The sequence below is a fragment of the Haemaphysalis longicornis genome, unplaced genomic scaffold, assembly GCF_048455015.1.
Source record: "Haemaphysalis longicornis isolate Haplotype H1 unplaced genomic scaffold, Haemaphysalis longicornis Haplotype H1 scaffold_10, whole genome shotgun sequence".
NCBI lineage: Eukaryota > Metazoa > Arthropoda > Arachnida > Ixodida > Ixodidae > Haemaphysalis > Haemaphysalis longicornis.
The window spans coordinates 125836881-125908969 of NW_027526204.1; the positions used below are offsets into that span (position 1 = coordinate 125836881).

The 72089-nt window shown below is 47.1% G+C and overlaps 2 protein-coding genes and 1 pseudogene across 2 annotated transcripts in view; 1 reads left to right on the plus strand and 2 right to left on the minus strand.

The window, feature by feature from the left end:
- Window positions 1-4987, plus strand: part of LOC144160082 (uncharacterized) — a 20430-nt gene extending 15443 nt beyond the window's left edge. Inside the window, exons 11-12 of the mRNA XM_077691691.1 lie at window positions 840-1016; window positions 4781-4987. Of these exons, the coding sequence (XP_077547817.1) occupies window positions 840-1016; window positions 4781-4884 (281 nt within the window). The 3' untranslated portion in view covers window positions 4885-4987. The remainder of the gene's footprint in view (window positions 1-839; window positions 1017-4780) is intronic.
- A 6091-nt stretch (window positions 4988-11078) lies between these two features.
- Window positions 11079-17826, minus strand: LOC144160083 (speckle-type POZ protein pseudogene; annotated as a pseudogene).
- Window positions 17827-42203: 24377 nt separating this feature from the next.
- On the minus strand, window positions 42204-46966 carry LOC144159263 (uncharacterized). The gene is made up of 2 exons (XM_077690640.1): window positions 46435-46966; window positions 42204-43979 (listed from the first exon to the last, which is right to left on the minus strand). Exons 1-2 carry the CDS (start codon window positions 46720-46722, stop codon window positions 42345-42347), a joined length of 1923 nt encoding a protein of 640 aa, XP_077546766.1. The 5' UTR covers window positions 46723-46966; the 3' UTR covers window positions 42204-42344.
- Window positions 46967-72089: the final 25123 nt, after the last annotated feature.

Consider the following 72089-nt stretch of genomic DNA (forward strand, 5'->3'; position numbering starts at 1 on the left):
TTTTTGTTTGGTAATTTTATGTTTGTGTTTTTCTTTATTTTTCTATTTTTTGGTATTTTTGTATTCCCTTCGGCCAATTACAGTACCCGACCGATTTCCGGACCTGGAGAGGAAAGAAAAATAGTCTGAATAAAACAGCAGTCCGAAAAATACGCCAGTCATTATTCCAATGGGACTACAGGCGAATCCTCGAGAAAGTCCGGAATATCCAGCAAGCCCAAATTTTTGGAGTCCGAAAAAACGGTCGGCCACTGAACCTCCATTTACATTATTATAACGATCAGATGCGCCAAATATGAAATTTTCCCGAATATTGTAAAGTGAAATGGTTACGTTTAGCAAAGTTACATTTATGTAACTTTGCCGAATACGGCAAAGTTACATAAAGGAAAAACAGAAATGAGACGCCTTTTATGTGCAGCCTATATTTTACGAGCCAGCCATGGCAGAGTGAAGGCAGCATGTCGTCTGCACTACAGTCGCCACAAACTTTGCTCCTTCACGTGTTCCTCGCCGCAACCAGACAGTTCACTGCGGTCGATCAGCCATCGGGAGTTTTCTCGTGCTACGCACTTCTTGTTATCTCATATTTGTCTACGAAAATGGTTTCTAGAGCGCAAGCATTTTTCTCAAAGTTCAAAAAGAGCCTTATGGCGATTGTCGCAGCCAGCCCACTTAATAGCGTCCTTCTACTCGCTAGTCTCTGGCCCATCCTGCAGGCAGATGTCACATGAACTCCTTTCTAATCCCGAGCGCCAACAGTTACTGGCTATCCACAGCTATGCCAAAGGAATAGTTATAAGGCTTGGGAGAAAACTCGTTCTCTTTGTGAATTTCAGCTTCTCTCGGGACGCCCGTGGTAACACTTTCGTGGCAGGAAGATGGCGCGCATACGGAGTGCGACCATCGCAATGACAACGGAGACTTGGAGATCTTGTGGAAGTGTGGTGCGGGTCCTGACATCCATCGCAAGCAAAGCCTTCCAAGTGGTAATAGATGCCGGACGAAAATCTATGGTGAGTGGTGCTGTAATAATGCCAGGTGCACAGCCAGGATGTTTTTTTGAGGGGGGGGGGGCTAAAATTGTTTTCAACCCCCCTCCCCGACAGAGAAAAATCGAGGTAGTTTGCAGGTGCCCTTAAATGTTATGCGTTTTTAAATACGCATTTTTTGCCCACAGAGATGAAGCGTTCAAGCGCGATTGAAAAACGAGTGTCCCGGACCAGTGTTTTAATACCGTGACTACATGAGACGACGACAAACGCTGGCAGGAGACGCCGACAGCCAGACCCCTTAAGGTGCTTGGTGTTGTAAAAATCACCATCGTTGTTCAAATAGAATTCATGGATCCCTCTGGACGGCCCGGCCCTTCTTTTCTGGTTTTCCACAACATCGGTGCAAGAAACCCGGGAACAGAACCCCTTGGACGACTCGGAAGTGTCCTACCTTGGGTTTAACAACGACAGAAGGTACAGACCCGACCGATGCCGAAGGATGTGCCTACATACTGAAGGGCCCATAAGAAATGTTGACCACAGCAGAAGCTCATAGCGCGCTGCGGAATCTCGGTGAGTGAATAGAGAGCCGCATCGTCACTTTGGGAAATAATGATGGTTGTCGCGGAAAAAGAGGACATTGTTTTGAAGCCCCTTGCGATGAAAGTCTCTACCATAAAAGGACAGACACTCCGTGCATTAATACAGAAATGTTTAGACGAAGTCATTTCCGTCGTGCACTGCCCGCAGCCGAGCGACCTATAGGACTCAAAAGCCGTCTTTACCACCTCCAAGAACACAAAGTCAAGCTGAAATTATTGGACAAGGACCTTACATATACACCGACTGTCTTAAAGTATAATTTTTCACGAGCTTTGAAGGGGAAGAGATCATAATCGACACCAGAACTAGATAACTAGGCCTTTTAAAAGAAGGAATCAAAACAAAATCTTAGCGTACTACTGATGTATTTTCCGGCATCTCCGACTCTTCACTCTTAAAAAAATCTACGAAGGAACTGCTGGAACATCGATCTTCGCATCATTCAGTTCTTACGTCGCCCAACGACCACTACCGATAGTCAGTTCTCGCGATTCCTCACCAGACCATTTCCGAACAGCGAAGCCTGATTTCACTTGTAAGAAACTCTAAGAGAGGAGACCGAATGGCAGTGACCAACTGGAGCGCGAGCCACTTTCACCAGACCTCGGCTTGAAGCAGTTCCAGGGTACGCAAATTCTGACGCTCTTCGGTCTGCACATAGCAAACGCACGGCAGCCGCGAAGACAGGCCTCAATAACCAGGCTCAAGTCCTTGGTCTTCATTAGAAGACATGGGCAATAGGCAGGAATTTTCGTATACGCTTGGCCCATTTGACATTCCAACAGAGTAAGCGCACCAAGTATTGGGGAATGTACGAAGGCGGAAATTTGAGGAGACTATATAACTTCTTGATTAGGCGCACCAAAGACACGCACCCTGGAATCGTCAGAAACCTCGTCCGTTCAGCAAACACACAATACCATAAAATGACAATGAACCAAGCAGGCATGATGAACACAAGAACCATCATAAACGGTTTCAAGTTATTTCGAAGAAAATTGTTTGCTCTTACCTAAAATGTACTTTCATCGAAAAGGCAGTGATGGCTGTCAGCGAGACTAACCGTACTCAAGACTGTCTACCTGAAAGGCGCTTCAAACATCGCTGGAACAGTAAGCTGTCTCAATATGGAATTGGATGAAATTAAGAAGTGACTGTGCCAGTGAAGCGGACTACAGTGATTGGACAACTAGTTTACTCACTCTGTGGCGCTGGGGAAGATGTTGTAAAAGAAGAAGCTCCCCGACTCCCGCGCATGCTGGCATTATCATCATCGTTATCTAAATAGAATTCGTGGCTCCCTCTGCACGTCCCAGACTTTATCTTCTGGTTTTCCGCCAAGCGTCTCCCCTAAAAGCAGGATTTACTCTTCTGATTTACCTCGGCCTTCATATCACTCATAATATTTCATGATCCAAGCACCTCGACATCACCTATAACCGCGTTCTCCGTGTAGCGCCAAAAGAAACCAAGCTTCTAACTTTCCAAACTGAAGTACGCTTTTTACTTGAATACGGTTCTTTCGTTTTTAATCCTCACAAAGCATGCGACATCGCAATAATAGAATCAATACAAAAGGGCCGTTCGTTTTATCTGTCGCAGATATGACCGTGATTGTTCGGCTTCATCCAGCTTAGCACCTTTGGGTATGACTCCGTTATCCGCACGACGCCACTCAGAATGCTTAAAATTTCTCTACACCTTAAATAATTCACTATGCTTGCCCTCACTTCTAAGTTATCTTCAGCTTGCAATACCATCGTCTATACACACCAGTAGCGAACATGCGCTATTTCAACCCAAAACTGATTTCTTTCAATATAGTTTTTTTTCTTTTGACTGTTGAGCTGTGGAACTGGCTACAAGGTGATACACGCACGCTTCGTATGACCAAATTGTTTGTGTAGTATCAGACGAATGACCAATACGTATTTCTATGTGCTCCAGCTTTCTTTGATCTTGCCTTTGTTGATTGTACATCTTATGTACCATTCTAAACCAAGGAAACTGTGCGTTGCGCCCATCTTTTTGTTCGTGCTCCGGTGCAGCTTTCCCGCTCATGGCAGCCCTTTCAACAGTGCTTACGCTGTAGTTATTAAGCAAAATGTAACCTTTTTTCGCGCAGCTCATATTGGGCGTGCAAAATTGATTTGTGCATTGTTTCAAGTCTCGCACATTCCGCGACTAGGTTCCTGAGCCATGGAAACTATTCCATAGAAATGTATGGGGAGTAAGATTTGACAGCGAATTACATGCATTATATTCAAAATCCTGGAAATTCTTTCCAAAGTTTTTATCTTCACGTTGACGTCTTGCCCCATACCAAGTATCACTTTCCTGAAGTGGTTTGGTAGGTTCCTGAGAGGTTGGAATTTTGAGCGAGAAAGCTGGGTATGTTTTTATCCGTTATATGTCCCCTCCTGCAATAGCAGTAAAAAGGGCTGCAGTATAAAATAAATAAATAAATAAATAAATAAATAAATAAATAAATAAATAAATAAATAAATAAATAAATACATTTATTTTGGTCATATATTTTTACTTCTCATTTCTTATTTGCCTTAGTTTTAAAGCATATGCATGCGTCCTGAAGCAGTAATTAAAATGTATTCTGATTTTTTGTCAATAAATTATTTGGAATTTACGTACATATTGCAAATTGTAACTCGTCCCCTCTAGGACGTAGCTTTGGTAACAGCATCGTTCAACGTTTCATTTAAAACTTCGTGGCTGCTTTAAAATAAACAGCCATGTCTGTACTAGTTTTCCTTTCCTCAGCATTGACTGCAAAGCCGCTACACTCCAGCTAAGGTTCACTTTTAGCGAAGCAAACCGCTCGTAGCTGGTACATTTCGGGACTGCTTCAAAGCTGGCATATTCACTGATTCCTTTCGCCTTTTCATCGCTCCCTCCATTGCCTGGTTATTTTCCCTGCTTTCTTATTTATCTCAAATATCTACAGCGCCTGATGGTAATTATTGTCGGAAGGTTAATTAGTAATCAAAATATTGACAGGGAAAACTGCAAAAGCAAGCTAGACAATAGGAAACCCCGTTTTTTTTTAAGAGGTCAGACCATAGAAGATTTCCCTTGTGATTTAACTGCATGTCTTAGCAGGAACCCTGAAGAACTTTTTACAATGCCTCACGATGCATGGCTACCTTGCCCCGTTCCCTTTGCAGGACTCACTGAGAAGGCACAAGACTGCGAGCTCTCTGTCGCCAGGTACCAGAAAGGCTTTGAGAAGACGTATTATGGCCCACGAGTACAAGTACCCCTCGCCTAGCTCAAGAGCTGCACTGGCAGTCTGATAGATCGCTCTGGGTGAATAGTTTACATCGATATCGTAGAAGCTTGTCATCGAAATAAATAATACACCAATCCAGATCTTGGGAAAGAATCTTAGTTCTCTCATTTCTACCGAGACCGAAACCCGTCAAGTTGTCACGAGAGCACTTTGTTGAAAAACCCAACAGTCGCTCTGTTCATCGCTTAAATTGGCCGTCAACTTCATGCTAACGCCATGATAACGTAGTGATGTCCAGCCATACAGGCGGTATGAACACTTTGTTATGTAAGTATGGTAAAAGCCTCTAGATCTATGCCAGTGAAACATTTTTTTCTGTGATGCCTAGAAATCGTCTATACCTACAATTGCAGCAGTACACTGGTGGGCCGTTGACAACCAACTCTTCGCTGTCAGCTTTCACAGTAGTCAGCCTCCGATGCGATCAACATGTCAAACTTCCATACGATACGTCACTGGCCGCCGTATGTTAAGGGGAAAGACTTAAGGGCAACGTTCTGGAAAAAAATGCGCCGCTTTTGTGGTTTTTGTGGTTGTTGTTGTCGCTGCTGTTCTTTATTGTCCTTCTGGCGTAATTATCGCTGTAAGACGAAGAAATGAAATTGAAGAAAGGGACGCATACTGAAGGAAGAAGCCCGTTGAAGTCATTCCCGCCAAAAGACGAAAAGACAAAAGCGGAGAAAGGGATAAAATGCGATGCTGCTACAAATAGAGTTGCTGCCACATTGTAGAAAAAATGGTCGAGTTGACGGAAAAAGCTTCTGGTGAGATCTTGGCGGTCACATTTCCGTAATTTAGAAAACGGAGAGAAATAAAAGAACGGACATTCGGTAGTACGGCAAAACCGTTATAACACGCATTGCGGAGTTTTTGGAAGATCAAGTCCGTCATTTGGCGGACTCACCATACTGTGATTACAACTTTCCGCAAATGAAAAAACGTAACCTCCGTAATATAATGGACGCACTGTAATATTATTACATTTTTCCACGAATCACAAAAAAGTAAGGTCCGTAACATAAGGGACCCACCGTATGGCTGTTCACCTTCCAGGTAAATGAAAAAAATAAGCCCCGTAGTTCAGACTCTGTCAGATTTGACAGCACGTATTTGAAGATGTGTGCATAATGCCTTGCTTCAGTGATTACATCAATGAAAAAATGAGCATGTTGAACGGGTTGAACATTGGGGACGTTCAAGCACGAAGCATTTTATCATACACACATCCTCACATACTCACTGTTGAATGGTGTGACTTCGCCGGTGCTAGCAGGAATGATGGGGGCAGGTGGCGCCAACCGATAAGGCAGAAAGAAGAATATCCATACTTCCGCCTGTGGAAACCTGGAGGCAGAATCTGGCTGTATCGGCGCCACATCACGACCATCTGTGAGAGCACCCTCGATCACGGCGCGTCGAGATTCATGACGAGATGTTTCTTCGATTTAGCCGAACGGGAAGGAGAGCGCATGTAGGAAGCGTCTTTTTAAAGTTTTCCAAAATGTGCGGAGACAAGACGAGCTAGCGCGCAAGTCCTGAATTTATCAGGGAGACAGATACCGGTTATTGTGAACACCGCGTTAAAGAAGGGCCTAAAGTTCGCGGTACAACCCACGCTCTTTCCGGTTGAACCCATAGCTGTGGTGGGAGACGTTGCTAGTTTGCGCTCCGTCCCCGTCCTCTTGATGCTCAATCTGTTGTAAAACGCAGCGCATTTCAAGATGATGCTGGAGAAACGTATTCACTCGGTCAACTCATTTCTTGCTCCCCCAATTTGCATTCGTTGCTTGTGACAGTGTAGCTCTACCACCCAAAAGGTTTTTCATTGCACATATCACACAAAAGAAGAACTTCTACTATAGGGTGCATGCTCTGTGCTTTCGACCGCACGGCGGCGCTAACAACACCTTTACGGTTGTATTCAGCCGCAAGGTCAGCGCGTTTCCCGACGTGAAACGTGGTTTGCGGCGTTGTGTTGGCAAGAACGTTCATATGGACGGTGTGCTTTCTGCGTTATTCGTGGGTTTACAAATGATTTGTCGCAAGGAATACCTAGCATTGTTTTCGCTTCGAAATCCCAGACTACGCTGTTCCCGCTTCCTACACCACATAGCCAAAGCAGACAATGCGATGAAAGCAAGCACATGTTTTTTTTTTTTTTTTTTTTTTTTTTGCTGTTTCGAGGCGAATGCTGGGGTAGTGCTTAAAGACGGCCGGACTACATGCAACGACTTCGTACAGAAGTTATCGAGGATGGGGATAATCAGTGCAGAATCTGTTGCGGCCGCTTCGTTTCAGGTTGAGACGATGGACTTCAAGGCTTTCACCTCACACCCCGTCACATGCTTGAAAAATTACGCAGTGTTGAAAGTGTTCACTAATTAAGGTAACTGGCGTACTTTATGAATGAGACAAACCCGGCTGGGAATTATGCCCCTCAATCTGGCTCACTTAGAATGTTTTGAGTTGAACGCGCGTACATGCAATGCGGCTGCTGAGATAATTGTGGGCATACTCTCTCTCTTTTTTCACATTCGACTGTTCTCTAATGACCAAGCGTGTTCTGTGATAACACTCTAAAGCTTGACATTGGGTGCACAATTTGACTATTTTAAAAGCAGCGCAGCAACGAAGAGGTATGGAGTGACAAACCAGAGGACTGTCACGAGACCTTACTGTCCAGCTCTGACCTCGCCATTCAGCAACAGCTGGTGGCTCGAGGAGAAGATTTACTGGACACATATGGGTCCCGTGAATAGGAAACCACCCCATCTGGTGCCTGCGCGCACGATTCTTTATTTGAAGCTCCGTTAAAGTTGTTCACTCACTCACTTGTCGCTGCGCTGTTTTTGAACTAACCAATGTGTGCTCTGTGATTTTGTTCTGTTCATAGTTTCCACTTCGCCTACGAAGAAAAAAACCCTTGAAAATCACCGGGAGAGCATTTGTCGTTGCCGCCGTAGTTAATTTTATCACGCACATTACCCCGAAATCGTTTTCCCCGCAACACCCTGTGCGTAATTGCTTGGATTCATTGGGAGCTCAGTTGTAGGACGGTGTGCAGTAAGTAGGTCTGCACCTTTTTAATGTGAAACTAAAGGAGGAGATAGATAAAAGAGGCGAGAGATTAAAGGTCATGAGATAGATGTGTTAGTGCCCCGTCAATTTTTATAACTGACAAAGAATATTTTTATCTGTGCAACTCATTGCGATTGTAGCGGTTTCTTGACATTTTTTTGGTTTCGCTGTTTTAATGTCCTTACCCTTTGATTGTCACGTGTAAACCCGTATGTATTTAACCACCGTAAGAAGTGACTTTCATTGTTTTATTTCGGGCGAGATGAACGCACCACGTGAGATGTTAAAAGTAGATATTTGTGTTTCTTTTCAATAAAAAAAATAGTTGCGAGTTGGCGCCGTATCGACTATCTTTTTTCTACTTTCGTCCCTGTTTTGCGAACGCTTTCACCTTGAAGATGAGGAAGATAGTCATGTGTTCAACGCATCAGTACACTGTCGCCAGGCCACGTCACCGTCTCTCGTGCTCCTCAAAAAGTATGCAGCATGCTTGGGTTGCACGCTAAAACCAGCGCCTCGTCTCACACGCCACCACCACATAAAATATCATCGCAACCTTGTGCGCAGAAAATTTTCTCATTTAAACCGCGGTCATTTCAAGCAACGCAAGGAATAAGGAAATCAGCGTGCGGCAATGAAACCTAGACAGCATGAAGTGGACCACGTTAACCGCACAGCAGTTCATGCCTGTCTAACCGTACAAACGAGTCGCTGCCGCCTCGCAGGCAGTGCCACCGTGCGGTCCAGTAAGCAGGGCATACTCCCTATACTACTATAAGTTTCGCTTTCAGTATGTGCGCAGGGCGCGGGACGCGGGTTCGATTCCCGGTCGCGGCAGCGGCTTTTCTGATGGCGGCGAAAACAAAAACGCCCGTGTGTACGAGATTTCGGCGCACGTTAAAAATCCACAGGTGGTCAAAATTAATCAGGAGCCCTCCACTACAGCGCGCCTCACGGCCTGCGTTGCGTCGGCGCCTTAAGCCCTACAATCAATCAATCATCAACAGTTTCGATTAATGGTGACATAACCTTGCCGACAAACAAGCAGCCACGACTCACCCACAGCAGAAAATAGTGTGGCACTCCACGGCTTCCCACGTCGACAGCAGTGTGGTGCTGCGTACACACGACAAGGAGCCTCCACGTACGGATGAAGATCGATACCAAAATGAATAGTGACGAGCGATCCGTCGAAGCAGAAGCGAAGCGAAAAGTGTCGCGTTCCGTTAAGACGGAGCGATAAGGATATGCTGAAGTTCTGTCCAGGGGGAAACGACGGGAAAAAAGTGTATGGTTTCAGACGGAGTCAGAACCGGCTGATTAGATCCAATGTTTCCCTCACTGGTGTAGTTCTGAGGTTACGTCGGTTCTTATGAGTTTCAATCGTATGGTTTGGAATCGCCTCAAGCTTTTTTTTTTCTTTGTCTGTGGCCGTGGTTAGCGCTTTGTGATAGCTTTAATTCGTGCCTGCTTTAATGTTCACGTGGTGAGAGCAGTCGGTCTTGATTTTTTCCCGACCGGTGGAACCGTTCAAGCTCGCTGTAACCTGAGCTGACGTAGCCGTCGCAAATTAAGTCCAATGATCTGTAATTATTAATAGGGATCAATAACGAACAGTGATTATGCCTAGTCAGTGAGTTAAAGCGGTTTGGCCGGTTGGGTAAAAATCAGAAACGATTGCTCTCGAGGCTTGTTGTGAAGCTGGCGCCAGAAAAAAAATTGCACAAAAGGTTCAAGCGAGACAAGAGAACTTCAGATCGCTATACAAATGAGGGAGAAGGCGCCCGCCTAAGCAACATGGGGCTAAAAAAATCCCGGGTCATCTCCACTAACATGAAACCGCAGAAGTGGAGAAGCATGCAGTGCACAGGTTTATTCTTCGCGCCTCGGCATTTCTGCACACGGATATGAAACTATTGGGGGGGGGGGTAGAAGTATAAAGCTTTGCTGTAAAGGTCTCATGTCTTTGAAGCACGAAGCGTTCTAGCGTTAGTCGTTGGAAAACTGGTGTACCAGTGTGTTCTTCTAGTACGCGTTACGTTCTAGCGCGAGGTCCCGGTGTTTTAGTACCGTCACTGCATGAGACGACGACATGAGACGCCGACAGCCCGAGTCTTTGAAGGGCTTCGCCCCTAAATGTCTCTTCATGGACAGCAGGTGCGCTTAATGGCCGCATTGGATGGATATTCAAAAAGTCTTGCTCGCGAGCGCAGGAGAGGTACGCAAGGCCACAGAGCCGTATGTTGCTTGCGTCGGCGTACACAGCGCACTCTCATGTTCATGACACCAGCCCGAAGTACCGGTAGCAAACCCGTCCAGACTGGCACACAGCTCACAATTTTGAATTTGAGTGCAGCTGCACTCACCTGTAAGGTTGTATTCATCGGTAACTGAAACTGCTTGCATAAAAAAATTTAGGAATGGCTTCAGCTGGTCAAGAGAGCTCGGTTGGCGGTGACCGCACATGAGCTTCTGGACTTTAAAGACTGTTCATCCGCACTGGCTCCGCCAACTACATGGTTATCATAAAATGTATTCCAAATTTTATCAATTTGGAACAGTGCATAGACAAAAGACTGTAGTTGATTCCTCTGTTATAGGAATCAGTAAAACACGAAAGTGAAATGTGCAGCGAAATCTGCAGCTGAGCATGATTTGCGGGTTGGAAGCTGTCTTGTGGGTCTGCTTGGCGAGCCAAGTCCTGCTGGCGGGTGGCTTCGGCAAATGTGTACTGGCGTCATTTCCGTGACGGATATGACGTGAGTGAAATCTTGGGGTATCGCGGCATGAAACACTTTTGTGTTAAAATATCAAACCCGAAAACGAACAACCCCAAGTATAACGTACTCTTTAGTATTAAAGGTTGCTTCCCCGCAAGACGACCTGTGTGTAGCGGTGCACCTTTACAGGCTACTTGCTTCGTTGTACTGGCGTTACTTCCGTGACGTATATAACGTCAGCGAAATCTTGGTGTATTTGGGAATAAAAAACTTTCGTGTTAAAAATCCGGAAGTTTTATTTGATGTATCTCCATTACAGAAAAAATATTGTTTGCAAGACTTTGTGCATTTGGTCGGCGGATCGAAGGACGATGTTTAACGGTCAAGAAGCCTTTTTAAAACTTCGAACACGAGAGTGTTCTGACGCTGCCCCAGGTTCTTCCAGCAGTCCGTGTTTCTCACGGCCTCGCCATGTTTGCAAATGAAGTCGATGGCATGCGCCTTCAGCTGGTTCGCGCTGTGCAGGTCGGCGAACAGAAGGGTCTTGGCGACTGTGTCTACGCGCAGATTTTCACCGATGACTTTTTCGCACATGGCCTTCAGGCGCTCCAGGAGGTGCTTGTCTGCGGCCACCAGCAACTGCATGGGGAACTTTTGAAGGTTTGGTGCCTCACCCGTGTACACGAAGCGAAGCATCTCGCGGAAGACTTCACTGCCAATGTCCGGTATCTCCACCTCGTTAGTAGTGTTCTCAAGCATGTCGTGCTTGAACATCGATGCGAAGACAGAGCATCGAGCGGCGAGGATGATTTTGTGAGCGCCGATTTTAATGCCACCAACCTTGAACACAACGTCGCAAGCCATTCCGCTGTCAAGCAACTTGCCGTAATCGCGCGATACCTGACTCGTGGTCAAAAAGATGCGTAGTGCTTTGCCCAGACGTGTTCTTAACCGATTGGGAAACAACGTGCAGGTCGTACTTCAATCTGAGACAGCCGTCTCGAAGAAATCCTTTCTCCGGCGCAAACAAGTCGTCCCTTCTAATGAAACACTTCCATCCCCAAGTATCGCTGTCGGAGACAAGCTTGTCGAATGAGCCTTCGCTAGAGTACTTGTAAGTAAGATCTGAATCGAGGAGGTGAAACCAGGCCTTTACGTGGGCAATGTTCTCTGAGAAGAGAGCTTGGTAGAGAATGTCCCGATACGTGCGCTCCGACCACGGTACTAGTCGGAGGAATAAAGCCACCTGGCCACTGCAACACTCACATCTGCCGTTTGGGTGCAGTTGTAAACACCACTTGTGGCCGCCGCAATCGTTTCCTGAGGGAAAGGTAGAACTCTCTAATTTCTCGCCGGTAGCGCTTCCGAGGTAGCTGAAGCTTTTCATTTTCCACGTGTAGGAAATCTTTTTCACGTTCACCTCAGTGCAGCACCAGTCGGTGGTTGTTGGTGCTTCACCGTTTGCAGACATGGCCGTGGGGGCTCGTTTTGTGGCCATACCAAGCGGTAGTGTTGACGGCGGCTCCTACCACTTAGGTGGGCGTCTTGTCGCAGGCGCGAAGTCTTAACAAAGTTTCTGTGAGCCTTAGTACACTTTCGGTGAAGTGCCAGGAGTCCGTGGCAAAAGTGTGTGGGGCTGTCTATGCAACGCCAGTCCAACAATCCTTGCGAATGTGGCTTCGGCAGTAGGCATCCCCGAGTGACTGGTTGCAAAGCTGGATCATCGGTGGGAGCCGCGTAGAAGGTATGAAAGGCACATGTGTTGAAGCCAGCACCAGTGAAGCACGGACACGCCCCTCGAGTTCTTTGACTTGCCCAACCACCGCTGTCCTCGTCTGAGCACCCCTGATAACGATGATGACTGATGATGTTGATGATTCCCATAGATTGGACGCTTGTTCAGTAGGAAGCAGACAAAGATAAATGAGTTTCTAAGTGATGCACTGCACATATGCTCTCGAAACATGGTGTTGATCTTGTAAAGGCCTCACTAAAACCGCAACAGACGGTAACATAAACATACCTCGGTCGTTACTGCTCGTTGGAAAGTTGTCACACGGTGCGCAGGATACCTAAATTAATCGTCGAGTGGCACGAACGCAGTTCGTGCCACTCGACCCCACCAGCGCGAGGCTCCGGTTTTTTAATGCGTGGCATTCTTTGCCAAATACCCCCCCCCCCTCCCAAGCCAGAACATGCGTAACGCCCTACATTTCCGCAATAATGTAGATTTAGCGGAATTTTCCAGTTTTATTGTTATAATAGCGTAAACATGGATAATTGGTCGAACAGAATTTAGCGAAATCAAGAAATCAGAGAAAGTACGACAGAAATAGCTAAAATAGCGGACCATGTAAGGCCGTACATTTCCACGAATATGCCGGTTTTGCGGGTGTTCCAGCTTTAATGGTGATAATAGAGTAAGTGGAGATTACTTGTTAAACAAAATGTTCAACAACCAAAAATGAGAAAAATGCAAAAACAGCGACAATGGTGAACCGTGTAACGCCCTTCCTTTACACAAAAGTGCAGATTTACGGAAGTAACACCTGTAATCGTATAATAACGCAAATGGAGGTAATTGGTTAGACAGAATTTAGAAAAACCCAAGCATTTAGCTGTAAGGAACACACACTCAGGACAAGTGAAATAAGAATGCTTTGCATTAGCACAGCATTCTCTGATTTTCTGGATATTTCTTTTCTCTTCTTTTTTTGTCTGTGTTGTATCGGTAAAGCTCACGACACCCTAAAAAGTGATCTTTTTTTACCTTTTATGTCCACTGCCTTCTGCCGCCTTTTTAAAGCCAAGTGGGTATTTTTTCCCTTTTTGTGTTTGGCGCACATCTCTGCTGTACGAAGTAGTGTTTCCTATCCTTTGTTTTTTTCTGCTTCCATCTCGTCACTCATTGACGCCATTTGCTAAGCCTCGATTTTTATTATTTTTTGTAGAAATGATTCTGCCCCGCACTTTTGCTTAAATAAACGCAGTGTCTTTCGTTTTTTTTTTTGTACAAGTTTTGAACTTCATCAGGGAACCAGACTTTCGCGACACACAGCATGCATATTTGACAGGTGAATCACCAACGATATCAGCTCGCACTAAGCGGGTTTAGGTAGTATATGTGGCTTCGCGCCGAGAGGGGGGGGGGGGGGGGGGGCGAGGGGGGATTGCAGAATGGTCCTTGTTAGTCGTTGTTACTGTCACTGGACGTGGCGAACTATCCCATGGCGCCGTAACTCACAATTAATGACGATGATGACACGGAAGAAGCTGTGGGCGGGGCAGAGCAAGTGCGCATTCTGTCATGGCCGCCATGTTTATACTGTAAATTCATCGCTTTACCATCGCCCGTGCTCCCCACATCATTGTTCCGTCGCCCCGTAACAATCTGCTGCGTAGAATTGCTGCGTGGTAGTATGTCTGTGTTTGTAGGCGTCGACAAAGTCCTGTGACACTAGTGTTGAACGAGTGATGACAGCGGGGATAATTCGCTTTTAGAAAAGGAAAGGGGCGAAGGGGAGATACGATGGGTGGACATTAAAGGGCCAATGGAGACAAAATACAACTGGGTTCGTTAAATCATTGCTTGGTCCCCATTGGTGCCAATTTTATCGGCAACCTCAAGCAGATCCATCCGGTCGCCGCTTCTCTTTATTATTGCTCTATTAGGCCTGCCCAAGGCGCTCGGAGTAGTCGATGGTTTGGGGCACGCGCTCTACGCCGGCGACATTTCGCTCTGGACGATGAAGGCGGGCTCCTTAGGTTGGATTCAAGAGACGCTGCAAGAAGCGCAGATGTGGTTGATAAATGCGCTCCCTTGTAGGTCAGCGAAGAGGTCTTTTGTAATAGCAGCTGAAGTCCTCTTTTCGTATCTTCACTTTTAGCTTGTCTGCTTCCTCCTCACTTCCTTGTTTGGAGACGTGTTAAAAGCGGCCGTGGCAGTCAGGCATCGCACCCGGTTTCCGTACACTGAAGCTACCAGCCGTCTGGAACTCTTTTCACTGCAAATACGTTGTGATGCTCTGCTCCCCTCCTCACGTCTTCTAGCGAAGTTACATGCGTATTAACTAAAAAATGACGGGTTTTCATTTAATAAATAGCAGTTAATGGGCGGGTTAGCGCAATGAAGACGAGGACGGTGGCTGACGAGACAAGCACTACTGCCAGCCTCGACTGCCACCGTGTGGCTTTTTAGCTTACTAAAATGCTCTCTCTCTCTCTCCCTCCCTCTCTCTCTCTCTGCCACCTTAGCCCTGTCTTGTCTGCCACCGTCCTCGTCTTCTTTGCGCTAAGAAGGAGGAGGGATGCCGTTAATGATGAAGCCACCCATTAAGTAAGAACCAAAAAGACCAAAAAGACGTTTTATTACAGAGGAGTGTTTAAAGGGGCCATTAAGAGAAAATAAAACTTCGTGTAATTTGAAAGAACTACGATTCAGTATCTCACTCAGCTCCATTACAGCCCCAAAAGATGTTTTTTAACGAAAAAAAAGCAAGAAGTATTTAAAAACTTTCAAATTTTACGCCACAGTGACGTGTTATGAGCAAGAATGACGTCATACGGGCCAACAATAAAACATAATTTTTGGTGCGTTAACTGCACATTGGCATTCAAGTGATGCGGTCAAATGGAACTAGAGGCCCCATTACAGACGTCCAGTCATGTGTCGTCGCGACAGGCCAGTTAGGCCGCCGCCAATCGCACAAACAAGGTTCCGTGACGTCATAGAAAAGTTGCGGGAAATTGGCTTGGGGGTCGCGACTGCTTCACACGTTTTCTTTAATATCTCCGTTATTTGTTCGAAGACTGCGATGATATTGGTATCATTGTTATCGGGACTATGCAGTCTTTCTAATAAACCCAACTTGTATTTTGTCTTCATGGCTCCTTTAAGAACGGTGCCATGGTTGTTTGGAAACAAAAGTTGGAATTTGGTCGTCCAGCGTCCCTTTCATTTTGTTCGAGATGTTGAAGAGCATTGGATTGTGGGGCTTAACGCGACGAATCTACACATTGGCTATGAGACCCGCCGTAGTGGAGAGGTATGGATTAATTTGGACGAGGTCGGAATTTTCGACACACGGGCGTTTTCGCTTTTCGCCTCCGTCAGAAAAGCGGCCGCCGCGACTGGAAATCGAACCCGTATCCTCGTGCTCAGCACAAAAAAAGCCTTAGCCACTGAGCCACCGCGGCGGAATGGCGTTGAAGATCACAACACAATGTGCCCAGAGTAAGTCAAGGGCCTATTTTTAGTAAACTCGGTCGTCATCTTCCGGAGTGCAAGTTTTCACCGGTTTTACTGTCGCTTCAAACATTGTGCGACAGTTAGAAACAGGCTGTATTTCGACGCCATCTTGTAATAGCAGCGTTCAGGCAAAAGTTGCCCCCAATGGTCTTTCGAAGGCCCGTACTCAATGGCGGAACTTGACTCCGGCGAAGTTTTCTAAGAAGCTACTGCCGCCTCGGCGCAGGGTTAAGAAGTACACCTGCTGTGGCTAAATCGCCGTTGGGCTGTATAATTTCAAAGCTGGTTGCGCGAGTAATCCCCAATTTTTATGTTGTGCACATAAGCGCTCAAGGTGAGCAGTCACCGTAGACGCTTGACTCCACCCGCATGCATCGAAATTTGATCGCGTTTGAGGCATTGTGGAAGATGTCAACAGAATCGAAGTTAAAAAAATAGCCTGCTGCTTGAGCTGAGGCATCCTCTGGTGCCATATTTCCTAGCCAAATTTCTCCATTTTAAAAAGTACCGAGAAATTTTTTTCCCCATTTACGCGTAGATGGACATCAGTGTATGTTTCAGAAATACGCATTGGCAAACTTTACCGATACAGTGATTCGCCGTTCAAGCTTCGTGATGCCATAAAATTTAATGCGAAAAAGCCTATGAGGCATCGATACCTGTTTTCACGAGTTCCGCCTTCTCCGCGTAATAAGCAACCAACTACTGCTGCTGTTGTTGTTTTGAGGGATGAATTTCTGTTTGCGACACTCTAGAATACTGAAACAGGCGGACTTGTGTTAACAGTTTAGTATCATTTTAACCGATCGAATTTATTGATGTGGCGTGTGGTACTGTTTCGCGGTACTAAGATCGGGTTTTGAAAGATTTCTAAGCGTGAAGTTGCCTTCACCTTGAATGAAAAGAAAAACAGATACTGGAAGTGCCTGGTTTAATGTAAATGCTTAACAGAAAAACATTTAGGTATCGCTTTTGGTTAAGGAAAGGCCGTTTTATTGGTGCTCTTTCCCGGTTCTCAATGTCCTATGCTTTATCCGCTCCGTCCTACGGCTTTGTCACGAGGTCATATGCAACGTTCTTTGTCGGGTGAAATGTATAGGGTGAATGTTCAAGGTTTACTGAGCATCTCAAAAAACATAGTTGGGCAAGTGTTCACAGGTTTCCGTTAATAAAGAATGCATTAATCTTATCGAAGTGGCTCCGTACCAACCAGCACGTGTGTCATATGGTTTTAGGGGAAAATTGTGAAACACTCACACTGATTAAGGAATGTCAGGACGCAACAAAAAGTGACCGCTCAAGATTTATTACGTGCTTCTTTCTGGTGCGGCTAATTTAGCACTGATTGTATGTCAACGTCATTGGCATCCATACAGGTCTAGGAAAGGGTTCAATGCAGCTCGCCAATTTAAATCGCCGCGGCAAAAAGTGTCGGGGATGCAACCTTTATTCGTACCTAATTCGCTTGACCGGTGGGCCCTTGGGTGATATTGCACGCGTAAAGAGCTCTGTCGAAACCTCCAAGGCGAGAGCCGGGTGGCGTCTGATCATGTTCTGCCAACCCGCGGTTTCCTTCACAGCAGATGCGTGACGGCAGATGTATTTCAAAGCCAGAGACTTGAGTTGATGCGCGCTGTGCATATCGGCTAAAACCAGCACTTCCGCAGCATTCACTGTACAGAGGTTCGAGTAAACGGCCTTCTCACACATTGCCTTCAGGCGCTCCAAGCCGTACTTGTCGGCAGCAACCAGTAAGTCCATCGGGAATTTGTCGATTCCTGGAGCCTGGCCGGTATATATGAACCGGAGCATCTCATGGAACACCTCGTGGTCGATGTCTGTGATGTCCACCCGGTTCTTGATGCTCTCCGTCATCTCGTGTTCGAACATTAATGCGAAAACGGGACAGCGAGCCACAAGAATGTTTTTGTGGGCAAGAAGTTGGTGGCCGCCCAGGTTGAACACCACGTCGCCGAATTGTTCACTTTGCAGCAGCCTGCCGTAGTCCTCCGACAGCTGACAACTTGGAACATTCACATTCAGCTCGCTTGCAGTGTTCTGCCCAGAGACCGTAACGGCCTTGCCTTCCGATACGGTCCCATTGCACAGTATTGTGAGGCTGTCGTCGGGAAGGAGTCCGGAATTTGATTGGAATAGGGCCTCTCTCGACACAAACTTGCTCCAGCCCCAAGAGATTCCTGGTCGAAGACGTATTGGAATTTTGATAGAGAGGGTGTTTGTCTCTTTTCCACCATTGTCTAGAATAGAAAGTCTGTATTTGACATCTACCTCGTTGCTCCTGCACTCAACAAGCCGAAGGAACGCAGATGTGAAATCCTTGACACTTTCGTGTGTTCCGTTAGGGTAGATGTCCAAGCACCATTTGATGTCTGCACGGCACCCTGAAGGAAATATCGAACTTTCCACTTTGACGCCGCACTTCTGCCTGTAGAAGCTGAAGTTCCTAATTGTCCACGTGTGACTAAATCTCGTAATTTCCATTTCGCTGCAACACCAAGTGTGCGGCGCGGACAGCGTGTCTTGACCTTCACTCTGTCCAACTTGAAATCGGCGCGGGTTCATTCTAACGAATGAGGCAGTAACCGCTAAGTTCCGTTCTCGGAGCACTTCGTCCACCGACGCTACGGAATTCCCGGAACAGAGCTCTGCGCTATGATATAACGGGAGACGATGGGTGAAATTTGAAGATATCCACAAATTATCACTGGAGCTGTTGGTAGCGCTCGCAGAGGACTCACCGAATAGGCAGGTTAGGAGGCGATGCTAGAACCAGGTGGTCGAAACACGAATAGTACTCAACCCGTTCTGTGAAGCTAGGTGGTGAATCAGCGCTGAAGACTGAAGCCCGGGCGACGAAACATCCAGACGCCAATCAGATCACGAGAATATCTAACACCGATTGAAGCACAGGAATGCCATGCTGTCGGCTCCCCCCCGCCCGGGAGTGCACGTCGAAGGGCAAGACGGCGTCTTTCATCCGTGCTGCAACTCCCGGGCTCCGTAGGTGATGGTGAAGATGAAGATTGCTATGACGATAATGATGAGTATGATGATGAAGGTAAAAGCAGCATCTCGAGTGGTTATGAAGTATTTCACTGGTGCTTCTCTCGCCTTTGTAGCTGCAAAAAATTTGAAGGAACTAAAGTATCATTTCCGTCATGAATCTTGTCGCAGCAGATTAGGGTAAGACGCCGAATTATCCTTCATTATTGTCATCATGGCCCTGGCCGGTGGGGGAATTGAGCTCTACCTTTGTATCAGAACGCCAACTGCATTTAAAATTTGCACTGCAGCTATCTCGTTGCCGGACATTATCTGCACCCATAGAAAAGTTATCATATGAACTCTGGCCAACTCTAAGGCAGCGAGGAATAGCACGTCAGGCGCAACCACTCGAGCTCCCGCTAACCCTCCTGTGCTGCTGAAGACGCCATCACTACTGACATCCCCATACCCGATTGTTCAGGAACATCTAGAACAAGCGCAGATCACACAACCACCGGCAAGTAATGTACGAACGCGCAATAGATGTCTACAAGTGAGTCAGATGTAAGCACCCACCGGCCCACCACACACAAAAAATGAGGCAGACAGACCCTTTTTCCAAGCTCCGTTTCGATCAACAATTACTATCGCTATTTGACTGAAAATATCTGCACTATTCGTGAAAGCAAAGCGCACCTACATTACATAATATTGCCTTGCGAGTAGCTGGAAACTGACGCAACTGACAACGATAGCTTGGCAGATATCAGCACACCTAAAGAGTACAATATCGAAACTGCAGAACAATGTAAGGCTGTTCTTGTAATCTCCCCATTGGGCCACAGCTGGCAGTACTCACGAATGGCCGAAGTCGCCCCAAGGATACAAGAAATCCTAGCTGACGGCTAATTGAAGGGATGAATCCAAACGCTTTTTTCCTGTAGAAACCAATTTCGGTCCAGAAACCTGACTGACGGTTGCGATACTCCTTAATGCGAAATTTATGCCAAGCGCGAACTGCAGTCTCGTCGGTGATGGCGCCTAGCTCTTTTGTCTCTAGAAGTTCTCGCGTCATCACCGAACGTGGGACGGCATACGCTACTCTGGCATTACCTTGCAGTGCATCGCCGCCGACGAACATGTTGTAAATTGGGTTTTAACCTACCGCGGAACTATCACGTGGTTAAGATGAGCCACGCGACAAAGATCCCAACGAAGGACCGAAGTTCGTGCAGCAAGCAGCGCGTATACTGGGCTTTTCGGCCTTTTTAGAACTTCAAAGAACAGTCTCCCTTTCGTGGATGCCTCGTTTTGCGTCTCCTTTCTCCAGCGCCACGAGACACTGAGGGGCACATGTTTTGCGCGGCCTCACCATGCCGCCCTCCCCTCACATTTTCATCATACCTTCGCCTCCGCCTGTCTCGTCTATGTTCCCTGTCCTCTTCGTTCGCCCGGTTACAACAAGGACAACGGTGACGCGAAACCACAGGAGCGGGCGCTCAAGAGCTGCGCTTTAAAATAAATTCTCTCCATCTTTCCCTCACTCCCCTCACTCTCTCTATCTGGCTATCCGGCTGTCCTTCAGATGCTGAGTGAGTGAGTGAACAACTTTAACGGAGCTTCAAATAAAGAATGGTGCGCGCAGGCACCAGATGGGGTGGTTCCCTATTCGCGGGACCCATATGTGTCCAGTAATTCTTCTCCTCGAGCCACCAGCTGTTGCTGAATGGTGAGGTCAGAGCTGGACAGTAAGGTCTCCCATCGCTCGAGCGGGTTGGAATTGGGGGAGGGGGGAAGGGTGTAGGGGGGTGTCTTGAGTTTTTTGCACTCCCCAATAATGTGCGCGAGAGTGCCGTCTCCCCGGCAGAATGGACATGTGTTGTCGTGTTCTGCAGGGTACATTTTGTGCAGAAGCGCCGGGTGTGCGAGCGACCCTGCCTGTAAGCGGCGATAAGATAAATACGTTGGTGGTGACCTGAAATTTCGTTACTGTCGCCAGCACTCTCCATCATCACAAGCACCCTACTAAAGTGATGTCAAGTCCCGCTTTTTTTAACACGAAGGTGTTTTATGCCGGCGTACATAAGCCTAGCCAACGCCATATCCGTCACGGAAATGACATCACCAGAAAAAGTTTCATTGGTGTGGCGGCGCCAGGTTTCGGGCCCAGGATCACTCCGGCATCAACGGGAGGTGTGAAATGATCTACCGACTGAGCCATGAAGTCATGCCCGAGTCATGTACGAACACGCCTGATGTTCTTCCATCTAACTCATTCAGATGATGCTGCCGTCTAGGAGAGGTTAATCGAAGGAGTGCATCATGACGATAATGAGCGCGGGTAGTTGGCGCCTTGATAGGGCAGCGTGTAGCACCGGAAGCTGCTGTGTTTACCCGTCCGCTGCCTACGTGGAACGCCGCTCAGCATGTGGAACGCCACCGCCGCGAGCTGAGCTCGTCGCAACGCAAGCGTCCGGCGTACACGCCACAGAGCAAAACCAACGTGGTCACACCTTTTCCTAAGCAAAGGTGCGACCAGTAGGATGTCGGCCAGCAAAAATCCGCCAGCAGGATGTCGCTCGCGAAGCACACCCACAAAACTGCTGCAGACCTGCAAATCATGCTCCTTTCTCTGTAGCATACTATGACTTCACCTAAGGATTCGCTGACAACCCGTTCGGTTTCGTTCGCACTGTTTGTGAGCGTGTGGGTTTTAATCGGGTTTGCGAAACGCTCCGGCTCATTTAATTCAGTATCTAATGTTAATGCCTCTAACGGTGCCATACCGACGAAATGTAAATAGCGATGTGAAAGTTCATATCGATGCACAATAACCGTTCAAATGCTCCTGTGAAGGCACATTCCACTTTCGTGTTTTACCGATTCTAATGAAAGAACGCTCAACGACAGTTTTGAGCAATGCAGCGTGCGGCCCTACTTAACGCATTTTGAAGGCACATTCCACTTTCGTGTTTTACCGATTCTAATGAAAGAACGCTCAACGACAGTTTTGAGCAATGCAGCGTGCGGCCCTACTTAACGCATTTAAATGTTTTAGATTGGCTAACCTGAAAGTGCTACCTTCGTGAAGTCAAGTTACGGTAGAGGCTACGGTAAGCCCGACTTAACGTAACCTGACTGCACAAAGATAAGCTAACCTAACCTAAGGAAAGCTAACCTTGCCTAATCTGACGTATGCTAAAATAATGTAATAGTTTATCTACCCTACATCACCGATAATGTGAACCGCCAAAAAATTATACCCTGGTACAAGATAAGGACGGCAATATCTCATGTGATGTATCACTTCGCCGAAGCGACGGACCCGGAAATCAAAACGTCCGCCTGCTTTGATTCTAGGTTGCGCCTATTTTAAACAGCCCAAATAGTAATATCTTCTTTTTCATAGCATGCTTTCTTGTCATCAATGAAGCCATTTATGAGCAGATCAGTAGCGAGAAATCACGAATACGACCCGTATCACGTTCAGAAAAAAAAAGGCTAACGTAACGCAAAATAGTGATTGCCGAACAAGTCCCTCGGGGCACTTGAGTGCGCTTACGCGCTTAGAAGCCGAAACCTTGGCAATACTTTTTACAATTTGTTTTCTCCTACATATTATCTGCACCCTTTTCTTTGCTTTTGTTCCTTCGTCTTTCAGAGGGCATTACTTCAACCACCGTCTTTTCGGCTATACCGTATTGGCGTCTGTTTATTTGCTTTCGTTTCTTCGTCTTACGGAGCGAACTACGCCAGCAAGCTGACTGGCAAGCGACACAACTTCTCCATAGCCTTGGTTCTGCGCGGCTGGTATGCAACTCTTCTACTTCCTTACCATAATGTTCATGGGTCACACGGCATGCACCATCCAACAACTTTTACGTTTCGACTTTATAGTGCCGTGAATGTTTTGATGCGGGCATCTTGCCCCTCAAAGCTCCCAATTCCTGCCCAGTCCCCATAGTGTGTGTGTGCCATGAAGAAAGGAACAATGACAAGAACTTTTGTTCTACGCTTGCATCGGGCCGATAAGCACAGTTAACAATAAAGAAAAGAAGATAGCCCAGTGGAGCCCCTAGTTCCTTATTGGTGGCAAAAGCGCACCAGGGTATTCCAGCGGAACCCTGTCCCAACTGATGTTCGAAAATTTCGAAGGATTTGGTACCCACTGGCCAAAATAAAACGCTTAGTTTTCTCCATATTCATGGCTGCTCCAGGCTCGTCACAAAAATTCTTAGTAAATGTAAGGGCTTCTTGAACTTTTTGAACACTGGCCTTTTGCACTCACTCAAGTCAAACGCGCCTCGCAGGCATGGATTAGGCGAGAACTTTCTGTGTTTTCTCGTGCGCAAGTTGCAACGTCTTCTTGGTAGCAACGCCTGTTTGTGTTTCAGGTACTGCACTGTGCGCGGGATAAAGTCCAGGCTCTACACAGAGTATTTGGTACGTTCATGTGGGGATCGAAATAGAACCCATTGCGTAGAGTTAATTTCTTTCTTCCTGTAGTGTCTAGTGGTTTAGGGATAATGCACTTGTTTGGGCACCAACTTGCGTCGCGTTTTTAACAGCGAAGCTCTTGGGCACATCGTTTGTGTATGCTGTCCGCGGTCAAAAATACCAAGAAAATGCACGCGTGCCTCGACAGCAAGTTCGTCAAGCGAAACATACCCACTTCGGGACGTTGGATAGTATTGGCCAAAAAGTCAACCACGACACTACGACTGTACTAAGACTCAACTTTGTGTCCGTCAATGATCACCTACAACAGCTTCGCCATTGAAGTGTTGCGCGTGAGTGCCAGCATCCCTGAATATTTCTCTTCTACAGGTTGGCGGTTCATCCGCGTTCACTGAAAGCACATAGGCTACGTTTAGCCTTTTCTCCCCTTTTCTACGGGTGAGGTTAACGCGAAGCCATGATATGGTTGTCTAAAAAAACTTCTGGATGTCATTAATTCCTTACTTTTTGGTTTTTTTGGGGGGAATCTCTTTAGACGTTCAAAGCGGCTATAACAAAAAAATTATTGATAATGTATTCTCGGTGCCTGTGTATCACGAGCCCCAATTGCGGGACCATAAGATCAGTGTTTTAGATCGCGACAAGCGTATGTGGCCGCAGCAAAGTGCCAAACGTTTTTCTTTATGCTTCATTCGCAAACACCTTCCGTTAAAACATGGCCAAGCGAAAAAAGGATGTCGATCCATTGGTCAGACGATTGAAGCTTGTGCAATCAAACAGAGACTGTTGACCCTTGTTTTGTGTTGTGCCACGACGCGGTGTTTTTGTAAAAGGTTTCGCAACGTACACTTAAAAAGGACATCGACATCACCCCTTACAGAATTCGTCTTGTTTTTTTTGAAAATATTAATCCGGTGTCCTCGTCTGTATTGCGTGAACTTGGTCGCTAAGCCTGCAGTCGCCGTTACCTAGTGTTCAGGAGACGGTATCCGTCTGGTTAACACGCATCGCGGCTTTTCGAAACTCAAGTTTAAGGTTAACTGTCTTTCAAAGCTTCCCAAAGCATTACGTGAGCACTTCCTCGCTGTCGCTGAAAGATCTAATTACTGCATCTACCCGCGGGCTAAGGTTGCTTGTTTCTTTCAAAACTTCGTTTATGTTGCTCGGGAGCGTCGGCCACCGGTTCTGGTGAAGGTTTCTGAGGAGCTTCCCAAAGCATTACGTGAGCACTTCCTCGCTGTCGCTGAAAGATCTAATTACTGCATCTACCCGCGGGCTAAGGTTGCTTGTTTCTTTCAAAACTTCGTTTATGTTGCTCGGAAGCGTCGGCCACCGGTTCTGGTGAAGGTTTCTGAGGAGCGCCTTCAACTCGTCGAGGCCGGTTCCGATGTCGTCAGCGTTAAGGAGAAGCCTTTAATGCAACATTTGATGCCCCGGGGCAGGCGCAATGGGCTCATCTTGGTATCCAGCTTGGTATCTTTTGGAAGGTCTGGGTGTAGCACGGGACACTGCAATGTAGACATGACACAACGTGCAAAGTTCCCTCCCGCTCATAATGTGTCAGGACGGCTTTAAGCGTGTGACGAATGTGTAGTCCTGTGATATGTTCGAGCAGCAAGCCTTAAATAAAAAAGGAATAAAAAATAAGCAAGAACCATTGACGCGTGGGAGGAGTTAGCGACCTTTGGGCAGTGCCAATCATTCAAGCGATGAATATTTTAACAGCGCAGCTGCTGTTGCTGGCGGTAATATGAGCGGTTGCGGCGTCATCAAAAATCTTCGAGTCATAGGTACTCCCACCATTTACCGAGCACGTGAGCACACGTTTTGTGAAGCGCGCCCGGCGCCATCCAGGCTTGCGCGTGGTGCTCGCAAAAAAAAAAAAATGGCCGCGTATCTGCTCCTTTTATTGCAAATGTCGTCAAAAGAGGACAGTAGACATTTGCCAAGGAAATGCCCCCCTTCGCTTTCCCCGCTCACCTTTCATGCTGTTCCTGCCCCGTCGCGCTCATCTCAAGGTAAACACACTAAAGGTTTGCTCAAGGCGATTTGAATTTAGCGCATTCCACTGCTACAGGCGGGGTTCCTCGATGCCAGCGCTGCAGTACGGCGGAGACGGGCGTGAATGGAGGCGGCCGACTACAACGTTTATAGAACCGTGTAGCCGTGCTCCACGTGCGTTCCAAGCAGAACGTGGAACCTAGCTTGTGGAACATTTCATTGCTGTTGCCGCGTGATTTTTCATATGCCGCCAGGAGGCGAGGGTTTTCTGCAGTAGGTGTAGAATATCATTTGGTATCGAAAAACCAAGCATCCATGATTTTTTTAATAAAGGAACACTGTAAATATCTCTTGTGTACTAATTTCGTGTCTGATATTTGCGTAACGTCGTGTTCTTGTTCAACAAAGTCGACAAGTATTAACATATAAACTGGGCTTAGACGTTTACATTTGGCTGTGAGTATATAAGACTATTGCGCAGTAAGCATTTTACTTTGGCCGGGTGGCTGAATCGAGTTACAGACAGACTGACGGACAGACAGACAGACAGAAAGACAGACGTACGGAAAGACATACATACAGACAGACCAAAATTTCTGGGTTTAAGTAGCCCAAGAAAGCCCAGCATTTGGTCGGCAGAAAGAAAACGGAGAGGAGCGTCATTCGAAGGATGAGATAGCGGAACCAAGCCATCCTGATGTGCTAGCTCGGGGCTACACCACGGCGCGATACAAGCGCAGACACTGAAACGAATCGGCATGTGATCTTAGTGATTCCCATTTATACTGATTTAAACTAATTAGTTTAGTAAGTTTGAGATTTTTATAATATTTATTTATAGCGTGAGCGTGCGGTGAACGCTGGGTAAATTCGCCGCGCCATCTACACTGTGCTACGTGAGTGAAAACCGCCCTTCCTCCGCAGCCGCTTTGGGAGTTTCTTGTCCCGCACGCCATGAAAGAATCGTTGGCTGGTAGAGGTAGAAAGCTTCGCTTTAAAAATATATCGGGACACTCCTTTACGCCTCGCACAAGAGAGCTCCGGGGTTCAAAGACAAGAGACTTTTACAGCAAAGTTGTATACCTCTACCCCCCATAGGTTTCATCTCCGTTCGCAAAATGGCCAAAGCGCCAGGAATACACTAATACACTGCGTGCTTCGCCCCTGACCAGGTTCCACGTTAGTGGAGAAGGCCCGGGATTTTAGATGCAAACATCTCTTGCTCGGAGGTATATCACTCCTGCGTGCCCCGTCCGCAACCCCTCTGCTCCTCTCTCACTCCCCCTCGGCAGCGATAAGCATGTGCGCGCTGCTCACGCCCTCTCCCTCTCTCCGCTCCCTCGCCAGCTATAAAGCAGCTGCGCTTTGCACGTGCCCTCTCTCCCCCTCCCTTCCTTGCCAGCGAATAAAGCAGGTGCGCGCTGCGCGCTCCCGTTCAGTCTTCTCGGAGAGATCGCCTGAGCCGGTTCTGCTACGTCGTTGTATGATGAGTTCGACCGGAACCAACAGTCCCGTTAGCGTAGATATGAAGCATCGTGGGGGTGCACACTGCGTTCCCATTCGTGCTCCGATAAATGAAACAACACAATAGAACCACACGGAACCCCCATGATGCTTCGCATCTCCTCAGGGTTCCCCACGGGAAGATGGTGTAATTTTTTCTTTTGGTACCGCGTGGAATGAGTTAGTGCAAACCAATTACGTCTGATGAGTGAGCAAGCCCGAAACTTTCTGTTACGAGGTACTTGGGCGCAAAAAAGGCGCAGAATGCCGGCAGTTTGCGCTCAAAGCTCATTAGGCTAGAGCGCGTTTCTACGCCCCAAAAGGGCGCGGAATTCCGACGTCCAACTGGTGGAGCGCATCCTTCAAGCGCCACGCAGCTCAGCGTTCTTTCGTATTTGATATCACCCTTCATACTGCGGAATGCGAACGTGTATGCTGTCGTCATCATGGGGTGCGGGTGGCTGCGACGTCGAGACGCGCCTACATTGTCCCAAACTTTGGTCGAGCACCACGAGTTCTCCCCCTTCTCTTGAAGCTGCGGTATTTCATATATTTTTAAATGCTCTATACAGATTTGTCAAAAAATGAGCTGAAGAGCTTTTCAAGAATACTCACAATTGTTTGCAATTTCCTGGATACTTTAAACGCGAAAATGGGCCAGTCTGTTTAGGCTGCGATGAATCGGTAATTGTTACTTTGACGTAGAAGTTCTTTTTTTTCCGCAATAAACTTTTTTTTTCGTAAGGTCGCAATAAACTTACAGTTTGAGCACCTGTGATAGTTTGTTACGCGGTGAGCAGATGCCACAAAAGTGCTGCAGGATTTCACAGAAGCTTTCTGGAATACTGTGCTCACCACTCTGGCTGTCGTAAATTCTACGCGAGTGCCTGAAAGAATGACTTTTTTTCTATTTGAAGCAATTTGTTCTGTTTTTATTGGTGTTCACGTGCTGCCCCAGCTGATCATCATCAAGGCATTCACCTGCTTGCAGCATTGTCCGAGGTGGGGGATGATATCTCTTGAATGGCTCCCGCACGGAAGACGAATAGCAACAACATGGTATCAAGGTCCAGGCCGCTTAAGCGGGTTGCACAGCTGTCCCTTCCAGTATGCCTTCTGCCAAAGCCTCCAGCAACCTCCCGAAGGAGGAGGTGACGCTCGGGCCGGCGGGGCTCTGAGACGACGTCGAGGCTCCGTGAGCGACCACGGGCTCATAGACGACGTAAATCGTCTCATTCGGCTGCTGCTCCAGGGTGTCGTTGGAAGTGAACTGAATGTATTCCACGGTGGGCTCAGAGTGGTTGGGGCTCGTAGGGACGCCCTTGGCCTTTGGCTCAATGAAAGTGACGGCAGCGCCGATGATGTTGGCGAAAAAAAGATGCCCATGGATAAGGACACGCTGACGACGGCCCTCAGTGACATCTCACCGGAGGGCATGGGTGATGAACTGCCATCCTCCCCGGCCGACACAGGTCGGCCGCGAGTGATTTTGACCGTGGAGGACGAAGTCCGTGGGGATGTGAAGTGCGACAGCATGCCGTCGAGCGAGGCCATTTCTGTGATCCCAAATGGCATGGCGCGTTGAGTTGCGAATTTTGCGGGAGATTACTCATCGGACGAGAATGCGCAGCGTTGCATAAAGCGGGCCCGCCGTCCCTGGCTCGTGGCTCACGCAGCACCGCGCATGCAACTCGTGCCGGTCAAAAACTTCGTCGCGTTTTCGTCACATAGCTGGCGCCTGTGTTAACCAGAAAGGAGGAATACGTTTGGCTAAAAAAGGGGAAAATACAGACGGTATACTGCGCCAGATATGCATACATTTCTTCTCGTAAGGCGTTATACTATTCATTATGGCGGGCATGTTTTGTGTATCTGCTATGTATGTGTTCTGTATACCTGCCATGTACCTGCAACGCATTTTTGCGTCGGTTATATTTAGGCAAGGGTAATACTTTCTGGCTTGCCTGCCAAAAATCTTGCTTTCTTGTTGATTTCAGATTTACCTGCACTGCTAGAAAAGGCTAGTATGATAAGCCGGCGTTATCGGTGAAATATTCCCTCTTTTATGGCATTGTGAGCCTGGCTTACGGATTAGGAACTTACTGCAGAGACGAATCCTTTGTTGGTTTTTCTACGCCGTTAACCATCCAATATTCTTGGTGTAACTAAATCTGTTTGCCCCATTTCTTCAATTGAGGGAGCTCTGATACCTGTTAGGGCGCGTCCAACACCCAACTCCAGGTATGGCGGCCTTTAATTTCCTCAAAATATGTGCAGGTTTTCCAGCCCCTGTATTTTGAATATGTACGTACGATTAATAAGTTGATGCTCACTTGAGATTTACCCGCTGTTCTAAATTTCTGTTGATGGAGGAATATTTCGAGCTCGCTGCGAGTGCAAGCCAACGAAAAGGAAAAGAGCCTGCGTGTGTGCTGGCTTGTCTGTACAGCTACACTAGAAATGCTGTCACCGTCTCCTCCCTCCAAACGATCAGTTCACTCAGCACATACGTCAAGGTGCCGGTCGGCTAACCACTTTACGCTACGTCGCCCTTGTTACTTGCGGCTTGGCAGCAAACGCACGGGCATCGCCCTGAAGGCGGCTGTAGCCTCGAGTTTGAGACTGAGCCGTTGTGAGAGGCACGAAATGGTTTGACTTAAGCGAATGTAAACGCCCCTTTCCTTAATACTGCGGTCATAATGCATCCCGCAGCATAAGACCACGCATGCACCGCAATGAAATGTATAAGCTTTGTCACATCTCCACACTTTGTTTATCAAAAAATAAGCAATGACCTTCTCGAAACAACAGGAGAGACAGACGCAGTTACGCGATTAGTTTACACTACTTTCCATCGGCAAATATTTTTTGTTATTATTTGTAAACTTCGGTTACATTACTTAGTTCGCAAAATTCATTCATTCATTCATTCATTCATTCATTCATTCATTCATTCATTCATTCATTCATTCATTCGTCCATCCATCCATTCATTCATTTCAACTATTTTATGCGACTTTTCGCATACTTAGTGGTGAAGCTAGCGTGTCTGTCTCGTAGCAGGAAATCTGAGCCCCAAAGAAGCCTTTTACGCTCTTGGTAAAAGAATGCGGATCCCTTGAACTGTTCAGGTTTTCTATAGTTCGCTTCTCTATAGCGCGTCAGAATCCCGCTTTCTATTCGAGACAAGCTGGGTCATTGATATGCATTCGATGGGATCCTCGAAAAGCCAGCGAGCGACTTCACAAAAAGTATTAATCCGACCGCAACTAAAAAAAACTATCCAACAGACAAGAAACGAAAACAACGAGCTCTCTTCTCAGCTTGAACGTAATCTCTGTCAATATTCTTGAGAACAGACGCAGCTGCTTTGCTACTCTATAATGCAGACATCGAAGGATGCACGCCACATGAACACTAGTCTTTAGAAAAGAAAGAGAAAGATCGATAAGAGACGAAGTCTTCGTGCAAGATGAAGAAACGTACGGATAACTAACCGAGAGAAAAGCGAGAGTAAACAAAAAATAGTAAAATAAATCAGAATAAAGTCGATATTACGGTGTCATTACGCAGACATTATTGTGTAAATTGCGTACACGGGGATAACAAATGATTCAGGAAATGGCGGTGTCAGTGACTGAGAAAAAAAAATCAGGGGGGATTGCGCCAATGCATTGGGACCTACAGCGACATTTGCGTACGAGTGGCGTACGATTTCCTGGGAACCACTTTTATAATGCATTTATCACCTAAAATCTAACAAAATGCCTTCAGTGCGGGCACGTACAAGGGGTAAAGTATATCTGAAAGTCGATTTCCGTGAGGGTAACTCATTACGCTCGGCTGAACTGAACCTGCCTTTTCACACTGTGGCATAAAGGTACTATGATTCTATTGATGATCCAAACTTATAGGTAATCTGCAACAGTTTTCCAACTTTTTCTCTAAATCCTAAATTCTTTCCGAACGTAGTGAACAAACACATCCAGTACGTGGAATAGGGGGTGCCTATCAGGATAGAAAAGGGGATGCCTTTTGCCTTTCAACCCAAGAAACCCTTACTCAAATTAAAATGAATGAATGAAAGTGACCTAAGTGACCTAGTGCACTACGTCGCTCCTACATTCGAACAGGCAGACTGGGGACGCAAGCCAGAGCTTCCTTGAAGCTGATGTCTACGAGGCTGGGGTGAACCTGTTCTATTCACGTGCCGTCACAATAACTTGTAACGCTGTGAGCACTGGCTTATCTTTTAATAAATATCTGTCAGCGGGTGTTGATAGCGCAGTCAATAAGGAAAAAAGCGGATTTTATTTACTGTTTGCAGTTGAGGCCATTTTCTGTGCCGGGAAACAACTACAACAACGGTGGTTCGACGCATAATGGCGCGCTGAAAGGCTTTCGCCTTGATAACCCTGTGATTTCTTGGACGGATATTTATTGCCCCGCAGGAATGTCTTGTCTATTGCATATTTGCCACTCAAAAAGCTTTTGGGATCTATGTATCCTTAAGCATTCCTTATCGTGGTTGCCTAAACGTACAACATTTTAGATCTGAATTGGCTGAAGAAAAGAAAACACTATTTTAAATATGAAATAATTAATTCCCGCCATAGTTTCTGTTTAGCCAGCAGGTTCTGGTGTCTTTACAGGTATAGCAGTTCTAGTGTAGGCGTTGAGTTACGCAGTTGGATATTCTGAATTGTGTAAACAACTTTCCTGAGGCCTTTGTAAGCGGGGAGCGAAATTAAAATTCCGTCCCCTTTACGATTCACCTCTAGCGTGGCGCGCGTGCTTGATGTCCTGCGCTTTCAGCTCATCTGTTCGATCTGCACAGAGAGCGGGATGAATTAATGCGAACGAATTCTGTCTACTGCAGGGATTGAAATTTCCCCGAAAGTTCGATAATCCACGGAACATGAGCCTTGTTTATTAATTTGTTCTTTCCAATAGCCATTGCGAAAAAACACGCTTTGCGCATTGACAAGATAAAATAAAACGAAAGAGAGCTCTTCGGCAACAACGAAGCCGTTGACGAAGCCTTTCAGATCACGTTAAAGGGGTCCTGAAATGCCTTCCGCCGATGCATGGATGTACATGTAACCAAATAAAGCAATGTATTAGCAATCTCCTCCTGCAAGAATTTTGTTAAAGCGATGAGTATTAGCTGAGAAATCGTAAATCAAAAACCGCGAATTATCGTCGCGCCGTATTTCCTCCTCCTTTCAACTGTTTCTTCGCTGTTGGCCTCCCCTCCCATGATGCTCCGCTCCTCAGCGGTGACGTACTTCCGCTATTGCGCTCCCACAGACTGCCGTCTGCTACGGGCCAGCTCTTTCGGCTTTTTCATCTCTGTAGACACCATGGACACAGGCTGGAAAAGCGAACGAATGACCTGGCCACATGTGTGCGGCCTGGCCTTGCCCTTTCGCGGTGTACGTAGCTGCAGTTGGTATCGGCGGCGAACTCGCAGCCGCGTGGGGAGAATCGTGCGCTCGTTCCCTTTGGTGCACCGCGCACTGTTTATCCAAAAATCGCGGTCTCAGATGTGGCCCCGCTGGTGCCGGGTGTTATTTTGCGGTGGTTGTAATTCCTACTACCGGCGGCATGTGAAAAAAGACATTTTCAACCGACACAGAACCCGTGCACAAAACGCGCCGGATCGGATCGCTTTATCAGCGGCGATGAACGTGAAGGCGAAGAGCAAACCAACGCTGCACTCGATCAGCGAGAACCCGTGTTCTGACAAGCTGCACCCATGTGTTGCATTCAACACTGACGGGAAAGCGTTTGTTTGCACTTGTTTGGATAGTCGTAAAATGTCCAAACACTCCGGCACTCCGCTAGCAGATCAGCCGGCGAGACATTTCGGAAAACATTTGACAGATGGCGCCGTATGCATTAGTGTGTCGCTACGCAAAACTGATGAGACGCTCTGCTAAAACTCCCATCGCGATGTCACGTAGCGGGACGCAAAAATTTAGCGTTTAGCGTATGCAAAGGCCACAAACGCTGTACTAAAACTCTATTAGCAGCAAAATAGCGTGCGTATGTGAAACCGCTTGCGTTTACAAAGCTGCACGCCCAGCGCGTACGTTTCAAACCTAGTGACATCGTTTAAATACACTGGCAAGCACAGTGTAACGTAGTCAGATATCAACCGTATGCTCAGGCGACAAGCAAGAGGTTGTTTTATGTGGGGCGGAGATTGCGCATAAAGGCCCGTTCGCACTTGCGACGAAAGCGAGTAAGAGCGGCAGGAATTCCGTCGCTTTGTCGCGCGACGATCGTTTTTGTCGAATGGTCGGGACAAATTTTGGTTGCGCGACAGAATTCCCGTCGCTTTCGCTCGCTTTCGTCGCAAGCGGGAATGGAAAGTTCTGCCGCTGCCGTCTGCTACGCAGCTCGGAGGTACCGCGCGATCTGCTCGGGCCGGATGAACGCGCACACTCCCGCATGGCAGCGCCCCAAGCGGCAGACGGCCGCGTACATCGCTCCCGGCGCCCGCCTGGAGCCCGCCCTCGGCACACTAGCCAGTATATTTCAGGCACTATAATGGAGGAAAGATTTTTAAGTGCGAATGCACTTTATAAGCGACCCCAAACCATCCACCGCCGGCGGCGGCGGCGTTGGCGTCCGCAGTGCTCCTCTATATTTGAAAAAGAAACAGCATCCGGCGCCAGGTTTCGTTCCGAGGACTTTGCGGCCGCAGCGCGACGCTCTACCGACCAAGCCACGGACGCGACGGTGATATCAGTGTTAGTGACGGCCTTATATCTTTAACGCATTCAAACTACGTCGTCAGCGGCGTGCGTTGGCGACTCAGCGGCGTTATAGCGGCTTGATAACTGCGTGGTGTACACGTGATACTACAAACCCGATGGAAGAGATGGAAGAGAAGGCGGCGAGGCGGTGGGCTGCGGGGGCCGAGCGCAAGCGCCGCAAGCGGGCCGACAACCGTGCATTCGCACTTTCACATTCTCCCCCTCGGGGAAATGCGGGGGAATTTTTTTGCTTCCGATGAACCTAGTTCTTTGCCCCTGTGTTTTTAAATACGTGAAGTGGTTAGCACGTCGTCCTCACGCAGCTCTGTATCGTCGTAGCATCGCTGATTGTCCGAACGAAGTTTGCAGCTAAGCCAATGCAGCGACCGAAGCTGTGTGTGTGTGTGTGCATCGCCTCCTGTGTGTTGTGGACGCGTTCGTTTCGCGATGAAATGCGAAATTGTACTTCTGCGGGTGGATAGTGCGTCCCATGGTCTGGATTATCTTTCTCGAACGAAGTACCACTCAACCTCGCATGGGGTATGTGCAGTGTGCCTGGCTAAAAGCCTTCTCGCTTGCGCGCCAGAGTTGTGACTTGCTGCTCGTCCCCGCAAACCGGGTGTGAGGTGAGTGCCGAATTTACGACGGGCAGGAGGAGGCAACTCATCGTCTGTCAATCGCGGTTCAGACTTGCAACTCACGTTGTGACGTTGCGTTCGTTCGAAACGCATCTCTGGATTGTTTTGAAGTTGAATAAAATGTACGCGTCAAACCCGGGCATTCGGCTCAGGGCGTTCTCTGCGATTGCACCAAAGAAGTGCCACGGGACTTTCTTTATGGTACTTACTCACGTAAGATAAAATCCACGTCGTGTTATGGCCGTGTTGCATTCAATACAAACGGTTAAGCGTTTGTTTACACTTGTTTCGTTTGTCGTAAAATGTCAAAGCACTCCGGCACTCCGCTGGCAGATCAGCCGGCGAGCCGACGCTGAGCAGACGACTCATCTCTTTGCCGGAAGTGCGTGAAAAAGCCGCCCAATAGCAGGATGTCTAGCTCATGACGAACATCTGGGAATCGATGATGTAGACATGTGAAGATGGCGGCGTCCAAAAACACGAAGTAAAGGGTGAGAAAAAAGCGACAAACTTTGCAACAAAAGTGTGAGCTTTCCGCTGCGCGTAAAAGAGTAATACTTGGCACAGGTGACGTTGGCGACCCAATCTAGCGATTGCGCTAGTTCATTTAGTGTGCTCAAAATGCCTTTCAGGGCCCCTTTAAGAAGACAATCGCAATCTAAGGTACCGCCGTATTCATTACGAGTGTTCCAAGTCTCCTCTTAAGCACCGAACCATGGATACAATAGGACGCAGCATGAATCCGCACTTGTGTTTGGCATTCCATCCACGTAGAGGCTGTCCCCGCTTCAGAGAGTTCTCTGGAATGCGCGTACTACGCGCGGTGGACACACTGCGCATAGGAGAGAATGAATGCTGGAGGATGCGAGCTGACTAATTTATATTCAGCCGCGCCAAATGACTTCGCTGGAATAAGCGCATGTGTTCAGTACACTGTACACGAGAATAATGAAGCTCTGCCACTTCATCTGCTCTTTAACGCTCTTTACAGTTCAATATAGAGTTATTTTTACGAGCACTACACCAACCTTTTTCCTCTAGTAATTTCTGGCACTACTCAATTTTTCTGCGTAGGATATACTGCGATAGGATGCAGATAGCCGCAGGGATTATGACGTTCCGGAAATGAAAGGTAATAAATGAATTAACAAAGAACAAATTCTGATAAAACGAGGGAAACCTTCAAGAAACAGCCAATTTTTCATTAGGACGGCACTATTTTATAATTTTTGGAGGGGTTTCGTATGAGAAAGCCTACCTTCAATGGTAAGCGCAATAAACTGGGTGTATATAGTGAAACCATACCCAGTTTACTCTTCTTTATGTTCTTTTACGTTGAAAGAAGATTAGTGTTTTCTCTCCTTTCTATCTGGACCCGCGAGGGTTGATTCTATCCTACATTTTGTATTGATTAAAAAGGCATGGTTATTTTGATTCATAAATTCAGTTTTTCTTTCATTTAAGGAGAAAAAAATTGCAGAATCTAGATGGATGACATGAAATAAAATAATAGGAATTACCCATCCTCGAGCCGATATCTTGCTTTTTTTTGTTTTTGCGCTGGTTTTCCTAAGAGCCACTAATTTGTATGCCCATAACAAAGAAAACAGAAAATTTGCTGAATGTGGAACATTATTTACGGCGTCGAGAGTGCCCGTAGGCCGGTTTCGCCGCAAATTTCTATAATGGCCAACAAATGCTACAGTGGGGCTCAGTATAATATTTTACTAAAGAATAGGATCCGCGTAGGGCCGCATATACAGGGTGCATGACGTTTTGCTTCGCTCTATGTCCCTACGTATCTATATTATAATTGAATTGAATATCTAATTGAATCTATAGATTCAATTTGTCACTCAAATCAGATGCTGTCAAATCAGAGAAATTGAACCAAATCACATTTCTCGAGACATATCGAAGCCGAATTCTCCAGATTTGCACGCATTGTCACCCTGGTTAATTGTTCTCGATTATGCGAAGAAAACCAACTAGCTTAAGCTCAGTCATGCGCGAGATGATGCTTGCGGGATAAGGGCATCGCAAATGACAGCACCGAGATACCCGAGAGGTTTCAGTCTCAGTTTCAGCTTATTATTCGTAATGAAATATGTGTGAAAAACAATATACATAAAAATTACAGCGTATCTGCTGCTTTCATTGCACATGTCGACAAAAGACGATAGTCGACTGGCACCCCCGCCATGTAAACACCTCCCTTCTCTTTCCCGCTCACCTTTCATGCTGTTCCTCTACCGCTTCGTTCCTCCCAAGATAACACGCTAGAGGTTTGCTCAAGTTAATTTAAATTTACCGCGTTGCACTGCTCCAAGTCGGGTGCCTCAATGCCAGCGCTGCGGTAAAGTGGAGACGCGCGTGATTCGAAGCACCCTACTACACTGTTTATAGAGCCACGTTGCCCTGCTGCACGTGCATTCCAAGCGGAACGCGGAACCTGTCTAGTGGAACCTTTCGTTAGTGTTGCCGTTTTATTTCTTAAAATTCCGCCAGAAGCTGTAGTGACTTGTGAAGGTCCGCCGTATATAATGAATCAAGTGAATTGAATTGAGAATATTCCGTCTCACTGGGGAATGCGTACAACTCTGAGCGCAGAGTAATTTAACTTCGCTAGACCAGCCAAGCGTAGTCCCGCCAAGTAAATCCCCGCATTTGGAAAGAATTTCCTCAAATGCACGCACAGAACGAAGGAGGAATTTATTGGTATTTGTTCCCACAAAAAAATACCAGATTCTTCCAATATGCAGGGCTACAGCTAAACATGGATGTAAAGAACCTCTATGTAAAGAATTCCTTATTTAACGAAGTTTCTCAATTCCCCGTTGCCAGCCCCTTTGAAACCCATGTTTTACGAACTTTACGTAACGAAGGCCTTGCGACGGCTAACCTTGATGTAATGAATTCGTTACGCTGATGAGTAATTTTTTCGTGCATTTTTCCTGAAACGCCGGCTAGAGAAATACACTATTTTAGCGAGTTTCGCCCGCATCGCGAATTACTGTGTGTCACCACGTGTGAGCGCGGTGTCAGTTATGAACTAGGACTGCCTATCGGCGTGTAGTCGCGCATCTCCACTGCTATCTGTGGTGTCGGTTTGTTGGTGATGATGTCTGCTGCCAGACGACGAAAAGTTTTGTCTTTACGATACAAGCTCGCAGTTTTAGATGCCTTCCCCGCCGGCGAGAGAGAAGATGGTCGCCGCTCGGTTCAGTATCCCAGCTAGTAACCTCGCAACAAATTTGAGTGCGGAAAAAAGCATCGAGTTCGCAAAAACCCTCCTTCTTTCAGCGCAAGTTTGGTCCTTGAAGCACGTTAAGGCACCGAAAAGTGTGAAACGCAACAATTATAGTTAAGTTACGTTTGTTTATACGCGGTCAGTGACTTTGATTCTTTGGAGCGCTGTCTAGTACTTAAACTCGTGCGGAAGCAGCAGGTGCAAGTCATGTAGTTTTTTTACAGATGATAGTCTTTCTTAGGCTACTTTAACCCAGAACTTTTGGTCTGTCTGTCTGTCTGTCTGTGACTCTATTCAGCCACCCCGCCAAAGTAAAACAAGGCCTGCGCAATAGTCTCATATAGTGACAGCTAAATCTACCCGTCTAAGTCCGGTGTAATGTTCATACTTGTCAACATTATTGGAGAAGAACAAGACATTACGCAAATATGAGACAACAAATTAGTACAGAAGTGATATTTGCAGTGATCGTTTATAAAAAATCATACATGCTTGATTTTTGAGAAATTAAATACTTCATCAACTGCAGAAAAAAATTCATTCCGCCGTCGCCTGCTGTCGCCCGCGCCACTTTAGCTTTTAGCGGCATTTAAAGAAATCAAACGGAAATAGTTACGAGAGGTTCCAGTAGATAGATTCTACGTTCTGTACGGAACATACGGTAAGTACAGCAACGTTATTATATAAACGTTAATGCAGGGCGCTTGTATTCACGCGTGTCTCTGCCGTACGGCTTCGCTGGCATTGAAGCAACACGCCTGGAGCAGTGGAACGCCGTAAATTTAAATTGACTTGAGCAAACCTGTAGCGTGTTATCTGGGGAGTAACGGGACGGGAGAGGAACAGCGTGAGAGGTGAACAGAAAAGCGGAGGGAGGCATTTAGTTAAAAAAATGTCGACGAAAGGCTGTCGTCTTTCGTCGAGAGAGAGAGAGAGAATACATTTATTGAGCGTCTAAATTGGGAGTGGTTCCTTATTCACTGGAGCCCATATGATGTCATGGCCGCCTGCGCCCGGTCGACCAGCGCTAGCTGGGTCGCGAGTGAGGAGCTGGACATCAAAATCTCCCATTGCTCTCTAAAAGAGGGGGTGGGGGGATGGAGGAGGGGTGGATTTTCTGAGCTGAAGTCGCACTCCCCAATTATGTGGCGGAGTGATCCTGGTTTTTTACAAAATTTGCATTCGGCCGAGTACTGTTCCGGGAACATGAGGTGTAGCCTTGTTGGGTGGGGGAAGGATCCAGATTGAATGAGGCGAAAGACTGTCTGCTGCTCCTTAGAGAGGCTAGGATGAGGTGGAGGGAGTGTCTGTCTTTCTAGCCGGTAGTGCTGCGTGACTTCTCTGAAAGTGATAAGCGGGCAGTACTCCACGCCTTCCTCCGTAGCCTGGGGTGCGAGTGCGCAGGCTTGTTGGTGGGCAAACTCGTTACCCTCCATGGAGGCGTGAGCAGGCGTCCACACCAATTTGATTTTTCTATTTGCTATTTTGTTCTGCAGCAATCTAAGGGTCACTGGTGACACCCATCCTGATTGGTAGTTCCGATATGCTTGCTGCGAGTCGGTGACAATTGTTTGTGCCGGCGTCTGTGTAAGGGCCAGAGCAATTGCCATCTCCTCCGCTTCAGTGATGTCCGTGGTCTTGACTGTTGCGCTTACCTGGAGACTGTTCTTGGTCGATACCACTATTGTTGCGTATGGCTTGCCTCTACAGCGGGAGGCGTCCGTGTATACGACTCCGGGGTCTTTTCCAAAGCTCGTGTTGAGCGCTCGAGCTCTCGCTGCTCTTCTCGCCTCGTGATGGGTGGGGTGCATGTTTCTTGGCAGTGGGTGAATAATTAAAGACTGGCGCCAGGAGGTTGGTATCTGTACCTGCGGGATCGCGTCGAGGGCCGCCCACCCTATGTTGAGGAGAATTTTTCGTCCATCTTTAGTTCGGCTGAGTCTGGCCTTTTGACTTGATAGATGACCTTCGATCAATTCTTCTGCGGTGTTGTGTACGCCCATCCTGAGCAGCTTGTCTGTGGACGCGCTCATGGGTAGTCCTATGGCATGCTTGACTTGCAACGAAAGGTGCAGCAGATACGCGGGCAATTTTTTTTACTGTGAACTAAATTTATGAACGGTGAGTTTCCCTCCACTGACGACTAGCAGTTTGGCTTCGCTTCTGATTCTTTCCCGCGGGCCTTAACTCGAAATCTACATGTAACGAAAACATGAGAGTAACAAAAATTACGAATCTTTGTCAATTTCGTTATATCCAGGTTTAATTATATATGATGCTCCCACTTTGAATGTCACCGTGAATTTGGTTATTCGTTAATGAAGCCATCATAACGGCCCTTTGAAAGCGATACCCCTTTGCCCGTAAAGAATCCACAGGATGCTCAAACAGACAGACAAAGCATGCGCGAGTAAGTTGGGTAAAGAGGTCTGGTTGGTCTATTTTGTTTTAAGGTACAGTTTAGAAAAAAACAGTTTGACAGTGCAGTATTGAGCAACAAACGAATGTTCTGCCTTCCTGAATAACAAGATAGCGGAGAGTCGGCGCTTTTGCATGCCTCCACTAACTCATATTGCATCCGGGTCATTTCGCACTGTTTCTTTTTTCTGAAAGAATTCGAGTAGGTGGGATCGTTATCGTCAGTTAAAATCAACATTCACCCAACAGAAAACGGAGGGATGCCGTCGAAAGCCGTTTTATCTGCCTGAAACCTTTCACACCCGCCACTGCTCGGAAATCGTCTTTAATACGGCAGAAATAAAACATTTCGGAGCAGCTTGCCGATTGCGCGGTGGCTTGAAATGAAGCACGCAATTGTGGCCGTGGAAACACCAATAAAGTTTGCACAAAACCTTTGGTGCGTCTGTCCACCTATAACTGGTCAGTACTTTATCTTAACTCAGTACCAGTAATTTATCTTAGCACATTATAAATGCAAGAAAACAGTTCACTGTAGAACGTGTAATTAGGGTTCTTGAGACGCCTACCGAGATATCCAGGACCACCAGTTAAAAAGCAGTTGGAAAATACCAAGCGCACGCACTGAACCTTCCGCGCACGGAACTGATCGTGCAGCGCAATAACGATAACATCAACGGCACAGCGAAAAAAATGGAAATTTACTGAACCCTCAATAGCTTATTTCAAATGACTCGAACTCGCTAATCATCTCTCTATTGGAATTTAATAGAATTTAATATTGGAATTTAATAATAAAAACCGGTTGTAGCGAACTGCAATGTGCGCCACGATTAGTTCGATATATCCAATAGTTCGAAATACCCAAACACGCCTAGAACGAGTTTTTTTTTTTAGGAGTTCGCAGTACGTGGGACCCCCTCAACCTTACCCCCCCTCCTCCTCCTCCAATCCCCGCATGCAAAAACGAACACAATAAAGTATGCCATTACCATACACAAAACTATCTATTTATTTCAAGCAATAAAGCTATACTTTCCGCTGTAACTACCTACTTTCGCAAAAAGAGGTGATTCTTGTTTTCACTTCCGTTGTGGCGGCGTCAACTAGCACAGCATTCTCTATATAAGACATCATTTGCATCAGTTTTTGATTTGATTTGATTTGATTTTTATCAATAAAGTTTCATTCATAAAGTGTCAATAAAGTTTCATTCATTCATTCATTACTTGGCAAAAACCAAGGTAAGCCTGAGTCTAAAGGCGAACGTGGCCTGACAGAGGCCTCAGCCACCCTATTTACAGTGTACATAGCACTTTTGTTCACAAATTTAAGCATGATAGCAAAATCGTAATAGAGAAGAGCACAAAGCAAAGCCATTACTACACTTATTATGTATTATACAAAGCATAGGTCTCAAATTCACAAAGATCACAATATACACATAAATGCAGTAATTCGTACTCAAACTTTCATCGGTTACACTACTATGTCACAAATAAGTATTAATATATTTTTTTTTTGTAATTGTTTTTAATTTCTACCTTTATGGAAACATGTAGACATATACTTCGAACCCTTATATATATCAGAATTATATATCAGAATTGCGAGCGTTTTGCTTAAGTAACACTTCTTTGACTTGTTTTTTAAACGTAAGTTCACTGGCGTCGAAGTTTAATTTTTCTCCTAATTCAATATCGAAGCAACTTTGTTGGCGCATATTGACTGCCGAACGTGCTTCCTTAAGCATCGGACGGCTTTTACTCGCGACATCCTCCGCCTCTTCGGTGCCTCCAGCAGCCATGACGTCGGTGATGGTGTCGGCGTCCGAGGGGCTCACAGTGAAGGCAACGTCGTCGTCGGCACTCAGGCAGTCCTCGAAGGGCACTCCTTTCAGCAAAGCACCGGGAACGTTGGCGAGCTCTTTTCACAGTTCATCAATGCTTCCATCTTGGGCCGGAGCCGCGGACTGGGAGAGTTTATTCGTCAGTCGGGCGCGTCTGAAAGAGTTACGGAAAGCTCCGGGAGTCACGTCGCACCATGGGAGGCTCAACATCTTCATCGCTGGCAATCAACATCTCAATCCCTGCTCCGAGACCACGCATTTTGGCGGCAATTCTATGCGCGCTGAGTTCGATATACCAGATGTGAACTTCGTTATAAGGAATATGTTTCGCGTGTGTTGTCGTAACTGATCTTTTTTGTTCGTTATATGGCCCCATTCGCTTTATCCGGGTTCGTTATAATCGGTTTTGACTTTAGCAGGCTAGAATGTGCCTGAAGAACAACGCTTCCTTTGGGGACCACATTTTGCAGCCAATATGCCCTAAATTATTGGCGGTTCCTTGACATTTAAGACGCAGAAGGTGTATTTTTGAACAGGACAAGAAAGCTCAGACGGCGGCCTTTATCAAATCCTAAGCGCTTAGTATCCACTATTGTCGCTGAAAAAACATCTTGGAATCCGCAATGTGCTTCCACAGTTTGGGCCTCGGCGCTTGACTTTGTCATAATGACATCTTCTTTTAAGGGGTGATCGGGGTGCTCCATTAATACCTTCGCTGTCTGTGACGAAGAGGAGCAACCTTGGAAAGTTCCACCCCACTTCAAATATAATTTCACAGTGAGTGCCGAATCAGTCCATTCGAACGCGGCGGCAACTCGCAAATACCTATCCCTGCGGTACCATCGTGTAAAAAGGCCGATGCGCCGCCCAGGAATAAGGTTGTCAACGTTTGCAACAGCCACTACATAACCCTTTTCGCCGCCTTCAAGTTTTCCCATGAACGGGGCTATATCAGCTCTTACGGGTTCAGTAGTATTATCAAAGAACGGATTGAAAGCTACAGACGGTTGTTTTTGTTGCTTATCTACCCCCTCACGCAACCATTCGAGGTAAGCGTGTGAGTCAGTGGCCAGAAGCTCCAGCTTTCGAAGGATGAGCCTCTTTTCTACATTCCATGGCATCTCACCGGCGCGTGTAGTCTCTGCCCCACTTGCGTCCTTCATGCCAGATTCGGCCATTTTGGTCAGGTGAGCGGAGATTGGACGCAGCTGGGATCGAAGCTCTTGGTCAAAGGTCGTCGACAGCTCCTGTCTAAATTGCGTGAGCTGATCGCTATGCTTGCGGTCATTCTCACTCAAAATCCTGGTGATGGCATCAATCTTTGTGCCGTTGTGCTTCACCTGGTCTGAAATCACGCTTACGTTGCAATGTTTCTTCAGGCTATCGCACAGCCCCACTTCTAAAGACCGGAGGTTACTGGCAAACGTCCTTGAAAGCTCCGCTGAGGATCGCATGATGCTGAGCTCGCTCTGGGGGAAATCCGCTCTGATGGCATCAACCTGGTTTCTGATGTCCCTTGCCACTTCCAACACTTCGTTCATTTTGCTCTGTAGCGCGGGCAAGCGGTCCTGGTAGGGGTCCCTGATGAGTGCCTTCAACTCATTGAAACTCGTTAGGATGTCTCCAGCGCTAAGCGTTAGCCCGTGATGCAACGCTGGTTGTTCAGCGGTAAGCGGAGTAGCCTCGTTCTGATATCCAGCCCTGCGCTGCGTTGGGAGGTCTTGCTGGAGTACAGCGCCAGTCAGCTGGTGCGCGCTGCTGTTGAAAGCTCTTGTGACTGACTCGACATGTGTTTCCACGTTCCCCACCTTTACCAAGATGTCGTTTACCTTGTACTCAAGCGCCGCCAACAGGTCCTGGTTTAGTTCACTGAAGAGCACATTCGACTCATTGAGCCGGGTTCCAGTGTCGTCCCCTCCAGGCCCGACCCCTTGATGCACTGTTGGTAGTTCGGCTCCGGGCGCAGTGTTCTCGCCGTGGCATCCAGCTCTGTAGTGTCCCGGCAGATCTGTATGAAGTACCAGGCCGCAGCAACGTGGGCATGACACAGCGTGGAAAGTGCAGTGATGCTCGTAATGCGTCAGGACGGCTTGAAGGGTGCCGACGAATGTGCAACCGTGTGGTTCATTCCAGCAGCAAGCCTGGACGAAGAAAGGAGAAAAAGGAGTACGGAGTAAGCACGACTTACTGACAGGTGTTTACGGCAGTGTGACTTTGGTGAAGTGGTAGTAATTGAACGCACTGAGCATTTTTATTTTTAATCATCTAAAAAGCAGTGTAGAGGCATCTGTTACCTTTTATTACTGTTTTATTTGGTTTGACACGCCACACAAAATTGTGCTTGATTTGGAAAGGAGCCCTTCATTTATGTTCAACAGATAAGAATTCTCAGCAATTGCATGTGCTCGCTTTAACTTGAACCCGACCTACCCGACTTGAATTCGTGTGTTGTGAGAAACGTAGAGCGCGTTTTTCATTAAGCGAGAATGTACCCTAAGACGTTTTGCCGGAGGAGCAGTAAACTGTTTTCTGTGACGTATTCTGTCTATGTTTTAGGTCAAGTGTGTACAGAAAGAGCAGCATTTTTCAGAGTAAGTGCATAGAAATTATTTGTTGAGTTAATGCTTTGACTTGCCATATTGCATACAATTTTAAGATTGTAAAGGGATGTGCGTCATGAACCCTTTCCGCCCACTGAACATTTCGTAAACGCTGGGCTTTGTGTATAAAAACAGAACAATACAATTCCGGTTAAACGTATGGCACTCCTTCCATCAGAAGTACTCTTGTTCAAAAGTATGTGTCAATATTCGCCGACTGTTTTACAATATCTAATTCGGATCACCGTCCCAGTTTCTGCCTTTCCGCACTTGACTATAGACAAGAACATTAGGTTCTCTTCTATTGGTCAGAATGTGCTAGGATATTCTGGCTTAGGAATTATAAAATTGAAATCAAGGCGACACAGATATGAAAATAGGTGGTTAACCGGAAAATTATCCCTAATACACTTGGCTTCGCAGCAGCTACACTTAGTGTGGATTTTCTAACCGCTTATCGCTGCAGTATTCCCCCTATCCGATAAAACTCACTAGAGGTATCTTAAATAGTTCAAGGAAGTTTTAAAAAACTAACAGTAATATATCCTTAAAAACAGTGGCCTAGCTCCGCGGCCGTCTTTTAGAAATGACTACCATTATTCCATGTCATTTATTAAAAAAATACTTTATTTCAGATATATTAGCTCTAGTAATAGTATGAGCGTCCAGAGAACATGACTGTTAACTCCGCATGTGATTCAATGCGAAGAACAAAAGCGTATGTAATCTTCAAACTATGAACAAATGCGCCTATAAGGTAGGAAGCCGAATGACGTTGTCTACTCTTTTGACTTGTTTCTAGCTTTAAACCAGGCAGCAGTACATAATAGTCAGATGCCCCATTACAGTAGGCACAGCAGCGCGTGTCACCCGGTACATGCAGAGTGCTCCAATGAGAGGCCGGCTGAAACTCGTGGTTTGCACGTTTGGCTATCCCTGATATCGCTCACTCGCGGCTGGTTTCGTACACATCACAGCACGCGCCTATGAATTCACCGCCTTTATCATTTTGACGAAGCCGTAAAACTAACTTTATCTGCATGTGCTCTTCCGGCGACCTTTTTTCAGATATCCTGTCGTAATGACTCCAGCAAACAGCAGCGTGATCAAACATTACTATAGGCAGTGGGCCCGTCAAAAATACAAACTATGAAAGTGCGCCAGCCGGCCGCTAGGGCGTTCTGCATATGCATAGGGACGCCTATTCCCGTTGCTACTATAATAAGGTTTCTGACTGTACTTCGTGCGAGGGAGAGCAAGAGTGACACGTATTTGCCCCAGCATGCACACCCCTTATACAGTAGGCAGTGGCTATTCTCCTCAAGCTCGGCAAAGCTCAAAAACTTGTCCCCAACGTCACAGTTTACATCTCCGCCTGCCGCAGCATTGGCGCACAGAGGCAGCATTGCCGAGGAATTGCCGGCAACTTTTCTCCCGGGCTAATGTGCCGGCTGCCGGCAAAATAGCAACTGTGAAAATGTGCCGGCAGCCGGCAAAATAGCTCCCGAGGAAATGTGCCGGCAGAATAATCACGTGGCCTGGGCCAGCCAATGGGAAGGAACTGCCGGCAACTTTTCTCCCAGGCTAATCTGCCGGCTGCCGGCACAATAGCCACTGCCTATACAGTATAGCTATTGTCAAGAATTTGGTCGCCTACCATGCGCATACTTCGCCCTCTAGATATGGCCCTACGTTCACAAAAGGTACCGGCGGTGAGCTGCGCTAAATTGAACAGTTTGCAAGAACAAGCAACGCAATGCGTATAGTTTGTGGCAGTGCGTTTTCTAGACCAATATTGACTGCTATTTTAAAGTCCGAGTATTGTAAAACCGACAGGCACAAGCATAAGTCCCGCGAAGATTGCTCACCCGAAAAATGTGTGAAAGAGAACCCGACTGCAAAGAGGGAATTGGTTATAGAGCTCTGCACAAAGCTCCAAAATATGCTGCCAATACGAAAACTGGGATACTTGTAACCAAAGCGAGACGACACTTACCTTCAACTTTTCCGCTGTATCTAAGGGCAAGGGGAACTTTGGGCAGTCGGCCACAGAGAATGGCTGCTCGTCGAACGGACACACGGCGTTCCCGTCGTTTGCGCTCGCACATACGCACGACTCGCACAGGGTGTGCAAACAGGGCAGTAAAAAGGTCGTCGGTGAAATTACCCCGCAGAGTCCGCAGGTGAGGTGGGGTGGTACGACGGAAGTGAACTTCGTAGCTCGCCAGTTCGCGCCATTGACAAGGCCTCGCACTCGGTGAAGTGACACGCTTTGATCAGGCATTATTAGATCTGGGCGGCGGATGCCGCAGTATTTTGACGCGAAGTAATGCGCTCTGTGGCGCAGTTCAGTCGACGGGGCGGATGCGAAACGGAGTAGTGGAACGCAGCAAAGGCGCCCGGATACTGCCAGAGAGCGATAACAGCTTCGAGAACCTTCGTTCACACCCGCATTGTGCGAAAGGGCAGGGGTATTTTTTCTGCCGTCGACGGCGACGCACTCACTTGATATTAGAGATACTCTGAAGGCTCTTGTTTGATAACGAGGGTGCTAAGTTCAAGTGATTGAGGATGGCGCCGCATGGCGGTCTTTTATTGCAAGCAATTGTTTGAAGGCAAATCGCCTATGTAGCGTCGGCTACGTAGCCAGCAGCACCACTACTACTAAATGTTTCGCTTCGAAAATTTTTGTATGCATGCATGTACTTTGATCCGTCTTTTTCTCGCGCTATCAAACAATTTTCGTCTCGTTGTGCACAAAAAACCCCGACATATATGGTTGTTCTTACACCTACGGTTACCGAAAAGTCGCGTTGCAAAGCTTCGGCTTGGGTTCAAAGTTTTGATGGAAAGAAGCCATATTGTAACGAAACTCTATCGTGCCAGAACTGTTGGCAAAGTCCAATGTTCGAAATATTGTGTTACATATATGACGGTGAAGCATTTTTGAGAGAGTTGTGCGTGCAGCATTTTTTTCTTTTTCCGGTTGAAGAGATAAGGCTGCAAGCGCGTGCGTAGGAGCCCCTATCAGAAAGGTGAATCGTTATACGTTGGGAATCATAGCACTGGTCATGTAAATGCATCATATTTTAAATAATTACTGAAATAACGCGGTAATTTCTATTTATGCACTCGTACTCTTCTTTTACACGTGGTTATTCGCCGAACATTGCATTAGCTCTAAGCTATGTTGCAATGTATGTAACGCCATGGGCGTCGGCAGGGGCGTGTAAAACGGGCACTTGCCCCCACCAACCACCAAGGCGCACCGGAATTCCCCTCTCCCTCGACCCCAATGTTCCACTCGTGCTTGCTCATTGATGCGGACATTAATCAGACACTTTTCAGAACCAATGTCTTTATCGTGCGCCCAATGTCTTTACCGTGCAAATTCTGCCCCTGGTATTTTTCTTCATATACTAAGTTCCCGCTCCCAATGATTTCGATAGCTAACTGGCGATTCCCGAATTAGATACATTTGGGTTGATTCCTAGCAAGTCCCTCGCCTATCGGGAGGTGTGAGCCACTGAAGGAACGTGCCAAATGGGTTTGAAAGGGTAGCTTCTGTGCATGTTGCACCTGCGACACCTTCTGGTCAGATTGGAGTAGAAACGTACAATTCCCTTTTGTTACAGAGCTTTGCGAAGTCCTAACTGCAACGAATGGGGTTCCGGTGAACATGATACTCTGTCCTGACCACGCAGGACCTCACCGTGTTCAGCAGAGAATGCCATAGGGACGATCTGCACCAAGAGACACCGCTGCCTCCCCCCTCCCTTTTTTGCGACGCGGGCTATGTGCCCCTGGGTGTGTGTCGTAAGGATTTGCTGACTAACGCGATCATAAACTCTTAGGGCACCTCTTGCACCTTTCACCCTGTCTCTGCCAGTTTTACTCCTCAAGTAGACTGGCTCGTTCGATGCGTCGCATGAATTCGGACTTCCGGCAGGAAAGAAATGCATACTCCCCTCCACTCTGAAAGCAACAGTTGAAATCGGCAGCACCAATGTTCAGCCATTGAGCTGGCGTAGCGTCGCAAACTCAATTACTAGCAACCTTCTCATCTAAGCCAGTTGTGGTCAGAATGTGAATCTCGTAGGGCAAGCAGAAAAAAAAGATAAAAGTCCGGATAACGCAATTTCAAGCCTCCATGCGCAAAGTGAGCTAGCGTCAGCGAGCATCGCAGAGCCTTTCTAGAAAAGTGCAGTTCCAATGCACAGCTACAATTCGGATCACAAGCTTCCTAGGAAACACGACACTGGTTTTAACGTTGCACTTTGATTGACAGACAAGAGTAAGCTTCTCGAGTTAGTCGACAATCCCAAATACGATGATAGATTTTACTATTAACGCCGCACCTGATCAGCCTCCACCATCGAAGGACCCCTCAAAGAATCTCACGCAGGCGATCTTTATCGGAAATAAGTGTCAGGTTTTAATTTTTTCGTTCAAAACCTATTTTTGGTACTACCTCGTTTTGGGAAAAAGACTAACCATAGTTTATTTATTATTAATTTCTTGATTTTTTTTGTTTGTTCCGCGTGGCCCCGGCTTTAACATAGCCCATGAAAATGGTCCGGTAGCCTGCGATACACATGCTGCTTGGATTAATTATTCAGTGTGCTTGTTCTTGTCATTTGCTCCCTAAAGAATATTCGTTAAAGCACTCGATAAACATAAAGGTAGCGACAGCTACCTTTTACTGCAAAGCAGTATATGTCTCACACCCGCCGCGGTGGCTCAGTGGCTAAGGCGTCGCGCTGCTGAGCACGAGGTCGCGGGTTCGATTCCCGGCCGCGGCGGCCGCTTTTCTTATGGAGGCGAAAAGCAAAAACGCCCGTGTGTACGAGATTTCGGCGCACGTTAAAGATCCCCAGGTGGTCAAAATTAATCCGGAGCCCTCCACTACGGCGCGCCTCATCGCCTGCGTTGCGTCGGCGCGTTAAACCCCCACAATCAATCAGTATATGTCTCACCCCCCAGTTTCCATTCTCGTGAAGCAGATTCACTCGGCGCCGCTGCGGGGTTCCTCCTCGCCACAGCCTACCCCTCTTTACAACGGTTATCACAAAGATTATTCCACTCGCCACCACTGATGTCTCTTTCACACGTTGCGCAGTCGGCTGACAGCGGCCGTGAGGCCCTTATCAGATTGCGGAGAATCAAAACTTGGGCGAATGGGTGCAAAGGCGCCCGTAAGCCACCGCCGCAGGCGAGAATGTGTCCACGGCCGTTGCCGCTTCAAATTCCACCTCGCCCACTAGCTGCACGCCCCTGCCTGTTGAATGCAACTTACCCCGTTGGAACGCCGGCGTGAGCACATTATTCTTCTTTATCTTGAAAGCCCTTACGAGTAACACTGTCGCGTCGGCGGACCTCGTCGGACAAGGGCCCTATTCTCGACTACACAAATTCACAGCGAATTCGCCGTGGTTTTTTTTTAGATGCGGCGCATCTCTTGCTCTGAGGCATGTCCCTCCTGCGTCGTCGGCGTCCGTCCGCACGCCACCTGCGCATGCGCGACTCTCCTCCGTTCGTCTCTCCCACAGCTGTGCGCAACACTCTCACTCCGGCGCATTAGCATAACGACAGCTGGCGCGCTTGGTTGGCGCGTGCTTCGCTGCGTTAACGCTGCGTTAAGAACTGCTCCGGTGCGCATGTGCGCGCATGCGCGACTCTCTCCCGCGGTCTCCTCTCCTTCAAGCGCTGTGAATATAAAGCGGGTATCGCTCCGCGGCGGTTCAGTCAGCGCTCGCTCTCGTTCTTCTCGAACATCGGCGATGAAAACAATATTCGACCACTGCTGCGGCAACCGCTCACTGTGCACTTTACTGACCACAAAGTCATCATTCTTAAATGTAATAAAGAGATGGGTGGTGGTCGCTAAAACACGTGTACTCTCTCATTTCGCGTGTGCATGCGCCGCATCACACCAGGGTTCCCTCGCGGGGAAATGGGGGCAATTTTTTTTTTTGCCTAAGCAAAACGTAAGCTATAAATGACGGGATACACGTATTGCTATGACGCCATGCAGTGTAATTTGACGCTTCACTCATAAAGATCACAACCCAGCTAGCAAATATTGTCCATAAAAATTATAGAAACAGTTTGCGTGTATTATAAAAATTTGTACGGTTGCTTAAGTTGGCAAATCAACCACATGTCTAGGGATTAAAATGGCGTCGGCACCACAAAGCGATCAAGTAATGTTGATCCAACAGCCAGCGAAAGGTGGATTATGAGCTAATAAACACCACAGAATCTTTTTTACCGTATCTATTTATTTATTTCACTCGCTTTTAGTAACATAGTTGAGCTCTCTGCTTCAATGCAAGCTTTTGTTGCGTTATCACCTAGCTAGCCAGCACCACTGCCACGCTCACGCGGTAAGGGCAGCGAAACGCTACGCCTGTTAACGGCAGGGCTTATTGATGGCTCCGAATCACTCGTTCGTCAAGCTCGAACACAATCAGCGCGGCAACGAAGAAAACAGTGTTTTCTTTGCTATTTTATTGATTTATTGTAAGGTTTAACGAGCCGACGCAACGCAGGGGATGAGGCGCACCGTAGTGGAGGGCTCCAGAATAATGGTGACCACGTGGGACCTTTAACGTGCGCCGAAAGCTCATACACACGGGCGTTTTTGCTCTTCTCCTCCATCCGAAAGCGGCCGCCGCAGCCGGGAATCGAACCCGCGTCCTCGTGCTTAGCAGCACAACACCTTAGCCACTGAGCAACCACGGCGGGTATTGCTATTTTTATTTTTAATTAGACAACGTGACCCACCAGCTTACTAGGAGGAGTGCGGACAAATTCCATGCGTTGGGTTCCTTGTAACGGAGGGTCTTGTAGTGCTGTCTTGTGTTACAGTTACGCCAAACAAATAATTGCTATTTTATTGCCAAACATGAAAACAAAATACGAGGTGTTATTTTTATAAGCCGTCATCGCTGACTTGGAAACAATCAACTATTATTTGTTAAAGCAGTCTTAAGCCACTTGTCATGCGAAACTGCGCCTGTTGCAAATTCACGGGTAATTCACAGCGCCAAAGGTCAGCGAAATTGTTTGCTCTATTTCATGGCGACAACCGCCGCCATTTTCAAGCTGTTACGTAGCATCAGGTCACTTTTACGCAAGCTGAAATACTAATGTGTGACGTAGGCATTCCCGCCAACTGTTTAAATTACGTCACGTCTTCTCAGCCGATCACAGAGAGGGCGTGACATATAAGCCTAATTGTTGTTGAATACCAAAAATATACCTGCATTGTAATGCTCGCTGCTTTTCGTCTGTTTTTTCAGTGTAAACCAAGAATTATGCGCTTTCTGTAGAGAGAAATACGGTGTTCGGGATGGGCCCGCTCGCCGCAGCCACCTGTGTCGCGTCGCTGCCTTGCTCCGTCGCTATCGACGCTGCGCAGAGCAGAGTGAGGAAGTTCTCGAGCCGGCGAAAAGTTGAAGCAGCATTTATATACAGTAGAGAGTTTTAGAATAACGTACGAAGCCGTACGCAAACCGTTAGCGAACGCTATTTTTTGCGTCGATCCCACTGCGCATGCATCTGCGTTTAGCGTACGGAAGAATAGCGGATGCTATTTCAGCAGAATAGCTGCGTACGTGAGGCCGCTTCCGTTTCCAAGAAGGCGGCAAGTAGCGCGACAACCATCCACGGTCCGCTCTTCTGTTGAGAGTAATTTGCTTCCGATGGACCAAGTTCTTTGCTCCTGCGTTTTTATATACGTGAAGTGGTTAGCACGTCGCCCTTGCGCAGCTCTGTATCGTCGTAACATCGCTGACTGTCCGAACGAAGCTTGCAGCCAAGCCATCCACCGAAGCTGTGTGTGTGTGTCGGGTGCCGCAGGCCCCTTCGGGAACAGAAGGTCCTCCATGCCGCCGCTGGGAAGGCCTCGACGCTAGAGCGCTCGGTGGAGCTCTGCTCTCGGCCCCGCGTGGTGGGGGCAGAAGCAGAGTAGGTGCTCCAGCGTCTCCAGTGCGGAACAGTCCGCACATGTAGGGGAGTCCTTGCGCCCGTGTCGGTGCATCGTCTGCACCATGCGGGCCAGGGTGGTGCGGACCTCCCTGGCTCGGCGTCGGCGTCCTCGTTGCGCCGGATGCCACTGTGGCCCTGTAGCCAATGGAGCCGCAGGTCGCAGCCTCGGGAGGCCACAGTGCGCAGCTTGGTTGCAAGGGAGCACTCCGGGTAGCCGCTGCTGTTGGTGGGATGATCGGCCGTGTGCAGCTGCAGCAGGGCAGTCCTGGGGTCCTTGTCGATGACTGCTGCGGGGTGGTTATATCCCCATCTCGAGGAGGAGCTGGTACCTATGTTAATCAGGGAGGAGAAATACGTTTGGCTAAAAAAGGCGGAAGAATACCGACTGTATACTACGCTAAAAACATAATATTGTTGAAATAAGGATATATTTCTGCTCGTAAAGTGTTATACAGTGAAACCTCGTTAAACCTGACGTGATAAGGACGCGAAGAAAGTACGCACTAACCGGCACTACTCTTTATCGTATCGTAACTACGTATGTTTATCGTAACTACGTATACGAAGAAACTACGGCTTATGCAGGTACGGTTTAACGAGATTCCATTCCACTGTATGTGTGCCATGTATGTGTGCTGTACACCTGTACACCTGTACATGTATGTGTGCTGTACACCAATCCAGTCCAGTCCAGTCCAGTGCAGTCCAGTCCAATTCAGTCCAGTCCAGTCCAGTCCAGTCCAGTCCAGTCCAGTCCAGTCCTGTCCTGTCCAGTCACTGCTCCTCGCGCATGCTCAGCACGGCTCTTCACGAGCCACGCGAAACGACTAGCAAGCGGCTCCGGTGCAGCGTCAGACTTCGCTACTGCGCAATTGAGGCGCACACCTGGGCACGCGCCGGTGCCAATGCGTCTGCCGCGGCTATGACGCAACACAATCCAACACAACCCACTTTAACCCAATCCAATCCACATCCAATTCAAGCCAAACCAAGCCAAGCCAAGCCAATCCAATCCAATCCAATGTCCCTCTCGCTGGCGTAGAACGACCCTTCACGGCACACGCGAAACTGCTCAACCTCGGCCAGTGTAGCTTACACTAGAAAAATTGGCTGGCGATTACGTTACTCCCTAATGCGATATTTGGGCGCAGCAGCAGTGCGCTGAGGGAGCCCTCTCTCGTGGGTTCTCTCGACGGCAGCGATGATGAGCCTTTGCGTCGGTGGCGCAAAGGGCGTCTCGCGAAGGGACCATGAACTGCGTCTTAGGAAGCGAACGCACATCATCCTCACGCGCATGCCGCCCTCATGTTTTCCCCGAGCGTCGCGCAGCCGAGCGCCTCGCGCGGGCAAAGCATACTGCCCCCTCCCCCACCGCACACTTTCGGAGAGCGCTGGCTCGCGCCACGACGGCGAACCGCCTCTCCTCCCAATTTCGCGACACTCTCGTCTTTTGCTTTCTTTCATTGTTCGCTTTTTCTATCACTCGTAGGTATCGGCATCGTTCACTCGGTAACGACGACGGCGCCGCGGCTCAACCGAGACTCGAGCGACAAGTGGCTGCGGCCTAAATGAAAGGGTCTGCGCATTTGCTGACTTTTGTGCACAGCTACACTCGAAAACTCCGTCTCCGCGCTGCAAACGACCAGCTCACCCCCCCTCCCCCCCCCCATACGTCAACTGGCGGCCTGTCGGCTAACCAGTTTACTTGAACTTACGTCGCCCTCGTTTTTTGTGCCTTAACAGCAAACGCAAGGGCATGACCCTGAAGGCGGCTGTAACCTCGAGTTTGAAACTGAGTCGTTCTGAGAGGCACGGAATAGTTCGACTTAAGAGAAAATAAACAAGTAGTTCCTTAATACTGCGCACATAATGCATCCCAAATAAAACCACCCATGCACCAGCATAAAACGTTCAAGCTTTGTCCCACCTCTACACTTTACACTTCGGTTTACCAAAAATCAAGCAATGACCTTCTGGAAACAAAAAGAAGGGCCGGCGCAGTTTCGCGATTGTTTTGAACTACTATACATTAGCAAAGATTTTTCGTTATATTTGGTACTTGGATTTCATTAATTCGTTCACAAAATACTTTGATTCATTCATTCATTCATTCATTCATTCATTCATTCATTCATTCATTCCTTCCTTCCTTCCTTCCTTCCTTCCTTCATTCATTCGTACGTCCATCCGTTCATCATTCATTCATTGCAACTATTCTATGCGAAATTTTGCATGTTTAGTGTTGAAGCTAGCGTGTCTGTCTTGTTGCAGGAAATCTAAGCCCGAAAAAAGCCTGTTATGGTCTTATTGAAAAAATGCGGATCCCTTGAATTGTTCAGGGATTTCTATAGTTCGCTTTTCTATAGCGCGTCGGAATTCCTCTTCATATTCGAGACGAGGCGACTCATTGATATGTATTCGATATGATGCTCGCACGGCCAGCGAGTGGCCTCGCAAAAAGTATTGATTCGACCGGAGAGAAAAAAAACTTTCCAACAGGCAAGAAACGAAATTGCTAAGCCGATGGCATTTTCTGCGCCTTGCTTCGTTCATTATAAATTAGGTCGCGCACATTGTTGCAGTTGCTGAAAAACCCCACCAAAATTTTCTTAATATATCACGAGAAAGTAACGATTTTCTTTAAAAGAAACTAGACCAACTTTGTCAAGGAAAATCTGGCCTACTTTCCGAGAAATACGCCGAACTGCGAAAGGACCTAATCTTCGCGACCTACCTCAACTCCAAAGGTGAATACGGGTTAGGTCTGCATTCCCTGTCGTTTGGGGAGGCAACGAGGCAAGACGTTATCCCCTGCCAGAAACCTGTTGGGTCTCTAGGCATCGCTGGACCCGCATGAATTACTTCCGTGGTATGCAAATGATGCGGATAGGCCGAGGCTATGGGAACGAAGCGAACCTGCTTCAAATAGGTTCGTCGCGTTAGAGACCGCGATAAGGCAGTCGGTGAATCGTACAAGTGTGTGCGCGGAAACCCTGGCTCTCTATGGTTCATTCATCTCGCTTGCGGCGAATTAATCACTCGCGGTGTGCGTTCGAGTGGCTTGTTTGCACAGCGAGATTTAGCGTCCGGAGTTCACGCGTTGGGATCACGAGCATTATCTAGATATTACTCTCGCCGGCTGCCTGCCATCCCGCCTGCGGGATCACGAGTCGGCGATAAAGTTCGGCCAAGACTGATGAAGCACGAACGCGCGACAGTGGGCGTTAGTGTATACATGGAAGTATTGATGTCTGTCTGGAAACGGTGGGTATTCTAACAGTAATGTAAGCTATCAGAAGCATGAGCAATCATCATTAGGTGTCTCGGGACTCGGGGAGATGTAGTTCTGGTTTCATTTATCATAATTCATAAAAAAATTCGCACACCTCAACGACTCTTTAGAAAATTTTACTGCATTTAATCTGAAGTAGTCTGACGCTGTGCAATACTCAGTGCAATGGCTGGTTCTTCCACTGATTGAGGCTGAGTGGAGAGAACCCATGGACGGGAACGTGACTCCATATCACCCCAGCCGTTGGGAAAGACGCAACCACGGCCCTTCCGTCAGCACTGCGGTGGGGCCCGGCGGCCAACCACTGCCTCCTCCCCGACAGATTGGAACTTTCCGCTCCCTCACATAAGTCTGCGCATGCCAAGGCTTTGCCTAGCAACAAAGGCGGGATCTATTTTTCTTATGTTTCAGTTTTGAAGCGCGGGGATGATGTGTTTTTTAGTATTTATAGGTTTCAACGCTGCCACCGTTTTTTTGTAATAGGCCCTATAAGGCTTTTAGACTAAATACCTCAAGTAATTGACGGAATCCTTAGGTGTGAGGATCAATCATTTAACCGTGCAAATTTTCAAGATGGTGGGATAAATGTGTTTAATTAAAGTTTTTGGCCCCAGCTGATCCGAAGTGCGCCGCCTTAGCAGCTGAACACCTCACACGGACATGTATCCGCAAAAAACTTGCAAAAATTCGCTGCTTAGTCATAGAGGGGGTGAACGCTGAAGATCTGTGTTCATGTCAGTGGAAGCTTCAGCCTCTCAAGTTGATGCCAGGCTGGAAGTTTAAATTGAAGCTTCGATACACACTTTCCTGACGCCAAATTACTTGTAAGGTTGTTTGATATAAATAATAATTTCCCTGTTTCATCCTCTCCTGCTTCTGGTTACACATGAGGGACGTAAAAACTGGGACGCGGTGGAAGCCTTCGTTGCTGTTGTAATTTGACTTTTTGAATTCCGCCGGGTAAGGCGGGCACCAGCAGGCGAGGTTTTTTGCAGTTGCGGTAGTATTTTATTTGCTACCGCAAAAAACAGACATGTGTAAAGTTTTTAATAAAGCAACACTGCAAATATCACTCGTGTATTGATTTTCTGCCTCATATTTGCCTAATGTCGTGTTCTTTTTCAACAATGTTGACAAGTATGAACATTAACACCGAACTTAGACGTTTAGATTTGGTTGTGAGTATATAAGACTATCACGCAGCGTCTGTGTTGCTTCGGCCAGCTGGCTGAATAGAGTGACAGACAGACATACAGACAGACATACCAAAATTTTCCTGGTCAAGTAGCCCAAGAAACAGTGTGGTCTTTAAAAAAAGACTGGTTTACATTTCTAAAGCTTTCTCCGTTGCAGCAAAACACTTTAGCAAGGCCTCTGCCCTTGTCATGGCTCCGCCGACCTCCAACGGCGCCCGTCAAGCCGTGACGTCACTGCGCAACACATGGTTTGAGGCTCGTGTACAGCGGCGTCATGCAGGCCATAGTTTCTTAGTAAGTATACTAGAAAGGAAACTTCGCCTCGCAATCCATGTCAGCGTGAGGGGAGGGGTTATGGCCTAATCAGAAGACGACAGGTGCAGGCTTGGCATTTCTATCGTATTCTTAAGCGACCTCTTGGGTTTGCTTTCTTGGCTATGCATTACTTTGTCTACGGCGTAGCCGAAATTGTCGAAACTCGCTTCACTTCTCTTGCTTTCTTTAAAAACTCAAAATTCGCTTCATTTGTTCATGCTAGGAGAGCTGTGTGTTGTTATAAGCAAGTGGGAGAACACTGCCGGCGACCGACCATTAGTTCATATTTAAATAAGTACAAAGCCGCAATGTAGACAGGTGAATTTGTGGTAAGGAGAGTTCGCTTCCCGGTGATTTTTTGCAGTAACAGTACATAGGTTAGCAGTGCCTGGATATCTTGACTGAGGTGAAATTATTCGCCGCGGAAGGTCTGCATCGCAGATGGTCTGTGCAGGTTCACCGCGAAGGCCATTATTTACAGGTACGCGCATAAAATTTGTCTGACCTATTCAAACAGTTCGTTATTAAAATATTGGCAAATTAAGAGTCTTTAATAAGTTTTCTCCCAAAATTTTACATTGTTGTTAACTACCAGCTTCGTTTGAAGGATAGTAGGGGCAACCGTTCGGTTGACTCTCAGTAAAAGCCATAAGGTTTACTTTCAATTTCCTTAGCTTTAAATTTAGCATGTTTTATTTTATAGTTGCACAATTACACGATCGTCTTCGTGCTTTTGTAGCCCTGCATTAGAATTTACAGTCACTAAAACGTTTCAATCCAAGCCGATGATGCAAGTAAGGCGAGCGTATGGTTTGATGGCGGCGAATGACGACATATACGGGCTTGATGTGAGCCGTATAGACGCCAGCGCCAGATTTCTTTCTAGTGCATATTGTAAGAAACTCTATAATCCAGGTGGCTTGCGCGTGGGCTTGTGCTATGTGAGCTGCAGCAGCCGGGTCTCCGACGAAGGGAGACCCGGCCGTCGACGGCTGAGCTGCAATCGATAAAACTTCTAATGTGCCGCATTCATTGCCGACTACCCCTCGCCCACTCCTCCAGACCCCAGCCGGGACCGTGTAACGCACTGTCTTCTCACCAGAGTCAGGAAATGGCGGACGTAACACATTTAATCTTTATAATAGCGTAAACATTACGATACGAATAAGAAAATAGCGAAAATAAACAAACCGTCCAACTCCCTGCCTTTCCGCAAAAATGCATAACAGGCGGAAGCAAAACATTTATTCGTTTTTACAGAGTACATGGAGATAAGAGGCTCTCTTTGGGGATAACAGGCGGAAGCAAAACATTTATTCGTTTTTACAGAGTACATGGAGATAAGAGGCTCTCTTTGGGGATTTGCAGCACACATTTCTACTACCAGTGAAAGTGCAGTTCATCCTGTACATTGAAGAATGTCAAACGCTTCCATTTTGTTCTGATTTCTTGGAGCGGACGTAAATAAACGAAAACAGGCATTGAGGAAATCGTCACCGAGATCAACGGAGTCCTGAAATGGCAAGGCTCATATTGGCCAAGTGCCGGGGTTGTAGTCCTATATACACGCACGAGTTCCTTTCGAAAAGGGGGAGCTCTTGAAAGTCGTGCACCCGTTGTACGTGAGCATATGCAAGTACAAACCAACGATCAGAAATCCCGCTTATGCAGTTCAAGGATCCGAGAACACTTAGGCGCCTTGAAATTCACATACGTGTGCGCACACGCTCACGTAAAATGTAGTGCGAAGGAACGAACAAATCTTTCCAAAAGAATTCAGTTTCGGATCAAGGTTTGAAATGGATTTTGCGAAGCGTGCAAAGGAAAGAATTATTTATCCGGAATATGCGGCATTTGAGGAACTTCGACTTGCGATGGGTGATTGTGTTCTATAGTATGAAAGAAAGAAAGAAACCGAAAATGCGCCCTGATCTGCGTTGGAGAGGCAACCGCTTTACGGCATTGTCTCGTTGTGAGGTTGCGTCTCGTTGCGTCGACTCTTCTAGAGCCCCGAGGCTGTAGAAAATGGGAGAATTATATTTTGAAATATCAGAAGTTTTCTAAAGGAAACGAAAGAACACAAACAGTATTCGCTTCCGGTTTGAATTCATTTACAACGGGAGCGAATGAGGTTTGTGTTTAGTTAATCCAAAGTTCGTGCTTTTGTAGGAGTTCTTCAAAACCTCATCACTGCCAGACACAACCAATAGTGGACAGAAATTCCGGCGTGGCCGCTGGCCCAGCCTGGCGGAAATTTTGTGGGTGATTGTTGTGGCGGTCGTTTAAATATCTGTTCATTTCTTTTCAATGGAATTCAGTGCGTACAAACAGCTTGTACTCTCTGTAGCCTCATGCTCTTAGTCTACTAAAATGTGTTTTACTTATGCACTCGTCAAAAAAGCTAGTATTTTTATGAAATTCTTTAGTCACTGGATTATTCGTATGACTGGATAATTACAGAATACGTACAATATATATTAGTATGATGATTTCAGTTTTGTTCGTCGCACTTACGGCATTTATGCTTCAACTTCATACTCTTTCTGTCAACCCACATTAGCGCAATCAAATGAGCGAACTACCCTTGCTTAGCAAGAAGCTGTCGACAATGGAAAAAAATTATGTGAACGGCTTGTATATCTTTGTTGAGATTACACTGCACATAGAACGGATAAATGGTAAGCGATTGTAAACATCATCAGTCAAACCTTGTATGATCGTCTGGTCAAGCTTTTCGTGTTCTATTTCCATGCTATTTTACTGTACTAAGGTCCGCGGAAGCGATGGATCTGGACGCGTTGGCATTAATTGTGGACCTAGCCGGCGACTTAGATGGCATCGTGTTAGGACGGCTAGACCCATAGTTGCAGTAGACCATAATACGGCAAGAGAGCATGACGAATCGTTAGAGAACGAGGAGAAAAGCAAACAGAAAAACCCGGAACGTAACCGTCTGTTGATCTAGGCTTGACCCTACCGCCGTAAAGCGGTTGATGGACACTGTCGACAATAATTCATCTTCTACGCTTTCGCAGATGCGGTATGATCTCACCGGAGTTATATCAGAGGTCGATATTAGGTTATATAACATCGGCATTCCGCTACACGGTCGGGGCTATCCATTAAATTCCCCGCGCAGCAGGGTTCACAGTGACACCCCAGAAGGCAAGCACAGGGATCGCGAATTTGTAGAATGGCTGCATAAAGAAGGCACATTGTATCACCCTGCCACATCAATAAGAACCATTCTAATGCATGCTAATTGAAATGTTTTGCCAGTTGCTCTACATGGTCATATCCGACTTCTTGGTATCCACGTCGTCCTTAACCAACATCTCCTTATTGGTACAAGCCACGGAGTCATCATAAAGGTTCAATTTTGTAGCTGGTAATTGTAATAGCTCAATATACAAGTGACACAAATGAGCTGATACAATATCTTTAACGTCATCACATGGTAACAGTTGAAGTGTACATAAAATGTTCGAGATGTCTTATGGGGATTGCCTGCTTGCAATTATGACTGTAAATTCAGACTTCTACAGATCTAAACAGAATTTTAGTACGAATAATAGCATTAGTTACCTATCTGAAATATTGAGACAGTTTAATATTTTTTGTGACCCACTACGATAATATTCGCACTCGGCTTCAGAATATCTTAAACGAGATAACGTAGCACTGAAATGCAAATGTCAAGCCATATCCACTATATTTTGAGGGGAGATGCGGGCTTGTATAACCTAAATTTGCCTGTAGACCTTTTTAAAGAAACCAATATCGCCTCACTCGACAGTCACGTGACGATGCTACGAATCCCTTGGTTGTAAAACAACATTCCCTTTGTGCGTATTGAACATTATAATATATATATATATATATATATGTATAGCTAGAGAAAAGATTGCTGCCTATGAGGTTAACTGTATGATAGAGAAGTCAAACTGAAAAACTTACAATATTTATTCTAACGTTTCGACCGGGGGTCGGTCTTTTTCAAAGATACAAATAGTGCAGGTCAGTTGGGTTTAAATACATTTCAGTTGTGGGCGGGGCAAGATGTAACAAGCAAGAAACGTAGGCTCTACGCGACACAAAAGCATACGAAGCCACAGAACCCAAGGGGTGGGAAAAAAAGAAGGGGGGGGGTTGCAGTGCTGCGGGGGAACAGAGGGGAAAGGGGGCCCATATATATACATATATATATATATATATATATATATATATATATATATCCAGTCGAAACGTCAGTAAACCAATGTTTTTGTTTTTAAGCGTGCGTCTACCATTTTCCCAACTATTTTTTCTGGCTCCTCGAGAAGTTTTTTTACTGCTTATATATATATATATGTATATATATATATATATATATATATATATATATATATATATATATATATATATATATATATATATATATGTATGCATTTGGTGCGAAATACATTAAGAAAGGCATCAACAGCCTGGTGAGGCAGAAAACAGAAAATAGTTCGAAAAATGCACCCAGTCTGACAGATAAATCTTTCGCAATGACGGTCACATCAAAAATTCGGGTAGAATATGTAATAAATTGGCTGGTACCTAGAATAAATGAAGGCTGCTTGAATTAAACTCCTGGCATAAGGGCCAAGCTAAATGGCACTGAGAATATTTTGGCTGGCACTAAAATTGTAATGAATGGCATTTGGGACAAATCATGCGTGAATATGTGCAGTTCTATTGCTTAGAAATAGTTCGCTAAAGTCCGCCACAGAAATGCGGAAAAATACGCAACATACGAACAGGTATCCGCTTAGTTCTATTTATTTATGGAGGAATAAAAAAGATGAATTTCGTTCAAACCAGCAGATGCACTGGTTAAAGGAATTAGGTGTGTTAAGAGAGAGAGAGAGAGAGAGAGAGAGAGAGAGAGAGAGAGAGAGAGAGAGAGAGAGAGAGAGAGAGAGAGAGGAAAGGCTCTTGATTAGAAGAGGAAGCCGACATGTTTGCCGGAATTTCTACACCGACATGCTACTCGGTGGGGGAAGAAAAGGCCCCATAGATTACAGGGCAGAAGAAAGAGGAAGAAAGAGAAGAAATAAAAGAACAAAGAAAAAAGAAGTTGTAACATTTTCCGTATTTGTCATTTTCGACGTAATGTATGTATTTCTTGCAATGGGAATTTCACTTGACAATTTAAAAGCAGCAGAATAACAATGCAACTGTTTTTATCCAGCGGGGGAGGTATTGGTCAAATACATTCTTACAATGAAGAAAACTGTATTCTATTTTACCGCAATATAATTTTTTTGCGTACAAAAGCCTCGGAAGGGAACATTGCGCAACGTAGAGAGCTGAGATGGCAAGACAAGAGCAGTTTATCCTGAACCACGGATGTTGCCTCGCGCAAACGTTCGAGGGCGCACGCGAGAGAAGAACACCTCGCCGGAAGGTATCCCATCAGAGCGTCGTGTGAAGGTATGTTTCCGGAAGTGAGACCAAGCGCCTGTTCTTGGCAGACAGGCAAAGCGCAAAGAAAGCAGCTCATCTCCACGACGTTGCAGCATGCGGAAGAAACGTGGTTATTGCCTTAGGCCTCCCTATCCTGCTTTCCCACCGAGCCCTCATGCCAGCAGCGAAAGACTCAAGAGCCCTGTGATTTTTCTAACGTCTTCACGATTGGCAGCTGAGGCATCTGCTGTTGATGCTTCGCTAAAGAAAGCTGTTTGTTGGTTTATACTGTAAAAGCGTTTTCAGCGCCGATCACCGAATCGTTTCACTCCCCTCCAGTTTTCGGGGATCTCCCACGGTGGACAAGTTTTGAAAGGTTTTCGCAGTTTGAAGAAACGAAATCCCGTCAGCTGATAGCGAAGATGACATCAGAGAAATAGGAATGTGGCTCACAGCCTCCTTCCTGCCGCGTGTTATAAAAGAAGACACAGAGAAATTAGTTTTTTTAACAAGTAAAAAAATTTAAATTGCGCCACCCACTTGTCTAGCGGGGGTTTATTCCGCTCGTAGCAAAAATTCTACCCTGCATTACATATCAATATTATAAAAACAGCAGCGGACTTTTTCAATACTATCCCTCTAAAGATCCCATGCAAACGGAACTGCAGGCTGCCGTATTGAGCCTTGAACGCTCCCTTTCCCAGTTTCAACTACGGCTATCACCCACTAAAACAGAGTTACTCAGCGTTGACGGCAAAAATCGCACAAATTCAGACCAAATCATTTCCATCCACATCGGGGATACGCAGCTGGATTCCCATAACGGCACCATTTGTCTCCTCGGCCTTCCCATTAGCAGTTGCAATAGCCCCCGTAAATGGATCCTTAATCTGAAAGCCACTTGGCGCAACACCTTGCACGCCATCCTCCGCCTCTCCAATAAGTTTGGTGGCGCCCGTCAGCAGTCTTGTACAATGCTTGGCCGTGCAATAGCACACGGGCGCCTCACTTACGGCTTTCCAGTATATGATCTTCGCCCAGCTCACGTAAAGGATCTTCATATATTAAATCGGCACCTTCTCCGTACAATTAGTGGTCTTCCTCAATTCACCCCCGTAGAGATTCTTCACAAAATTGTACCCCTTCCCGCTCCCGCCCTGGGAGCGCCCTGCGATTGCCATCCCTCGGCGTCGCCCTATACCTCGGCGGCAGGTGAGAGCACGCGAGTTATACATTCGCACTATCAAGAACGACAAGATGGAGAACGAAGTCGACATCTTCACGGACGCCGCCGTGCGCGGCAATGAGGCTGCGATTGCATGGACATCTTCGGACGACCCCTTGCTGAATGGTTCCCGGAAGATCTCCAGTACATATGGCCTAGCTGAAGAAGCTGAACTGATGGGTGTCCTGGGGGCTGTCCATTCCATCCGCGACCATTGTGACTCACTCTCATCTCGGAAATTTCGCATGATTACAGATTCTCACGTCGCCCTTAAAGAATTGAACTGAACATTTTCACCTAATTATACGGCAACGAGTATACTACATGCCATCCGAGACCTTCAACTGGAAGGCATCGCCATCCGCATCGTCTGGTCCCCGGGACACACGCCTGGGGCACATGGCAACCACGCGGCTCACACCGCCACCCGGGAGAGACTTGACACACCTCCAGTGGTTTTCAGTGCCCCATTGCAACACCTACCACGGCCAGACTGGCAACTTCACCTGCGGAAATTCAAGGCAGAGAGTCGCAAGAGGCTTCAAGATACCACCCCGGTGGGTGTACTGGGCCCGCTCAAGACACTCACACGCTCGGGCGAGGTGATAGCTAATAAGATTTACGCTAACACGGCCCTAACCCCTCATGTACACATAAACGGACCCACGGAGCCAGCTCGCACACTGTAAATGGAAATACCCGGATAGGGAGTAAATTGCTGGTCCTCTAGCGTCCTCCGTATACGGAGTTTTATTTACTCTGCTAAAAGGGAGTATCTAGTAAACTCCCCTAATGGAGGGAGCTTTTTCAGGCATTTAGCGGAGTATTCTTGCTCTTATTAATCCGCTGAGGAGGGGAGCTTTTGGAGGCATTTAGCGGAATATTTCGTGCTGTCAATTACTCCGTTGAAGAAGAGTTTTTTGAGGCACTTAGCGGAGTATTTTATGTAATTAAGAACACCCCTGAAGGAGGGCGTGTTTAACCATCCGGAGGAGTATTTTATGTCACCTAAAGCTCCGCCACGAATAAGTGTTTTTGAGTGTCTAGTAAAGTATTTTATGTGTTAAAAAACCACGCTTAGCAGGGCAGTACATAGATTTGCAAGGAACAAAACAGACATTTATTTCTTTGTCAACTTCACGTCAATTTCAAATTCAAAATAGAACAAATAGCACGTCAAGTTCACAATAGAACAAAATATTTGCGCTCAAAAATATATCAGCTAATACCCAAACATATAGATGGAACACGAATAAATACAATAATGGAGTCTAAGTCACATCGAGAAATGAATCGCATCAAACACAAATGAAATACCAATCAGTTGAAACATGAAATATGGTTCAAAATATATGCGGCTACCAGCCATACGGTGGCCCATTGGGGTTGTGCTACTGAGCCCAAGGATGGTGGTACGATACCGACCACAGCGGCATTTTTTTTTCGATTAATGCGGAAAACAATCAATCCCGTGTGTCGATATATTCGTCACGTAAACGAACCCCAGGCGGCCAAGAATCCTCCATTACGGCGCGCCGCGTAGTCATAGCAGCTAGGGCTCGTTGAAACACCGATATATTTTATTTGCAGCTCCAATGTAAGCCCATCACTTCTGCGTCTATTCTGCTCACTTATAAGCGAAAATTCCAAAGAAAGTAACGAAACGTTGTAAAGTGGAAGTTAGATGTCTTTCCTCTCTAAACCATGTGATTTTTTAAAAATAAAAACAGAAATCAAATTGAAAATCACGACCATATTTGGCGAGTATCATTTACCAAGCTCGCAACACAGTTTACAAGAATGACATGACCATAGCCACGTCAGAAAAAACAACTACGGAAAGGCTAACAGCGCAGGCAGTACCGAAAAGCCACACACCTACGACGTTTCAATGCAAAAAGCCGAGGAATCACCAAAAGAAAAACTCCTACCTCCCCTCGTGGGAACCCCTGTGTAGATGCGACGCATAGGCGGAGCGGCGAAGGGACCGCGTTTTATAGCGCACATAACGTTGAGGGGACTGCGTAAGCCGGTCCCAGTCGATGACGACGTTGGCGTACTTTTAAAGCGGCGTGGACTCTAGGTGTTTGAGCCAAGCGTGGATGTTGCTTCGCCGGAGAACGGCACACCGGTTATATGCGCAGCGCGCCCGAAGGAGAGGAAACCGCGGAAGAGAGAGTACTGCACATGCGCCGGCCCCAGCGCGTATGCCGCGGCTATGACGCAACACAATCCAACACAATCCACTTTAATCCAATCCAATTCAAGCCAAGCCAATCCAATCCGATCCAATTCAATCCAATTCAAGCCAATCCAATCGAATACAATCGAATACAAACTGTTATTAAGGAGCAAATCGCCGAAGCGCTTCCGACGTCTGAACTTTCTGCTGAAGACGCCGCACCGCTCACTTACGCTCAATTAGCGGCCCGGGCTCCACGCCAGTTTCCCGCAATTCGTCGTCTGGGGCAAACGTTTTCTCCGCCCCCTTCTCAGATGACGCCGCCAGTCACCACTCCTTGGCGAACACCTGACAACCGGCCTATCTGCTTCGCCTGCCGCATACCGGGCCATGTTGCACGTTATGCCAATATCATGTCCCGACGCACTTCGTGCAGCTGCCTACTCACCCCATCCCATGTCGATGTATGAGCCGCCGCCGCTTCGTCGTGGCGCACATCCTGGTCCAACTCCTGATCATTTTCCGCCCAATCGTGCCGTTGACGCCAGCCGCCGTTCACAGTCACCACGCCGCCGCTCACTGCCGCCCATGCGTCGCCGCCCCGAAGATGTCCAAGAGGGAAACTAACGTGCGCAGTTCACGAGGCACGAACTGCGCACCCATCGAAATGCGCAAGAACTCGATCGCCCCCAAGAAATGTCATCGACGTAACAACTGACGGTATACGCACAGTCGCCATCGTAGATACGGGAGCCGCTATTTCTGTCATAAGTGAAAAACCTCGTCGCTTACTGAAAAAAGTTACCACACCCCTCACAGGCCTTTCGCTTCGTACCGCAAGCGCGGAACAAATCGAACCTTATGAGACGTGTACAGCGCGTGTAATTATTCAGGACGCCATTTACCCCATTGAGCTCGTCGTCCTGGCCTCGTGTTCCCACGACATTATCCTGGGCTGGGATTTCCTGTCTCGCCATCACGCGATCGTCGATTGTGCCCGTGCCGAGGTCGAGTTATCTGCTCAATATGATGAGACTTTGTGCGATGTTTCCGGTTCGTCCTCTTCCAGCGACAAAATCAACATCTCCGAAGACGCTCATATTCCGCCGTACAGCTCTATTCTTGTGCCTCTGTCTTGCTACTCTATCTCCGATGACACGGTTCTGTTTACTCCTTCCGAAGTATTCCTCCGCCGGAAAAACCTACCCCTTCCTTTCGCCGTTTTGGAGCTCCAGTCTGGCGGCACGTCAATGTGGATTACGAATCCGACCCCCTGCCCTTTGAGTTTGCTGTGCGGCGAATCGCTCGGCAATATTGAACCCATAGCCTCCATTCTCTACTTCGACGATGCCAAATTCAGTACATCTGCCCTGGACATCAACGCTCTCACCACTCCGTCCTCCCATGTCCATCCGCTTCCGGCCTCTCGGACCTCTCTTCTTCGTTACAAAATAAACATGTACAGCTATTTTGTACAATCATGAGCTGTTTACAAAAAAAAAAAAGAAACGAAATGTGAAATGAACATTGCAAACGATGGTGCTATTGCGGAAAAGACTAGCCTCTCTTTGACCGACTACTCTTAGTTTGAAGCAGTGCAGCTCCTGGAACATTTTTCAATGAAGAATGAAAACATTAGGCGGGTCGCTCTTACCAAATGATTGCAGCGAGACGCAAACATGGTCACTTTTACGCCACCACCACCGCGTCACAGTCCGCGACGGTAGCATCTTTCGAGCAAAATTGAAATTCCAGGCTTTGACAAACATCACGGCGTAAGCGAGTATGCACCTACCGAAGTACAAAGTATAGGCCAGAAAGCCTCCCTACCGTTTGCGACATACACCTCGCTGTGTAGGAAGATTGGTTGCTTTTACAGCGCAACACTGTTATGCATCGACGAGTCCTACGCTTGTTGTTGATCCGATCGCCACTTGAAATATCCTGTTCGAGCTCCCGCACGCACCCACCGCCACATTCTACCACCGAGAAGCGAACTCACGCACCACACAATACGTCGGAAAACAGTCATGGTTGATCTTGCTGATACATTCCTTCCTCGCGTGCCATTTAAGCGGCAAGGTCGTCACTTTTTGGAAACTCCACGCCGCATGCCACGCTTTCTATATCGGAGCTCGGTGTCTCGCTGCACGTCCACCGGGAGCAGCAGCCATCTTGACGACTGCCCTCTCGTTTGCGCCGAGATCTCGCGAGAGGCTCGTCCTGTAACTCCGCTCATGGACGGAGCTTTTCCGGGCGTGAATCTCCCAAGCCGGAGTTTCTTTGGAGGTTATGTGCTTAACTCCGTCCTCGGCCGGAGCAATGGTATGTTATCGCTTCGTATTTACACCGTCACTTGGTTGACGGAGTGTTTAGGCGTATAGTGCTTTATACATTCCGCAGCACGGAGTGAGCGTTGTACTGCTGGAGGATTTACCGGAGCATAAACCTAATGAAACTCCCCATCCGGCTTGTTTTCGTTTACTGTGCACAACCAACGCTGCCCGTATTGTGACGAGAAGTGTATCCCTAACCTGTACCATTTGATATGCATGGCACTGTGAGCACTTCAAGACCGATCGCGAGCCACTATTGGACCTCGGTTCCCCACCCGGAGATGAAGAAGCGCACCTGCAACGCGTTCGAGAGGACCCCTCAGTGCTTGAGAAAGTTATTGAATACGCACTAACCAGTGGTCTTTACAAGCTGGTGTAATAACCTGTACCGACACCTATAAAATCGTCGCACCTATCTCTTCACGATTTCTGCGAACTATATGTTCACGGACTTTACAATGCTATCCATCATTTAAGGTGATTGAACCTTGAACATTGTTCTTTTTTTTCCATTATTCCCTCCCTTCCTTCATGTCCCTTTCCTTCCCCAACAGGGCATTCATGCCCCCTCTGATAATAAAAGCATTCCTCCTCCTTCATCCTATGAGAGTGGTCCAGCACAAAAAGGATGTGGGGAAAGTGCAAAGGACGCCCAAACTATTAACGATAAGCTGGGCGCTGCTAAAGGCAGACTTGTATGACGCCTAAAATAAGTATTATTAAGATTCCTTGAGAAAACGTGTTTTTGGTGCGAGTGTGCACTACAACAGAGGGTTCTTTCTCTAAAGCTTCTTCCAAGCATTCTTGTTATTTGTTGGTATGCTTTTCGAGATGGAACACGTGACGCGTTAGTAAACTTTTGCTGCTGCAACAACAGCAAAAAACACAGACATAGAAAGAAATGTGAAGACGCAGAACTGGCTCAAACCACCATTTGGGTGGTACGTGAATAATGAAGCTGCCATTACAGACACGTTGTATGGAGTTTCTGCCCTACATTGCCCCACGGCATTTATTCTGTTTTAGTGTGCAGAGTCCCGGACGAAACATTCGCGGGTTGCACGAACACCGACCAAACTTCATCGTGGTACCGCCTGCCGTTAAGTAATCAACTTGGGGTCTGTGCGGCTCTACGCATTAGTGTGCATGAGTGTTTCACTAGCCAGTACGAAAAAAAATTACCGTGTCACTTCAAGTCTGGTAAGATCTCTAAATAAAGGCGTAAAAATTTTTTTCTTTAAATTTCTCGAAAATCTCGAAATTTTTTAACTGTTCGATTACATTGCAATAACCACTCGAGCCTTTACATTCTTTTACATTCTACAGCCATGTAACGCACCAGTGAAGAGTGAAGACCTTGCACGAAGAAAGATTTTGAATCACGCGATTGTCCTCACCTTCTTTGTTGTTCTTGAAACCCCTTGGCTCTGTTTGAACTGCCGCTCCGTCAGGCCGATTGGTCAATTTAGTTACGTTGGTTAATTTATACTTCCACGATTCTTCTGTGCCTATAAAAAGCCCCTGACAACCGTTTTAGGAAGTAGAGAAACACAATAACTGAATTTTCGAAATAGGAATTAAGAATAGCCTGCCCTCAGTCAATCAGGGATCACCCTTCTGTTCGGGTGGTGGGGTTGGTAAAGCTTGCGTCGTGCATTTCGGCAGAACTTGCAGAGGAAAATCTTGTAGTCGGCCGTGTTTCAAGCCCATTTTGTATAGGAGTCTCTTTTATAAGACATAAAATAGCCTGTTTATAAAGGGTTTCTCGAATACACGCAGCTAGCGACAGGGGACTGAAAATACGTGGCTCACGGCAAAAAGTACGTTAAAAATTTGGCCATTGAGGTTTGCTTCCTTTTTCTTTACACCGGTTGGCGTGCCTGAAAATTCAGACGAAATAGACTATTTTAGTTACAAGTGTAGCCCATAAAAGTCTCAGAAGGCTAAGAGAGCCTTACTTCGCTTTTTCCGGGACACAGGCCTATCTGAACAGCTTGGGACACGAGCAGCCTCCGCCATTTTTTGTCGCTTTACGTGCTTGTTTCTGTGAAGCTTCTTTCTAATACGTAGCAATCTTTGTCGAGTAGTCTCACAGCCAGAGCCATGTAACACACTGCATTCCCACAAAAATGCAGTTGTCGTGGAAGTTCCACCTGTAATCGCTATAACTGCATAAATGGAGATACAGTGAAACCCCGTTAATGCGTTTTTCACCGGCCGGGGAAAAAAACGTAACAGCCGGGAAGACGTATGAGTGAGAAAAGCCATAAAAATGGGATGGCGTCTAACTGGCGTCGTTAAATCACCCCCTACCTAGAGCTCCATTGTTGCCATCACGTCTGTATTAACGTATTACCTCGGTGCTGTAATCGTGCATACATATTTTAGTGGGTCACTGAAGTGTCGGTGCGGTTTGTTGACGTGTTGCCCGACGGGCTGCCGTTCGGGGTTGCTTCGGCAGCGGCAAAGCGCGATTCCGCGGAAAAATGTCAAGCTTACGTCACAAACATACGGCTGTGACATTCATTGTGAGCCTGCAGACATCGTCAACTGTTACAAACATATCGTGAACGGTCAAATTAAGGATACCGCGAAGCCGATTGACCCTGAGGGAGAGCTCGGTGCCCCGTATTTCCCCTAACACACCTGAGACCACCTGTTGAAGTAAAGACGCCAAAGTCACGCGGAAAACCACCCAAACACCCAAACGGAGTGTTGCGTCTTGCCAAAATAATGGGCCTTTCAGCGAGAAAATGGGCGCAAGTGACAGTATGGGCTTTGTAGAAAGCGCCGAGAGCAGCAAGCAAGGAGCAACCGACGACGTGCCGAGACCGATCTCAACGCTACTGCACCGCCACAGCCTGGTCGGCGGCAGCACCGGCCCGCGCCGCGGTACTGGAAGGTTGCGCTCATTGCCAACTGACCTAATCTATAAACGCTGCACGGCACCATTATAACACTCCTGCGGCGATAACATCGCGCACTTCCGGCGTTCCGAAATGACACAGTGATGCTTGCGGCTTCTTGCGCTTGCAACTCGCTTGCGGCTTCTTGTAGCGAATTCAGTAACAAAGCCTGGTCAAGACTTATCAAACGCCAAAATAGCAGTGCGCAAGCGGCTTCCGAGTGTTAGGTTGCAACGCATCATTCAGGAATGGGCCCACAGTTGTGAAGGTTACAGCGGTGTTAGCAATACATTATATACCATGGGGCTATGCTGGTAAAAGGGACAGTTGGGCTAGTTGGTTTTGATTCATCGTAAGTAGCGCTTGAAACAGGACACAGAAGAGCCGTCGCGTGTGTCTTCTCTTCTGTGTCCCGTTTCAAGCGCTACTTACGATCAACTATGCTGGGACCGATGACAAACAACGTAACAGCCAGGAAAACGCAACGTTTAGGAACGTGACAGCGGGGTTCTACTGTAATCGGTCGTACGAAACTTAAGGGTTTAAATGTTTTAGGGGTCGTTGCCATAGACAGCCGCCTGGACCATCTCATTGAGGCCAAACGTTCGATGCAGGCGCGTTAGAAGCGGCAATGGCTGAACCGCAAATTGAGAAAGAACGTGGCTGACTTAAACTGGGCCATTGAACACCACTGCAAGGTCCTGTGCCGTCAGCAGTGGAACGAAATGTGGAGCCGAGCTCATGGGAAACTGCATCGCGGATGCACCTGGAATCTAA

Coding starts and splice junctions, on each gene's coding strand:
- LOC144159263 (XM_077690640.1), bottom strand. CDS start 46,722: ATGCCTGATCAAAGCGTGTCACTTCACCGAGTGCGAGGCCTTGTCAAT. Junction 43,980..46,434: donor ATACAGCGGAAAAGTTGAAG/GTAAGTGTCGTC, acceptor TTCTTCGTCCAG/GCTTGCTGCTGGAATGAACC.